Source organism: Carcharhinus amblyrhynchos, chromosome 13, assembly GCF_965287045.1.
Source record: "Carcharhinus amblyrhynchos chromosome 13, sCarAmb.v2.hapA, whole genome shotgun sequence".
In the NCBI taxonomy this organism is placed as follows: domain Eukaryota; kingdom Metazoa; phylum Chordata; class Chondrichthyes; order Carcharhiniformes; family Carcharhinidae; genus Carcharhinus; species Carcharhinus amblyrhynchos.
In genome coordinates, this window is record NC_137336.1 from 27,652,677 (window position 1) to 27,703,792 (window position 51,116).

A 51,116-nucleotide genomic window follows, 5' to 3' on the forward strand; every position below is an offset into this window, starting at 1 on the left:
CCGACTTGAGTTAGAACATAGAACATAGAACACTACAGCACAAACAGGCCCTTCGGCCCACGAGTTGCGCCGATCACATCAACACCTATCTATAACCCCCAATCCCATAAAACCCCATATACTCATCCAGAAGTCTTTTGAAAGACCCCAGCGAGTTCGCCTCCACCACCATTGACGGCAGCCGATTCCACTCACTCACCACCCTCTGAGTGAAAAACTTACCCCTAACATCACTTCTGTACTTTCCTCCTCGCACCTTAAATCTGTGTCCTCTCGTAGCGACCATTTCAACCCGGGGAAATAGCCTCTGAGAATCCACCCTATCCATTCCTCTCAACATTTTATAAACCTCTATCAGGTCGCCTCTCAACCTTCGTCTCTCCAGGGAAAAGAGACCCAGCTCCCTCAACCTAACTTCATAAGGCATGCCTCCCAGTCCAGGCAACATCCTTGTAAATCTCCTCTGTACCCTTTCAATAGTTTCTACGTCTTTCCTATTGTGAGGCGACCAGAACTGCGCACAGTACTCCACATGAGGCCTGACAAGGGTCTTATAAAGTTGCAGCATTACCTCCCGACTCCTAAACTCAATCCCTCGATTAATGAAGGCCAGTACACCATACGCCTTCTTGACCACCTCTTCCACCTGCGAGGCCGATTTAAGAGTCCTGTGGACCCGGACCCCAAGATCCTTCTGCTCTTCAACACTACTAAGAATCCTGCCCTTGATAGTGTACTCGTTCATCCCGTTGGTTCTGCCAAAATGGACGACTACGCATTTATCCGCGTTGAAGTCCATCTGCCACTTCTCCGCCCAGTCCTGCATCCTATTTATGTCCTGCTGCAACTTTTGACATCCTTCTAGACCATCCACAACACCACCGACCTTCGTGTCATCAGTGAACTTACTTACCCATCCCTCCACTTCCTCATCCAGGTCATTTATGAAAATGACAAACAGCAAGGGTCCCAGAACAGATCCCTGGGGCACTCCACTGGTGACTGACCTCCATTCAGAAAAAGACCCATCCACAACCACTCTCTGCCTTCTGCAGGCAAGCCAGTTCTGGATCCACAAGGCCAAAGGCCCTTGGATCCCATGCCCTCTCACCTTCTCAAGAAGAGTTGCACATATTCGCTGTATTTTCACTGCCCCTTAGTTTCAGGGTAAATATGAGGGGTTGCGTGCCCAGGTGTGATTGTTGTCGGTGCAGGCTCGATGGGCCGAATGGCCTCTTTCTGCACCTTAGGGATTCTATGATGATTTATTTAAAAAAAGTATTTACCTAATTGTGGAGCTGGGATGTCCTGGAGTGATCCCCTCTCTACTTTCATACCATTAACTCAAGCTGAATTTAAACCCAGATCCCAGGATAGCTTCACTGAGGCAAAGTTAAGTGAGTAGGACAATTTATTCTGTGGCACTGAACTTTTGGAAGTGTTTGATGCTGCCTTCACTTATATTCTCCGCCCTTTGCCCATGGTTAACTCTGGAAGCATCCACATGCACTGAAGAAAATGAATCGAGTAATAAATGATTCCCAGCTCACACATAAGATTTAAGATACTTTCTTCAAATCAAATCAAACACACACCCACCCAGTATGAATAACTCCACACCTACTTCATGTAGACTTTTAGGAATTGCCCTCAAGTTGCAGGTTATCAATTTACAATGTCAAATCTCATTTTCTTTTATTTGACAGATGTGTCCAAAACCAGAGGATAGGCTTTGATTTATTGTGAAGTAAATTATAGTGTGCGTTTAGGCCTGTCTGTGATGTGCAGATTTTAAATTCTTTCTTTTGAGAAATGGCATGGTGTAACAAACCTGTTATTATTCAATCTCAAAGAAACTGCATGTGGATGAAGTGTGGGCTGTGTAATTATTTCAGATGGGGAGAATCTCATTCATTAACAGATTTACCCAGATGAATTCCTTTGCTGGCTGAGATGTATTATGCTAAACAACTCACAGAGCTGTGAAAGAGCCAGTGTCATACATAAATCTGTTTGAATCTGGGGCTGACCCTGCATGAGATTTTTCCATTCTTAACTCTTTCAGTGTTCAGCTTGGGCTCTTTGAAGACTACAAGTAACATTTTTTACTTGTCCCTGAAGCCATCTCGGCCTTTTGGTTAAGATGAAGCTTCAGTTCGAGCGCGGGAGGGGGTGCGATGCCTCATCCTGTCACCTTGGATCTTGTCTGATCAATCCCAGGATGGGATGCAATGTGTCAGCTTGGATCTGGTTTGCCCCTCATGTGGGGATCATGATTGGACTTATGTTGAATTGTTTTTTTTGATTAGAAATGAGGCAATGAATGGTACCTAAAGTCACCTGACCAAGTTAGATCTCACTTCTCCCACTCACGTCTCTGATTTGGACCAAAGCCTTCACTGTTTCCCTGCCTTTCTATCCTCCCCCAGCACCCCAAGCTTGCCTACCACCCCCAAAGCCAGTATTCTCATAGAATCCCTACAGTGCAGAAAGGAGGCCATTGGGTCCATCGAGTCTGCACCAACAACAATCCCACCCAGGCCCTATTCCCGTGACCCCACATATTTCCCTGCTAATTCCCCTGACATCCCACTAACATTAAGGGACAATTTAGCCTGGCCAATCAATCTAACTCGCACATTTTTGGAACGCGGAAGGAAACAGAAGCACCCAGTGGAAATCCACACAGATATGGGGAGGGAGGATGCACACACTCCACACAGACAGTGACCCCAGTCAGGAGTCAAACCCGGGTCCCTGGTGCTGTCAGGCAGCAGTGCTAACCACTGTGCCACCGTGCCGCCCCTAATTCCCCTTGAATTGCAGCTACTCTCTCAGCGTTTCCTGAAGGGCACATTGAGGCTCTTGTCTGTCTTTAAACAGGTTTCTCTGTCCTCCCGTAACCCTAAACGGAATCATGAGCAACATTCCCTATGTCCGACCATTGTGCGGAATCACCATCCTTGTTCTCACTTCCCCTTTGATCTGGGGAAGAGACCAAGACAAGGGTGCCCTAATTTTGTCTTCTACACTCCCGTTCCTTCATGTCCCACAGGAACAGTCAAAAAAAAGCTATCTTTCGTTACTCCTTCCGGCACTGACTCCTCTCTCAGTTAGGTGGAACCGGTGGGAAAGTCACAATTGCTTCAGCGCTCTGTCTTGCAAGTAAAACATCAGTTTTGGACCCAGATGAACTGGACCCAATTATCTTCTGGTGGGTGTTCCTTTCACCTTGAAGTTAAAATCATAGCCTACACTACAGGTCAGGAAATCCAATGAGTGAGTCCCATAAGTTTAACTAGCAGCCTACCTGTGTGATTTTTTTAGTAAGAAGTCTCACAACACCAGGTTAAAGTCCAACAGGTTTATTTGGTAGCACGAGCCACAAGCTTTCAGAGCACTGCTCCTTCATCAGGTGGGTGGATCAATCAACATCACCGCAGTGGTGGCACAGTGGTTAGCACTGCTGCCTCACAGTGCCAGGTACCTGGGTTCGATTCCTGGCTCGAGTCACTGTCTGTGTGGAGACTGCACATTCTCCGCGTGTCTGCATGGGTCTCCTCCGGGCGCTCCGGTTTCCTCCCACAGTCCGAAAGGTTAGGTGCATTGGCCCTGCTACATTCTCCCTCAGAGTACCCGCAGTGTAGCAAGTAGGGGATTGTCACAGCAACTTCATTGCAGTGTTAATGTAAATTTGAACATAAGATTAAGAGGGTGCTTCTCCATTTGCTGTCTGCAGAAACCTGTGCACGAGTCAACTGCTGGTTGTTGCTTTCATAATAACTGCTTTTCAAAATGGATTAATTGGTTGTGAAGCACTTTCGGGCAACCCAACAGGCAAATCCTAAATGCAAGAGTTTTCTCTCTTTCAATTAGTGTCACAATTAAACCTCCTGTCAAAATCAGAAGCGGAGCCTTTGTCAATGTGCAATGTCACTCAAAAATTACAGAATTATGTAACATTCTCATTCTGTGCTTCTGCAAGAACCATGCCGTGACTTGAGAAAGCTTGCAAGCTCTTTAGTCTGTAATTTATTCGACAAAAGAGAACGCTTACTTATTCAAATTGATTAAGTTACAATAAGAAAAGTAAATTCATGATTGAAGATAGCTTTGATTGCTGTTGTCAGGCTGCCATCTGGTGGACGATTGCAGAATTGCTAAGCTTACATATTTTTCATTTTGTTTTTAAGAGTATTATTTTTAAGCCCCCTTTCATCTTCCTGAGCTGCAAATCTCCCAAGGCAACTATTTTCCAGACCTCCTCTTATCCCGGGGAACTTGAAAACACATAAGATCAGCTTAAGTAAAGGAGTTCCTTGGGATTATTTTCTGGCCTTACTTGGAATGTGCGAGACCTCTCTGCAGAGACTACAAGTGAAACAAGGGAATAAGCAGAGTAGAGGATCAAATATGCATCCCCCTAATCTGTGCAGCGACACAATGATGTTTCTACACCGTTGCCCTCCACTGCTCAACTTTAATAACACTCGCTGTGATACATTTCTAGTAATCTCCGTAACTTGCCCGCGCCACCATTTATCATACAAAAAAACCCTAGACAATCCGCAATTAACCTAAATACTTACAGCACAAATGTTGATTGGTAGCAGCCTTGGATTGGAGGTGATTACAGTGGGACTACTTAGAGTTGAGCCAGACAGAACCATGAATTAGCTTCTAAACAAATGGCGCCAAGTGGGAAGGATCCCAGCTTCCCATAGCATGCCCTTTTTTGCCATGTTTTGTGGTTCTTGATCGTTCATTTCCTTCCAAGTGAAGATTTAGAATTATATTTTGGGGCAGATCAGTGATACAGTGGTTAGCGCTACTGCTTCACAGCTCCAGAGACTTGGGTTCAATTCCCGTCTGTGTGGAGTTTGTATGTTCTCCCCATGTCTGTGTGGGTTTCCTCCGGGTGTTCCGGTTTCCTCCCACAGTCCAAAGACGTGTGGGTTAGGTTGATTGGCCATGCTAAATTGCCCCTTGGTGTCCCGGGATGGGTAGGTTAGAGGGATTAGCAGGGTAACTGTGTGGGCTAATGGGGGTAGGGTCTGGGTGGGATTGTTGTCAGGGCAAACTTGAGGAGCCAAATGGCCTCCTTCTGCATTGTAGGATTTCTATGATTTTACTAAATGCTGTGGTTTCAAAGAAAGGAAGTTTACAAAGCCACACATTGCAGTTACTGAGACGAAGAGAATTTAATGTTGTGGTAAAGTAGCTAACCTCCCTGTTACTCTGTTAATGTGCAACCTGTAAAACAAAGCAACTGAACAATTCTCATTAACAGAGCTACGTGATCTCACAACTGAAAGGTCAGGTGTGGAATTCTTCCAAAAAAATTCTAAGTGTTGAGTTCGCATAAAAACTGGAGTAAATCCCACTGCTTTTTTCAGCAGGACTTTCCAAATGAATCTCTGTTGCATTGGCTATTGTAATAGACTTGTACTAACAATTACCCATATTATAGCAAAAACTACAAAAGGAGGAATCTTGTTAGTAATTTCCTCATGGGGGGAATCATTCAGTAAACAAAGTTTCTGATTCCCACATGAAGACTGTAACACAATAAATGTTGGCCTTGTCTACAATCCACATGTCCCAGAAATTAATTTTTTCTTAAATTCATATTGGCCACAATTCTGAAAGTGAGTCACCTGGATTACTTCAAAGAATGATCAGCATTTTTGGGCTTAAGCAAATATCAAATAAATTTTTAAATCTGTATTAGCCGACTAGCTCTTGCTAGCGTAAAGGAAGTGTTAGAGAGAAAGTGGCACGGTGGCAAGGGGCTAGCACTGTTGCCTCACAGTGCCAAGGACCTGGGTTCAATTCCCAGCCTTGGGTCACTGTCTGTGTGGAGTTTGTGCAGTAAGTAGTCTCACAACACCAGGTTAAAGTCCAACAGGTTTACTTTTGGTAGCACGAGCTTTTGGAGCACTGCTCCTTCATCAGGTAAGTGGTGTTGTGAGACTACTTACTGCGCCTAACCCAGTCCAATGCCGGCAACTCCACATCATGTGTGGAGTTTGCACATTCTCCCCGTCTCTGCATGGGTTTCCTCTGGGTGCTCCGGTTTCCTCCCACATTCCAAAGATGTGCGGGTTAGGTTGATTAGACATGCTAAATTGACCTTAGTGTCAGTGGATTAGTAGGGTAAATATGTGGGGTTGTGGAAATAGGGCCTGCGTGGGATTCTGGTCGGTGCAGACTCGATGGGCCAAATGGCCTCCTTCTGCACTATAGGGATTCTATGAAAAGATAACTTTAAGACAAAATGGGTAGATACAAGTCACTAATTTTCAGCCAGTTGTCCAAAGAGTAATGCTTGCTCCAAGAAAATGTTGGAGCCTGCAGGAGAGGGTCACCTTGACCCATAAGTTGTGAGAAATATGGAAAGTCATTGGGTGGTGAAGAAAGCGTATGGTATGTTAGCCTTTATAGGAAGGGGTATAGAATATAAGAGCCAGAGTCTAATGTTGCAGTTGTACAGAATGTTGGTTAGGCCGCATTTGGAGTACTGCGTACAGTTCTGGGCGCCTTACTACCAGAAGGACGTGGATACTCTGGAGATAGTGCAGAGGAGGTTTACCAGGATGTTGCCTGGTATGGAAGGACTGGGGTATGAGGAAAGATTGAAGAAATTGGGGCTCTTTTCCCTTGAAAGACGCCGACTGAGGGGGGATCTAATAGAGGTATATAAGATTATGAAGGGTATAGATAGAGTAAACAGAGGTAAGCTATTTCCTATAATAGAGTCACGTAGGACAAGGGGCCATGGATTTAAGGTGAGGGGGGAGCGGTACAACACAGATATTAGAGGGAGGTTTTTCACACAGAGGGTAGTGGGGGTATGGAATGCTCTGCCAAGTAAGGTGCTGGAGGCAAGCACGCTAGAGTCCTTAAAGAGTAACTTAGACAGGCACATGAGTGGGTTGGAGATGGGTGGATATAGGAGATTGTTTTAAATAAGGGTCATTAGCATTGGGGCGTCCCTGGTAATGTAAATGGATATGGTATGATAATAATGTTTTTCTCTTTTCATTCACAGGTTTTAAGTCAGTCCACCTCGTGTCCAACGAGGGGCATACACGCGATGGGTCGTACTGGGGCTGCTCTTGGTTGTTCGAGATTGGCCTAGTGCTTCATCTCGTTAGTGTGTGCTTAAACTGGACCAGATGCTGGGCAAGATGACAGCTCAGTGACTATCACTGATTGCTGTGCAGACACATGGATTTGGGCCGGTGTCTGTGGGAGTTTGCGCATTCTCCCCGTGCTTGCGTGGATTTTCTCCGGGTGCTCCGGTTTCCTCCCACACCCCAAAGATGTGCTGTTAGGCTGATTGGCAGGAATAAATTATCCCTAAATCAGTTTTCCCTCAATCTGGATGGCCATAAAACATTAGATAGGGGTCATGGGTAGAGAGGTGGTGTTGAGATGGCAGCGTGGGCTCATTGGGCCGAAGGGCCTGTTTCCCAGGCTGATTTTGTTCTTTGTTCTTCGATTGCCCTGTAATTATTGAAATCTGATACAAAATCTTTGATAAATAAAAGGGGTGTCGTTAGTTGGCTAATCGATTATATTGTTAAACATTCACGTTTGATGGGCAATGTTTGATTAAGGACTGAGAACACTATAAAGAGAGACAGCCTTCCGCAACAGGCGGGTGCCTGTGTGGCTGGGGTGCATCAGCAGTGCTGGAGGTAACGTTTTGTTTTCAGTTAGTTAGGTTTCCTTTGACCTTTTGCTTTAGTTACAGTGGTCCATCAGGGGCTGTTACCGCATCTCGGGGGTGGGATTCTCCCAAAATAATTCTAAGTGCTGAATTCGCGTAAAAACTGGAGTAAAGCCCATTGGTTTTTTTCTCAGCGGGATTTTCAAAATGAATCTCCCGTACTCCCAGAGTGCCCTAGCATGAACCGCGCTGAAAATCAGTGAGCGGGGCCTATTCCCGCTGGAGGGGCCAGCAGCATAGTGCTGGGCGGGTCACTGTGCATATACTGATCTGTCAGCGCTGAAATCGGCGAGCGCGCAGTGGCCCCTCGTTGCCAGTCTCCCGATAACAGGGCAGCCCCACGAACCCTGCAACGCTGGCTCAAAGGCCCCCAGCGTCCACCCCCCCCCAACCGCCACAATCGCTAGCCTCCCGAACGTGTCCGAGCCATCACGACACCCACCCACCCCGGCCCACCTCAATCTCCTCCCACACCCAACACCCCCCCCCCCACCTCCTCAGCAGGCCTGACCTCCCCCCACCCAGAGCAATGATTTCCCCCCCCTCCCCGCAGTCCCACCACCCCCCCCCCCCCAATCTTCCCATCCCCGGCAGGCTGGTCCCGTTTCCCCCCCTCCACGCCGATGGCCAGCCCCAATCGCTGGCCTCCCTCCCTCCCTCTGTCATTGATCTCAGAGGGGCAGTGGAACCCTCCCATTCCTACTGATCTCACTCCCCCAGGTGTCCCACCCCCTGCGAGCAATGCCCTCCTCTGGCCCCGCCCCCCATTGGCACTGCCCACTGGGGCAATGTCCCCTGGGCGCCGGGTCAGGTCGGCGTTGCCCAGGAGGCACCTCCCGTATCCCCCCAACCCTCTGGGGGGCCTCCATGCCCACCCCTTCACTCCTGCGGGATGGGGAGCAGTTGTAAACCCCACTGGAGCGAACCACTCCTGCCCGGGCTGGGGAGGCAGGGGGATACTAATGGGCCTGGATACTTTAGTCATATGTAAAAGATCATCTACTTAATTTATTCAGCTCCACACCATTTTCTGGCACAGAGCTGACGACTGTGGAACTCCAGCCTCTGGAGAAGCACAGAGGCTATTACGCCCATCAGAAAGCCCACAACACGGCCTCCGCTGATGTCTCCCGGCCAGCTCTGCTGCTCGAGCAGCGCAGCGAGCTGGGAGAATCACACCCTCATTTTTGTTTACTCGCTGATTTATGTCTTACTAAAAGTATAGAGTCAAACTTCCGCAATTAGTGGGAGCCACAGCTAGCGTGTGCCCCCAGAAATGACACCTTAATTTGAGTTTGTAAGTTTCCCTTGAAGCTATGTTTCTTTTGCCATAGTTCCCCACCAGGGCATGTCGCTTCCTGTACCAGTCCCCCCACTTCCCCTACACACCTCCCGCACCCCCCCCCCAACCCAGCACCCCCCCCCCCCACCCCCACCCCAACCCCCCACAGCAGATTCCTCCCCCCCCACTCCCCACCTCTCCAAACAACTCCCCACCACTCCCACACAACACCACACCCCACCCATACAATTCTGCACCCGTCCTCAACACCCCCCCCGCCCTGCCACCCCCCCCACAACTGCTCCCCGCACTGCCCAGCCCCTGCCCCCAATGCACACACTTGTTTTTGATCTTTCGTTTAATTTATTGAATTTTCTTTCAACAAAAGAGCTTCTAAAGAGAGCAAGCTTAGAACCTCGGACACCAGGAAGCGGAGATCTGTAATGCAGCCAGCTGTGAATAAACCTGCAAACAAGGGAAAAGGTCTGTGTCTTGTTTTGTACTTTACCATTTGGCTTGAATCCAATTAAGACAGAGCAAGCTCAAGGGACCAAACAGTCTTCTCCTGCTCCTGTTTTGTGTGTCCCTTCAGAAGAAAGCCAGCCTTAAACTTGAGTGGCAGTTCAGGATTCAGTGGCAGAACACTGTCTGAGAGTATCAAATGATATTTAGCATGCTGAAGGGGTCAATGCGGTGTGACTGAAGATGAAATGAGTGCAATTTGCAATAACTTTTACTCTATTTGTTCACTTACTGACTATAAAATAAAATATCTTAATGTGTTGTATCTGGCATCACCTCACTAAAGTGTTGACCAATCTGCCATTCAGGAGAATGAAGTGGTGCATTGATCATGATACACAGTTCCAATAATAAGTAGGTCTCATTGTACACACTCAGATTATGCTCGCAAGCATCCAGATGTTGGGTAACAAAAGTAAATTTGCAGATGGCATAGTTCAATTGACAAAAGAGATTAGTCATCTGAGAGAACAGGAGCAAATCTAAAATACATCACAAAGGGCAATAATACATGCTGTGCATAATATTCATTAGTGAAGTTATAGGCACCAGAAAGAGCTTATAGCATCAACACCACTATTAACCTGGTCATCATAGGGATATCCAAAGATCAATGCAACTCCGCTTGTGGCCTTAGATGCTGTGGGTGCTCTTCCATAGCTTGATTTAGCCATGATTCAGATATTCTGCTACAAATGCATTTAATTCCAAAATCATGATGACTACAAGTGACCTGCTTTTTAAAAGTTCTTCAGTTATCTAAAATTGCTATTGTAACAATTATTGAAAAATAGGCTACATATATTAATATGCAGAGTCCTGTTCTTTGCAGACAGAAATTGGAGACGGCTGGGAATGGCGACACAATGAAATAGTGCAAAGCAGACTATTGACAAAGGGCTGCACATGAGGGAACAGCAAAAAGAGAAGCACAATTGTTACAAAAAATTCCATAGTTAACGAAAAGACAGGCTTTTTGCATCACCACAAGTTCTCCATGGCATGTTGCCTTCCTGGTGCAAGGGCATCACAGAGATGGTGCAGAATATTCCACAGGAGACATGAGCCAGATGAGTGGTGCATATTGGTACCAACAACAGAGAAGGCTGATACTGATATTCCATAGTCAGATTTTCAGGCACAAGGGAGGACAGCAACTATGGACATGACTTGGATATCCTAGAGACTTGATGGGCCAAACAGCCTCTTTGTGAGCCATAATAATGACTTTATGGTTCCATCCAACAAAGAAAGTATCTGATGGCAGTGTCTGGGTTTCCATTGCAGCTCAAGGAGAAGTCATCCAATATGAGCGCTGCGGCAAATAGTGTGTGGGCCTTAAAACAGGCTCCATGTCCAGCCCCACATGGTTTGTGATCGTCCCAGTCCCTTTCTACTGACTCAGACCAGATATTTAAGTCATTTAAATATGCTCAGCGGTTCAATGCTGGATTCTCTCAGCTCCCGGGATCTTCCCACCCTCAGGCGTGGAGTGAGCCCAGGGAGATTCATTACTAGCAGTTCCCTGGTGGTTGGGGATGTGCCTGGGCAGTGCTCACCTGACACCAGATAGCCCCAGATGGGCACTGACAGTGTGCTAGTGCAGTACCGGGGTGGGGGGGGGGGGTGGCCTGAGCAAGGGCTATCACAGAGGGGGGGAGAGTGCAAGGGGAGGACCCCAATACCCCGGTGCCGGTGATCTGTGTCAGGAATAGGGTGAGGAAACATGCAGCTAATGAAGGAGGTGTCTCAATGTCCATGGGGCGAGAGATAGAGTCTCCCAGCGCACTGAGATCAGGAGGTCCTTGCAGCCAGGCTCACCACCATGTTTAGCCTTCACCCCCTCAGAACCAGTGCACAACTTGTCACTCTCCCAAAAATTATTAAATGTTTTACTTGGGTCATTTTATGGGAAAATCATGGCCTATATATTTTGTAAACATTTAGATTTTGTACCCAAAAATCTCAATGAACCACCTCCGGTTCTAGTTTTACTTTCACTCAAGAGTTCCCAATATATTACAGGAATTTGATCATTCCTGCACTTCTCCTGAGACCAAATCAGTGTGTGCCACAGCTATCAGAAATTCACTTTTATTCTTCTCAGTGTTCCTTCTATTCTGAGACTTCAGATTTATTGGGATCCCTCTACTCACATCCAGATAGATGACTGTCCAACTATCTTTAAGCAACTGACAACAGCTCAAGCATGGATCTCACTATACACTTGTTCAGTGACTCCAGAATCAGAAAACACATGGCTCTGAGAAGGTTTCACTTCAGTGTACAGCTTCTGGTATATTTTCTCTTTGCTTCTCAAAGCTGCTCCCTGGATGTAAATACTACTGCAGGCAGCTCTCACTCAGTCTCCCTCGCTCTCTCCCTCACTTGCTCTCTCTCTCACACTCTGTCTCTCTCCAAGCTGCTCCAACTTAGTCAGACAAACTCAGTTTGCTGCCATGTAGACATAATTAGTTGCCATCATGGCTGCATATACCACAACTCTAATGGTTTTACAGGTTCTCAACAGTCCAGCAATCCAGCCTCCTTAGAATTGTTGGGGCATCGCCTCAGGAAGTGACAGTTGCAGTTGCTTGATGGGGCATGTGGTACTTGTCCTCTCACACTGCCACATCATTTGTTGTAACCTGTTAGCCAGCCAGCCTAGACTTCTGACTCTCATGTTGAGGTGGTGCGGTGCAAAGCCAAGCCTTCCAGAGCCAAAGCTGCTTGAGGGCATCCCGGAAGGCCATCTATCAAATCCCAAATATTAGACAAGTAAAACTTCAGCAATTCTATTTGTTCATATCCATAATTTAAAACACGTATTTATTTTTATGTTTTGTGCCACAGTCAGTTGGACCTACCAGAGCATCTGTAAAGAACAAGATTACTGTGGATGAAGAAAGGCATACATGTACGATCATAAGTCTCCATCGAGAAATATCCTTTCATTGATTCACAATTCATTCTTCCATTGTCTCAGGATTTTGCTTTACTGTTCAATTCAGAAGCCCATCCTAAGCATTACATAGAAAGATAGAAGATAGGAGCATTTGGTCCTTTGAGCCTGCCCTGCCATTCATCACAATCATGGCTGATTCTCCAACTCAACAACCTAATCCCAATTTCTCCCCATAACCTTTGATCCCATTCATCCCAAGTGCTATACCTAGCCAAATCGATCAATCTGACCTCCGGGAGTAGTCACTCTGTTTTTAATTTATTTTAAAGCAATTTTCCAAGTTGATCTTGCCCATACCATATACAATGTTGAGCTTTTTCAAAGTGGGGGCCACAACCTGCAGGTGGGCCATGGGACGTTATGAATGGGTCCACGGGTAAATTCTCGCTGTCCTGTAAACTGATCCTGTTCAAAAAACAGTGTTCTGTGATCCTGTTTAAAAGAAATCACAGGATTTCTTTGATCTTGTTAAAAAAAAGTGATTTTAAAATAGAATCCCTACAGCGTAGGAGACCATTTAGCCCATCAAGTCTGCACCAACGTCAATCCCACCCAGGCCCTATTCCTGTAACCTCACATATTTACCCTGCTAATCCCCCTGACACTAGGATCAATTTAGCATGGTGAATCAATCTAACCTGCACATCTTTGGACTGTGGGAAAAAACTGGAGCACCCGGAGGAAACTCTCAGAGACACAGGAAGAATATGCAAACTCCACACATTGACCCAAAGCAGGAATTGAACCTGGGTCCCCGGCGCTGTGAGGCAGCAGTGCTAACCACTGTGCCGCCATTCATTGTGCATATTTCATAGAAGGTGGTCTGACAATGAGGATCTCTCAAATAATGACACTGCTAGCATGAGGACTTTTCACGTGGAGGAAAAGCTTAGCATTGCCTGATAAAGTCAATGTAACTTGAATTGTATGAAAAGAGAAAGTAATATTTAGGAGAGAAGTGTCCTTCCTTGATTTACCATTTGAATTGCAACCGTGGCAGCAGTATTGCAGCTTGCCTTTCAGTGGACTCTGAGTCTCAAATTTCCTGCCACGAAGGCAGGCTGTAACTTGACAAGAGTTTGATAAAGTGTTATTATCTCACAATCCAAATCATTATTTTTCCCAGGTGCATAAAAATATTTTGCAGTTGAATTTCAAAATAAGACGGCACACAGAAAACCACTGAAATCTGTTTTTTTTTAAATTACAACCGTATTTGAGAAAGAATAATCGACACATTAAACACTGACTTCAATGGATGCAGCAAAATGTAGTTATTTGTGAGACTAAATAAATCTCACTTAGATTTATTTAGTCTCATAAATAGAGACTAATATTTATTCTCATTAAATAATTAGAACAAATTCTCATTATTTATTCTCATGAATGAGAATTCATTCATTCTCACCGACCAGGGAAGTTTAATTGCTGGGATGGTAACAGAATGAGATGATCAGCGATTGCCTTATTCAGTTTCCACTGAAAAATAGTACTTTGATCAGGTGAGCTTTGCATTCTAAAGGTGAATCTTAAATGAGAAATCTGTCACAAATAAATGGTAGTCAATTATCTGTGGTCAGTTGATGTACAGTAAATAAGGGTTGTCTGATTTTGGATCTTTAGTTTGAATGTATACGTTGGACGAGGGGAGTTTGCAAAATACTGACACCAATTTCTTTGTGCTGGAATATGACTCCAATAAATTGGAAATTGGATCTGAAACTGACTCCCCCCCAGATGTTTAATATGTTATTTAATGATAGTACTAAGTGAAAAGATTGTATTTCATTACATATCCCATGTGACATGGGTCTCCAGATACAGCCATTTGGTAAAAGTGTGCCATCAGAAAAAGGTTCGAAAAGCATTGTACTGTCATGTATGCCAAAAAGATCACTCATAACCTTCCCACCTAGGCTGAAGATCCAAGTTGTTTGTTTCCTCAAAAATGTGGGAGAGAGAGGGGCCAGAAGAGAATGAATCCAAACCGCTAGCTTATAGAACGTCTACATCAACTGTTTTATAGCGTATGAAGGGAAGTGTGAAAGTCAAACGGCACACCATAGAGTAACCCAAAACCTTCAACACCAGCAGTACAGGGAGTACCATTTGGTCAAATGTGGCTGTGCTGGATGTTTGGTAGTGCAATCCAAAACCATTGATGTGTCCAATAAATGGCTACTGAGCAGTGTTATACATCCCGATCCAAAATCCTTGGCCCTGTCCCCAGATCTACGACCTAATTTTTTGATGGGAGGCTGAATTACTTCTTAAATGATTAAGTATTAAAGTACCAAAAGTCACAGCATTTCTTCAGAAACTTTATTAAACCATACAGAAGTTAGGTACAAAAACACCACCATATTTCAACAATTTGTGATTCACTGTGCTTCTTGTCGCAATGCTTCTCACAAACGCCAAAGACCAAATGTGCATGTAAACATTGATCAAAGCAGACTAATCACTTCAGCAACCTTCATCTCCCATTCACCCACTGAAATCACGTTAAAAAAAAAACAAATTTGACTGCTTTGATGATTTTACATTAAGAATTTGACAATTTCTTGAACACACATTTAGTTAACTGAATGTTTTTTTCCAAAATGAAAACCTGCAGGTAACTCAGGTAACAGTAGCCTATTCCAAAAACCATTTTCAGTCAAAAGATTTTCTGAACCAAATAGATAATGTACTGACAGTTAACTGTTTCATACTTCTTGCATTGAAACACGTATCTACACAAGAAAAAAATCTTTGTAACCTAAAACAAAAGGACACAATTTAAGAGAACGCACTGAATATTGCAAAATAAAGTACCATGCTGCTAATAATATACTCTAAAAAGCTAATAAAATGTTTTTCACATTTCTGTAGATAGGTACTTCGGAATGAAGGGGAAGGGCATTAATTTTTAAATTGAAGCATTTTGCTAAGGCTACAGGTATATATATATTACCCTGGTTTTGGCTGGTGTACCATTTAACACTACAGGTAATATTTTAATAGCAAAGGGTATTAAGACAAATAGTGATATGATACCCAAAGAATTCTTCATTTTTGTCCTCGCTTTTCATAACTACGGACCAACTTTAGTTAGAACCCTTTAAATTTACTAAACAATCAAGAGCCCATTACTATATGTACGTAACTTTTGTCCAATGAACCATTTTTTGAGGAAACTGAATTAGATGTGAATATCAATCACGTGTAAAAACTCTATTAAGCTAGCTGGTGACAGTCAGCTGTCCAGTTTTCAGACACTAGAATTTACAAAATGTTAAGTCTTAAAAGGCAAAAAAAAAACACAGCATTTGATTTAAAATATTGTTCAGATATGATTCATTTGTCAGCAATCTAAGGTAGATTGTTTTTCCTGACCATTCTGATTTCAGCAGCCAGCATCCAAAGCAATTTTTGATGCAATGAAAATAGGGACAATAGTTCTGAGAACCATTTCAGAAACTATTCTCTCAGAAGATGCCTTTCCAAAGATTAGCAATGCAGTTATTTTCAGATTTGACTCCTTTTTGAAGGTGTGAACATCTTTTAATGCTAAACAGAGGGGAGCAGACACAATCTACATTTTAGTTTACATATGCATCGTTTCCATCAGCAAAATTATTTTTTTAAAATTGAAACAAATGCAACTGCATTGATATTTTTATATAAAATTGGAACTAATGCATTCAGAAAATGTAGTCCTTTGTGATCTTAAGTGATGGCATAGCATCATGTATGTTTTGGTCCAATCGCTGGTATTCAATTGTCCTTGAGCACAGACTATCCTTCCATCGCCTGCTTTGAACTAAGAGAATGTAAATCTAAAAGGGAAAAAAGTGTTCAATTATCAAAAGGTTTTCAAACAAGTCCTCATTTTCATTACAGTAAGACAGCAAGTTATAGGGGATCTATAAAAACTGATTCACAGTACCCCTTTCACTAGTGGGTTAAAGGATTGGTAAAAATAGTTATAAACATAGAAACTCTTAAATACATATTTTCTGCATACCAGCAATAACAGAAAAAAGGCAGCTATAGCCTAAGCTATTACACACCAAAGAAAAGCTCTTCACCGGGCTTCAGAAATCTCACAGAGAAGTTTGGATTCAAGTCAGTATGCAATTGAGGGCAAGATTGAGTTCAGCTATAATATTCTCACAGTGGAATAGCCATCTTGCAGTCACTGAACTCAGGTCAATAATATTTAGATAGAGACAGGTTAAACTAATCCATATGTAAGGTACTTCACTCAAGGATAAGTCACCTTGCAGAAGAAGGGAGAAAACTTGGGGACGTGAGGCAAAAGGAAATTTGTAGGAATCAATACTCACAAATTTTCAGGACAAAGTAATTTACTCCTAAAGATTCTATTTTTCCGTACAGAATATTCGCTAACAGTGCTCCAAGTTAAGAGGCCATGGGACAAGAGTTTTAAAATGGGATTAGGCTGAATAAGTATTTTTCGGCCAGGATAAGCACAATGGGCTGAAAGGCTTCCTCACGTGCTCTAAATTTCTGAGATAAGTCAAGCTGAAGTTTAACCATAAACAACAAGCCTCCCCCAAAAACTTACCTATGTCACAAACTCCATTTTTTACTTTACTTTCAGCAATTTGTTAGTGAGTATTCCATTTAATGATGTTAAAATATCTTGTTAACTGAATTCAAATTCAATTATGAATATTGTAAACTGAAGTTTTAATATCCAAAAGTATACAATATTACCATGTTACCATCAACTGCAGCTCTTGCATAAGGGGCATGCCATAAAGGAAATTACCGTCTGGAAGCAGTCAGGTCCTCAAAGGCATTCACTATTCCAAAGCAGCTTACCAAAGGCACTCATTATTTAACCTACCAGTGGGATGAGTGAATGACCCACTTCATGACTACGCAATACAGACCAGCAATTGGTTTTGGAACTCATGTCTGCCAAGAAGGTCACATCCTGTGACTGCATAATTATCGCCCATGTACTTTCTTTTAAATAGATCAGTCCGTCACAGATATTCCACAGCAGAAAAATGTTTTGGAACAGTAATAGGATTTGCCCTTCCAGTAACATGCACAACAACATGTTTAATGTCTCTGCGTTAAGTCTTTTCACCTCTCAGAAAAAACTAATCAGTTCTGGTTAAATTATTGCAGTAAAAACTCTCACAACACCTCGTTAAAGTCCAACCAGTTTATTTGATAGTAAACCCACAAGCTTTTGGAAACACTGTTCCTTCATCAGGCATCCACACACCTGACGAAGGAACAGTGTTCCAGAAAGCTTGTGGGTTTACTATCAAATAAACTGGTTGGACTTTTAACCTGGTGTTGTGACAGTTTTTACTGAGTTTACCCCAGTCCAACACCGGCATCTCCACATCATAAATTATTGCAGTCAGAGACCCCCATTAGAAATCAGCCTCAAATATATAATTTAGCAAGCAAAAGAGAAAATGCTGGAAAATCCTCAGCTGGTCTGGCAGCATCTGTAAGGAGAAAAAAAGAGCTGGCATTTCGTGTCCAGATGATCCTTTGTCAAAGCTTTGACAAAGGGTCGTCTGGACTCTTCTCTCCTTACAGATGTCGCTAGACCTGCTGAGATTTTCCAGCATTTTCTCTTTCGGTTTCAGATTCTAGCATCTGCAGTAATTTGCTTTTATTTATATCATTTAGCAGTTTGCACTGTGTTGTGTTAAATTTCTGGATTATTCTCATTTTGGAAATGTAGGTAATACAGATCTGAAAATAATACAAATATTTTCAAGTTTATGGTGACTTTAGTCACCATAGTCCCAGATGACCATACGCTGCTCTCCCCCTTTACCAGTTGATGGTAACTTAACTTGAGAATCACAGTGCCTCAGGCAGAGACAAGGCTGAGAAGGCGGGACCCTCATGAATAACCTCAGCCTGTACAAGAACTGAACCCCTGCTGTTGCACTGTTCAAACCAAGGGTTAAAAGGAGCTTTATTTTATATCAAACAATGTTTTAACTGTAACAAAAAATACAAGAAACGCCCAGAAGATAAAACAGCCTCTGTGGAAAGAACAGAAGAGTCTTCTAAATTAAAGCAATTCACAAACAGCAATTGGCCAACTGAGCCAACTCCCCAGGTGTCAGCATAGGTTGCAGTCAAAAGGAGAGACAACTAGGTAAAGCAGTGGGTTAGACACTAGCTGTTTAATCTGATGCCTAGATTGAAATCTAATTCAAAACAACAAATGAAATTTTTGCATGCGCCAGGCCACAAGTATTAAGTTCACAGAAAAGTCTGGCTATGCAGCATTAAACTAACCCTAATTCAGCACTAATTCCCAAACAGAAAGCCAGGGGATGGCTGGTATGGGAACGTGAGTGTTTTTGTGATGTTGGAACGGAAATACAATGGCGATGTAGTGTAAAGGGAGCTTTATTTTACAACAAACTATGTTAGAACTGTAACAAAAAGATACAAAAAACACCCAGAAGATAAAACAGCCTTGGTAGAAACAACAGAAAAATCTTCTGAATTGAAGCTGATAATTTTACCCTGTATAGTTTGAGCATTCACTCACCTTTCTTTTGTTGTGATATGTAATGTAAACAATGGCAATCAGAAAAGCAGCAGCAACCAGATAGAAAAAGAAGTGACTATCTTCTTCTTCAGGTACGGAGAAGTATAAAGGTTGATCAGGGAGTTCAGGAGGTTCATCCAGGTCATCACTTTCCAGATCATTCTCATCCGCTTGGTTCATATCAAAATACTCTTGAGCTCCTTTTTCTTCATCTGGTTCATAGTAGGATGGAGAATTACTGTGTTCAACAGGCAGCAGCTGGTTATCTGTTATTTCATCCATCTTTCCTGCATCTGTATTAGACGTTATGACTTCACTTTCTTCAATATCTGTGTCAATTACCATCACATCCGTATCTTGTCCATCTTCAATGATGTCATCTTTCATCATAGATGCGTCTTTTAAAGAGGGTGTCACTTGGTCAGGACTTTGGTCAGCAGTGCCAGGAAAAAGTGTCGTATTCTTGACTTGAATTCCCACTGCTTTTGTTGGAGCTGATTTTGAAATGATTGTAGATGTAGTAGTGGTGCGAGTCGTAGCCGTCAGGTTTGAATTTGGCTCTTTATGTTCTTTATTTTCAGATCTGTCTGTATCACCTGCCTGAGTTTCCTGTGATGTCTCGACACTGAGAATATTGACTGTTTGCCGATTTGCAGTGGTTTCTGTTAAATTTTCTACAGTTACGTTACCATTGGTCACTGGAAAAAAAAAATCACAAAATGCATCATAAGTAAATTAGATGGATCTCCACAGTAGTAATAACAAAGCAGTTCCGCATTACTTTAATGATACATATTATCTAGCCGAACCAATACGACGAGAGAAATGGGAGAGCACATTTAGCAGCTACGATATATAATAGGCATGCTAAATGTTTTTAGCAAATTGTTCAAATTACGGTATCATTTTCCAAACTTGCGATGCATCACTATCCATTTTAAAACTCACTATCCATTTTAAAACTCAGGCTGCAAAAGGAGGTTCAGAGAGCACACCTTTTCCCAAAGATTCATTTATGCATATTTAGCTGGAATATATAAATAACACAACTTGGGGTAAAGGTGGCTAGTAAACTACTTGAATTTGCATTTCAGGATGTTGCTGCAACCTCTTGCAAATCATTCTACTTTACAACTTTTAACACACAGAAATCAATTTCATCATCAAACTGAGTCGCACAGAAACATCTTGAAAGAGTACAATGTTAACACAGTGCTAAAGCTGGGAATTTGGTGCAAGTGGAAATGTTTTAATAAAAATATGCAACCTGCAAAGGTAAGGATAAAGTCTGTCAGAAGGGCAGTCAGAATGCACATCCACAGTGCTTTGGTGCAAGAGGAGGAGAAACCCAAGGTGGTAAAAGGGATTCAATAATCAGGGTGACAGCATCCTTTGTAAACAGGATCTGACATCTCACATGGTTGTGCCCTACCTGACACTGGGGAAGGGACATTTTGAACAGAATAAAAAAGAAAATTGGACAGGGAGGGACAGGATCCAGTTGTTGCAGCTCAAAAATGTAGGCTACTATCTGATGGTATTAAAACGTGAAATTCAATAAAAAGACAGGAGCTTGAGGATTATAATCTCTGTACTATTACACAAGCCAGATGCAAACTGGAACAGGAGTATGCAATAAACAAAGTGCCTGAAGGACTGGTGTAAAGTTTATTTATTAGTCACAACTAAGGCTTACATTATCACTGCAATGAAGTTACTCTGAAATTACCCAAGTCACCACGCTCCAGCGCCTATTCAGGTCAATCCACCTAACCAGCACGTCTTTCAGAACATGGGAGGAAACACATGCAGACACAGGGAGAACATGCAAACTCCACAGAGACAGTGACCCAAGCCAGGAATCAAACCCAGGGCCCTGGCGCTGTGAAGCAGCAGTGCTAACGTCCCGCCCTGGTGTGTTAAAAGGGAGATTCCACTTCATGGCATACTGACACACTACTGGATCAAAAATGAACTGCACTGTTATAGCAAGCTCTACCTGAACTAGGCTGGGGCCAAATCCTATTGAAAATGATAAATAGGACTGTCATGTGGACTTTGAACTAATAACTGGCAGGGAGAATTCAAATGGAAAAGTTAGCATAAATAATTGCTCCAAACCAAAGGAAACTAGCACAACAGTCAGGTTATCAGAAAATGAAAAGATGCAAGGTATTTAAACCCAGAAAGAAAAAGAAGAAGTGTGTGAATAGAACAGCAGAGTAGGAGAAAAGGTTACGCATGTGACCCAAATCAGCATTGTTGCATTTTCAGCTTTTACACGTGTGACAAACTCTTCTTTTTCCCTGTCCCAAGGGATCAGAGCTGGAAGGAAGGAAACCCTTTCAATTAAACAACAACCAAACGGGAGGGTGCTGAACTGGGGGAAGGCGCGCTACAGCCGGATTAGGAGGGAGCTGAAGGACACTGATTGGGAGGGACTGTTAGCTGGCAAGTCCACGGTTGGCAAGTGGGAGGCTTTTAAGGGCAAACTGAAAATGTTGCAGGGAAGGCGTGTTCCGGTTAAGCGTAAGGATGGGAAAGGTAGGATTAGAGAGCCGTGGATTACAGGGGGTATCGAAGACTTGGTAAGGAAGAAGAGGGAGGTGTATGTTAGGTCGAAACAATTGGGTACGGAGAGTGCGCTGGAGGAATATAGAGAGAGTAGGAGGGAGCTAAAAAGGGGAGTTAGAAGGGCGAAGAGAGGGCATGAAATGGCTTTGGCTGATAGGATTAAGGAAAATCCAAAGGCATTTTATTCCTATATTAGGAGCAAGAGAGTAGTTAGAGGGAAAATTGGTCCTCTTAGGGACAAAGGTGGGGAGTTATGTATTGAGTCGGAGGGAATGGGGGAGATCCTGAATGAATACTTTGCGTCAGTATTCACGAAGGAGAGGGGTTCAGTGCCGTGCAGCTGTGGATCAGTGGCAGGAAATATCTATTACGAGGGAGGAAGTGCTAGGGCTTTTAGGCAGCGTAAGGACGGATAAAGCTCCGGGGCCTGATGGTATTTATCCCAGGCTGCTTAGGGAGGTGAAAGATGAAATTGCTGGGCCTCTGGCGCAAATCTTTGTCTCTTCTTTGGACACAGGTGAGGTCCCAGAAGACTGGAGGGTAGCTAATGTGGTACCGCTGTTTAAAAAAGGTAGTAGGGATATCCCTGGAAATTATAGACCGGTGAGTTTGACATCGGTGGTAGGGAAATTAATGGAAAAAATACTTAGGGGTAGGATGTATGAGCATTTGAAACGTTGCGATCTGATTAGGGATACGCAACATGGCTTTATTAGAGGGAAGTCTTGCCTTACGAATCTGGTAGAATTCTCTGAGGAGGTGACAAAAACGGTTGACGATGGGAGAGCCGTTAATGTCATCAACGTGGATTTCAGTAAGGCGTTTGACAAAGTCCCTCATGGTAGGCTGGTAGAAAAGGTTAAGGCGCATGGGATACAAGGACAGGTAGCTAGGTGGATTGAGAACTGGCTGGGCAATAGGAGACAGAGGGTAGTTGTTGAGGGGACCTTTTCAGGCTGGAGGCCAGTGACCAGTGGTGTGCCGCAGGGCTCAGTACTGGGACCTCTCCTCTTTGTAGTATACATAAACGACTTGGAAGAGAGCGTACACGGTGTGATCAGCAAGTTTGCGGATGACACCAAGATGGCAGGAGTGGCGGATACTGAGGTGGAATGTCAGGTGATACAGCAGGATATAGATAGGTTGGTACATTGGGCAGATAGGTGGCAGATGGAATTTAATCCTGACAAATGTGAGGTGATGCATTTTGGAAGGAATAATGCAGAGAGGAGCTACGTGATAAAAGGTAGACCGATTAGGAGTATAGAAATAGAGGGACCTGGGAGTGCAGGTTCACAAGTCTATGAAGGTTGCGACATAAGTGGAGAAGGTTGTGAGGAAAGCTTATGGAATGCTAGCCTTTATAGGAAGGGGTATAGAGTACAGGAGCTGCCGTCTAATGCTTCAGTTGTACAGAATGTTGGTTACACTGCATTTGGAGTACTGCGTCCAGTTCTGGTCACCTTACTACTGGAAGGATGTGGAGACTCTGGAGAGGGTGCAGAGGAGGTTTACCAGGATGTTGCCTGGCATGCTGGAGTACTGTGTGCAGTTTTGGGCGCCGCACCTGCGCAAGGATATTTTGGCCCTGGAGGGAGTGCAGAGGAGGTTTACTAGGCTGATACCGGAGTTGAGGGGATTGAGCTATGAGGAGAGGCTGAATAAACTAGGCTTGTACTCGTTAGAGTTTAGAAGAATGAGGGGAGATCTCATTGAGACGTATAAGATGATGAATGGGATGGATAGGATAGAGGTGGAGAGACTCTTCCCGCTCAAAAAAGACAGTAGGATTAGGGGGCACAGCCTCAAGATAAAGGGGAGGCGGTTTAGAACGGAGTTGAGAAGGAACTTCTTCACTCAAAGGGTGGTGAATCTCTGGAATTCTCTGCCCGTTGAAGTCGTGGAGGCTGCCTCGCTAAATATTTTTAAGAAGCGGGTTGATGGGTTCTTGATAAGAGAGGGGATTAAGGGTTATGGGGAGAGGGCGGGAAAGTGGAACTGAGCCACGACAGATCAGCCATGATCTTATTGAATGGCGGGGCAGGCTCGAAGGGCTAGATGGCCTACTCCTGCTCCTATTTCTTATGGAAGGACTGAGTTACGAGGAAAGGTTGGAGAAACTGGGACTTTTCTCCTTGGAAAGACGGAGATTGAGGGGAGACATGATAGAGGTATATAAGATACTGAAGGGAATAGATAGAGTCAATAGTGATAGGCTGCTCCCTAGATTGGGGACAATTACGAGAGGTCATGATCTAAGGGTGAAGGGGGAGAAGTATAATTTGGATGTGAGAGGAAGGTTCTTCACGCAGAGGGTCATGGGGATATGGAACGCGCTACCGAGTAGGGTGGTGGAGGCAGGCATGTTGGACTTGTTTAAGGTTTACTTAGATAGACACATGAGCAAAACAAGGATGGAGGGTTATAGTAGGGGGTATTAAATAGGGTCAGAGCCTCGGGAGACACCGGAAATGCAGACTTATATGTTAACGTTTTTGTCTTTTTATTCCGCAGGTGGAGGTCCACCTTGTTGTCAAACAAGGGGCATGCACACGGTGGGTCGTGCGTGGGCTACTCTTGGACGTTCCGGGAGTGGCCTAGTACTTCGTGTCGTTGTGTGTGCTTGATCCTGGACCGGTAGACGGGCGCCGCAACAGCTCAGTGACTAGCACTGCTAGCTGTGCAGATACATGGATTTGGGCCTGTGTCTGTGGGAGTTTGCGCATTCTCCCTGTGGTTGCGTGGGTTTCCTCCGGGCGCTCCGGTTTCCTCCCACACCCCAAAGATGTGCTCTTAGGCTGATTGGTATACCAAATTGACATTATTCTCCCCTGAATCTGGCTAAGTTAGGGGTTCCACTTGCATACACGCAGGGCAGGGTAGGTGTAGGAGGATGCGGCGGCGCGGGCTCGTTGGGCCGAAGGGCCTGTTTCCTGTGCTGGGTTGTTCTTTGTTCTAACCACTTTCTTACAGCAACTTTTACTTAGCATCCTTTACAGGTCTTACCTTTGCAGGTTGCATATTCAGAAATGACAAACGCAAGGAGTCACAAGTTCAAGGTAAGGGGAGCAAGGTTCAATATAGGTATGCAAGGGATGTATTTTATACAAAGGGTGGTGGGGGCCTGGAATGCACTACCAAGCAAGGTGGTTGAGGCAGACACGCTAGGATCATTTAAGACTTATTTAGATAGCCACATGAACAGACTGGTAATAGAGGGATACAGACAGATGTCTAGTTAGGAACACATGATCGGCTTGGAGGGCCAAAGGGCCTGTTCCTGTGCTGTATTGTTCTTTGGGTGTTAACAAACAAACAAAATCTGACACAGAGTCACATGAGGTCTTAGTCAGGACATCGAACACAGGAGTTGGGACGTTACGTTGAAGTTGTACAAGACATTGGTACGGCCACACTTGGAATACTGTTCAGGTCACCCTATAATAGAAAGGATATTATTAAACTAGAAAGAGTGCAGAAAAGATTCACTAGGATGCTACTGGAATTTGATGGTTTGAGTTATAAGGAGAGGTTGGATAGACTGGGACTTTTATTCTCTGGAGTGTAGAAGGCTGAGGGGTGATCTCATAAAGATCTATAAAATAATGAAGTGCATAGATCAGCTAGATAGTCAATATCTTTTCCCAAAGGTAGGGGAGTCTAAAATTAGAGGGCACAGGTTTAAGGTGAGAAGGGAGAGATACAAAAGTGTCCAGAGGGGCAATGTCTTCACACAGAGGATGGTGAGTGTCTGGAACAAGCTGCCAGAGGTAGTAGTAGAGGCAAGTACAATTTTGTCTTTTAAAAAACATTTGGATAGTTACATGGCTAAGATGAGTATAGAGAGATATGGGCCAAATATGGGCAACTGGGATTAAGTTTAGGGATTTTAAACAAAAGGCTGCATAGACAAGTTGGGCTGAAGGGCCTGTTTCCATGCTGTAAATCAAAATGACTCTGTATTAGTACACAGTGAAAAGTATTGTTTCTTGCAAGCAATACTGACAAAGCATACCATTCATAGAGAAGGAAACAGTGCAGAATATAGTGTTGCAGTCATAGTAGGGGTGTAGAGAAAGAACAACTTAATGCAAGGTAGGTCCATTCAAAAGTCTGATGGCCACAGGGAAGAAGCTGTTCGAGTCGGTTGGTACGTGACCTCAGACTTCTGCATCTTTTTCCCAATGGAAGGTGGGAGAGAGTATGTCTGGGGTGTATTTAATTATGCTGGCTGCTTTACTATGGCAGCAGGAAATATAGACACAGTCAATGGATGGAGGCTGGTTTGCGTGATGGATTGGGCTATATTTATGACTTTTTGTAGTTCCTTGCAATCTTGGGCAGAGCAGGAGCCATACCAAGCTATGATACAATCAGAAAGAATGCTTTCTATGGTGCATCTGTAAAAGTTGATGAAAATTGTTGGTGACACGCCAAATTTCCTTAGTCTTCTGAGAAAGTAGAAGCATTGGTGGGCTTTCTTAACTATAGTGTCGGCATGGGAGGGACCAGGACAGGTTAGAGAGATTATTATTATTATTGGTTGTTGGTGATCTGGACACTGAGAAACTTGAAGCTTTCAACCATATCCATTTCATCCCTACTGATGTAGACAGGGCCATTTCCTCCACTACTCTTCCTGAAGTTGATGACACTCCCCTTCACTTTGCTGACATTGAAGGAGAGATTATTATTACTGCACCGGTTCACCAGACTCCATGGGGGCAATTTTTTTTTTCTTAAGTGCTGGACGGACTTGAAACTAGGAGTTTTAGAACCATCTTTTGTGCGTGTTTTCAGCCCCCCCCCCCCATTACGCATTCTGGCTGCAAAGTTCTGAGCGAGCTTGTTGCTCGGTGCAGAAGCCTGTGGGTGGATCTTAATGTGCCCAAAACCCTGCAGAGGGAGGTAGTGCGCATATGCAGGCCTCTGATACCACACATAGCAGTAACAGGAATCTGACAGAAAAGAGGGGTCAAGGACACTGCTGGTGCTGGCTGCCAGATGGGAATAGAGGATGGGAATAGAGGGATATGGTCCCCGGAAGGACAAGGGGTTTTAGTTAAGTTGAGCAATCTGGTTGGTGCAGGCTTGGAGGGCCGAAAGGCCTGTTCCAGTACCGCGTTTTTCTTTGTTCTTTGAGGTGATATTAGGACAGAGGACCAAAAGCCTTGTCAGATGATTCTTGGCACCTTTTATTACTGTATCAATGCCTGCTTGTTAAATAACCTTCTCAGCTTACAAAAATAGATTAACAAGGCATTACCTGAGACATTTCTGTTGCAAAGCATTCCTTTTTGTCGAGGTAGTCAGCAAATGAAAGAAATGACTGACTTGTAATGGAATCAGTCTAATCCATTGTGCAAGTTCAGCACACTCGGTTTTCTTTAAAATTGTTGTAAATTGAGGAGTTTGAGATCAATAAGCATACACTACTTGCGCAATTCATTTCCATAATGCTTGATTCAGGACTCTGCTTGTCAGGGTCAAGGTTTTTTCCTTGCATTACCTCAGCTTTTACAGTAGACCAAATGTTCAGACACTGACAAGTAAGGTTTGCTGGCGCCTTTTAGCACTACACAGAATTATTCCCCAGTGCAGTAGAAAATTGGCATTACACAGCTATTCACACATGGCACAGTATATTACTGCTGGAGCTGAATAAACTCATTCATGCATTGCCAATAGGTTTTAGACCGCCGTATAGACCACAACTATTTACCTCATGCCTTTTATGAAAACATCCCTATTTATGTAACAGCATGGTCTGAGGCACACTACAAGATATTCAAACCTATTTCAACACCACTAATAGGTGAACTTATTGGATGACAGACGACCACTTCAATACAGAAAGTAGTGTCAAGGCTACCGAAATCTACTGTCCTAACCTTTCATAAGAACATAAGAAATAGGAGCAGGAGTAGGCCATCTAGCCCTTCGAGTCTGCCCCGCCATTCAATAAGATCATAGCTGATCTGAAGTGGCTCAGTTCCACTTTCCCGCTTTCTCCCCATAACCCTTAATTCCCTTGCCTACCAAAAACCTATCTACCCGTGACTTAAATATATTTAGCAAGGTAGCCTCCACCACTTCAACAGGCAGAGAATTCCAGAGATTCGCCACCCTTTGAGTGAAGAAGTTCCTCCTCAACTCCATTCTAAACTGCACCCCCCCGCCCCCAATCTTGAGGCTGAGCCCTCTAGTCCTGACAAAATTAGCAAAGATGTGCTTGTTAAAAAACAAACATACAGATTAGCAAGAGTACACCATTCAACCCCTGGAGCCTGCTCTGATGTTCAGTAAGATCATGGCTAATCTGATTGTGGCCCCCAACCCGTACCCACCACTACCCCGTCACCTCCTTGCCAACTCTCCAATAACCTTTGACTCCATGGTTAGTCAAGAATTTATCTACCACTGCCTTAAAAACATTCAATGACCCTGCCTCCACCATTCTCCAGAGATTGAGTTCCAAAGATTCACAGCCCTTGGAGAAATAATTTAATTTCATCTCCATCTTAAATGTCAGACCCATTATTTTTAAAGCTTTGTCACCCACAAGGGGAAACATCATTTCGGCTCCCTGTCAAGTGCTCTCAGGAGTTGTTTCCACAAGATCACTCTCAATCTTCTAAATTTTAATGGATATTGGCCTAGCCTGTCATAAGATAACCTCCCCCCAACAAAACCCCAGATATCCAATAATGAACCTTCTCTGAAAAGCTCTGAACACATTTTTATTCTTTCTTAAATAAGGAAACCGAACCTGTACACAGTCCAACATTGTTTTATTCCAGCATTTATAAAATCATCACAATCCACACAGCTGTATTACACACTTTCAAACTGTCATGTACATAAGACATACAGATTATCAACTGTATAAATCAAACTTTACTTTCTGCTCATTTCAAAATAAGACTTTTCTAGACCTAAAACATGCTGCTACAGGTCACATGATTGGCTACAGTTCTGGAAAGTTCCAATATTAATGACAGGACAAAGTTCAACCCTTATGGAATTGCACACCTATCATTACGTGACCCATTATAATCAGCAAAACAAGGGAACAGCAGTCTATCTCCCCTACCTAGACATATAACAAGGAGACAGCCATTGAAACTCGTTATGCCTGCAGAGGTATTAATAGCCACCATATATCTCCAATGGCGAACACTGAATTTTGACCAGAGACATAGAAACTGATTGTTCACCTGAAATTAACTCATCAGTGAGCAACACCACATGATCCAAGCTTCTCTGGCCTTTGGAAATTTTCACGTTACACTGCTGGACTCTGAGCAGTAAACTGTTAACTACCAGCCTACCAGCTCCAAAGCAGAACACCAGACTGACAACAAAGCCTGCCTCAAGTCTATACCTCCCCAAAGTTTAGTCCTCTGGAAGGTTCCTGACATCGCCAGTAGCATTGACCAAGTCTCAAAATACCAACCCCATTTTGCTGTATCATCACTAACTTTAAAGGGAGTTGGCAACTCCAGCTTTCAGCTGCCTAAACCCATTTGAACCTTAACTCTTATGTGAAGAACCCTCACTTGGCTCTGATATTCTGGACTCCTTGACATTACATGAATGAATATGCAAATTGTTATTCCTAGTTGTAAAACTCATTTTTTTCCTATTTCCTTCTCATGTGTATATATGTAGCTACGAAGGTCATCTTCCAGGTTTGAATGTAGGAATAGCCAATACCTCAGATTTAACCCAAACAGAATTTCTTGTGAATCACTTTAAAATTAACTTCACCAAGGGTTTGGGGAAACATGATGGTCTGTTTCAAAAGTTAAAATACCTCTGCTTACGGATAGCCAGCAAGAAAAATAAAGGAATTCATTTTGTCTCTCTCCCTCTTGTCCATAACAAAACAAACACCTTCAAAATTAGCAGGAAATATGCAATTCTATATTTTCACTCTGCATCACTGGTGCTTGGGTTAGCTTAATCATCAGGTTTCTACCTTCTACAATAGTGGCCTTGTATTCCACAGTAAGAAGTCTTACAACATCTGGTTAAAGTCCAACAGATTTATTTGGAATCACAAGCTTTCAGAGCCCTGCTCCTTCATCAGGTGAAGGAGCAGTGCTCCAAAAGCTCGTGATTCCAAGTAAATCTGTTGGACTCTAACCTGGTGTTGAGACATTTCATACTTGCCCACTGCAGTCCAATGCCAGCATCTCTACATCTTGTATTCCAGAAGCATGCAGAGTGGCCCACAATCACACTAAACAACTCACTTCAAGGAAAGAAACACCCTTGTGAAATGACTGATTGTAAGAAGATGGATTACAAAACAACTGGTCTACATTTTAATTAAGGTGTAAACAAGGTTAAAAAAGCATTTCAGCTTACTTCATAGACCTAGTGTTACTATGGAGTTACTTATTGTGAAATCTTGCCAACAGCCAATTGATCACAAGAATATACAAGATAGCAATATCTGATATGGATAGTTGACCTCAGAGCTGATAAAATATGAATAACTTCAACAACTACTCAGCCCCTCCTACTTTGTGTGTTAGTCAAGATGTTTGTGCCTGTATTTTGTTCTAGCTTTTTGTGTGAATGCAGCTCAACTGTGCAAGTGCTAATGAGCTCTACACTGCACAGAAGAAAAATTCTTTGGATTCTTCATAATTCAAAACACAAATGGCTAGAAATGCTGGCAGGTCAATCAGTAACTGAACAACGCTACAGAAATAAAAAAAATGGTGGGTTGAGGCAGACTGACACTTCAGAAACAAGAACAACTTGTACTTCTATAGTGCTTTTAACATAATAAAATGTCCCAACACATTTCACAGGAGTCTTATAAAGCAAAATTTGACAATGGTCCACATCAAGGGATATTACAGAAGGGGGCCAAAAGCTTAGTCACAGAGCTAGATTTTAAGAAGCATCTTAAAGAGATGTAGACTGGCCCAGAGGTTTAGGGACCAAATTTCAGACTTAGCCCATGACAAAGATTGGGCATGCTGAAGAGGGCAAAATTAGGAGCACAGTATCCCTGAGGGTTGTACAATGGAGGAAATTACAAAGGTGAGCAAAGACAAGGTTGAAATGGGATTTGAAAACAAAGATGAGAATTTTAAAATTGAGGTGTTGCAGAGGGTGGCTCATGAGAGACTGGCCAGGAATGTATTGGAACAGTCCAATCAAGGAAGCAACAAATACAAAAACTTCAGCAAATAAGTTGAGGCTTTGAATGTACTGGAGAAAGGTGGTCTGCGTGATAATATAAGCATATGGTTGGTAGCTCAAGTTTGGGGCAGCCACAGACATTTGCCAGGGAGAGAGATGGAGTTGGTGGCTTGAAGGTGGACTTTACAGGAGGGACTGATGACAATGTATTCACACTTTCCAACATTTAATTGGAAGTAATTTATGAACATCCAGTACTGGATGTTGGACAAGCAGTCTGATAGCGTGTGGAAGAGCCAAGGAAGGTGGTGCCAAGGTAGAGTTGGCAGTCATCAGCATCATGTAAAAAATGCTGTGTTTTCAGATAATATCAAGCTTATCAATTTGAAAAAAAAATTTCATGGGATGTGTCTCGCTGGCTCGGTCTGCATTTATTACCCACCCCTAATTGCTCTTCAACTGAGTGGCTTGTTAGCCCATTTCAGGGGCAGTTAAGAGTCATTGCTGTGGGTCTGGAGTCACATGTAGACCAGATAAGGACAATAAATGTGCTTCCCGAAAGGACATCAGTGAATCAGATGGATTTTTTATAACAATTGACCATGGTTTCACGGTCATCATTAGACTTTATTTCCAGATTTTTACTGAATTCAAATTTCACCACCTGTCATGATGGGATTTGAACCGACGTCCCCAGAGCATTACCCTGGATCTCGGGATTACTAGTCCAGCAACCAGGCCACAATGCCACCGAGAAACAGAAGGGGGTTAAGGACAGATTCCTTTGTCAGCGCACAATGCTAGAACAGGATGTCTAATATTCCATGAATCACAAGCCCAGATAAAAACGTATAGGAATTAAAATATTTTACAATGTTCACTGCGCTTTGACAACCGCAGTGAAAAAAAATCAACGTCTAATGAAGCTTTAAAGCCTTCACTCTGATAAAAGTTGTTTCTGCGTCTAATTTTGTAATATTGCAAGACTAGCCCAAGGATTGTCTTGAATTTTAAACAACTTTATTTAAAAAGACTGTATAGAATATCTTTATCAAATCATGCACCACAATAGGGACCTAACAGCCTCAGCCAACTCTTTGAAAGCATTACATCCACATGCTTCCCTCATAGCCTGTGAAAGTTTCCTTTCCAAATATATTAACAAAGTAGTCATACTTAACTCACTCCAGATCTCTGTTTGCTGATATTCACTGACTCCCATCAATTTTAAAATTGATCCTTGTTTTTAAGTCCCTAATAACCTTGCCTCTCCATGTGTAGCCTTCTCGAACACTACAAGCCTTCACAAGCACTATGCTCCTCCAATTCTGATATTTTGTGGATCTATGATTTTAATCACTCCACCATCATAACTTACTGAGTAAAGCAATTCTCATTAGCCCTCACCCCTCTGGTTCTTTTGCCAAGTCTCTTAAGTCTGTGCCCTCTGGTTACTAACTTAACCATTAGTGCAGTTCATCCTTATTTACTCTCATCAAAACCTTGGAATTTTGAACACCTTGATTAGATTTCACCTTCTTTGGGCTGCTAGAGTTCACACAGCCCACTGTGCCTTCAACTCGAGACAAAATAATGTACAATATCAAGTCATGGTTTCGATCAATGTTTCCTAAAGTACAACAGTGATTGCACAACAGAAGTACATCAATGGTTATAAAGCACCATGGGATGCTCTGAGACCATGAAAGGCACTATATAAATAAAAGTCTTTTTTTTCTCTAACTTTAACAGCACACAAAATATTTGTGTTACAAGACTTTTAAGTATGGGAATAACTAACTCCAATGATTTCTAAAGGGACAGGTTGGATAATCACTGGAAAAGTGTCTGCATTCAGAGAAGCTGACCACTTTGGGGGATTGTTGTTAACAGCATATTTGAGCTAAATGTTGACCTGCTACAAATACAGTAACATTTGAACTTTCTATTGATGGATATCAGAATGCTCCAAGTAACAAAGCAGTTGCTGTGTTTGTTTTTATTTTTTCTCAAACTGTTAAACGTTCACCTATTTTTTATAAGCATTTTAACTTTGTCATCATTTGAAATCTGTGCCCATTTAAAATCAGTAATTGAGGGTACAAATAAACTAACCTCATTGCCATGATGTAAACCTCTATGACTCTACAGACAGTTACAATGGGTAAGACGGGTATAGAGGGACATGGGCCAAATCCAGGCAATTGGGACTAGCTTTGAGGTTTAAAAAAAGGGCGGCATGGACAAGTTGAACCGAAGGGCCTGCTTCCATGCTGTAAATCTCTAAGACTCTAAGCATAACAACCTTTTGACTGAGTCATCAATCCTGTAAATTTATATGTCAAAAGAACTATAGGTAGGGTGCTTCAGGAAAGATTAGAACTCCTACAACCTCATCCCCAATATGTACATTCTGTCATTCGGTATTTTCAAAACATCACAACGGTCTAGATTATACTGGAGTGTAGCGTCTTGCACTACTTTTTGTACTACTTTTTTCCCCTTTGTACAGCTTGAAAACCATTCAAGTGACTGGAAATGAAAGCTGAGAATCCTGCTGGGACCATGGCGAATCATGGGATCAACAGTCTACTTCATTAATAACTAGATTTAAGGATAGAGAAAGAAACAGAGAAGGAAATGGAGTGAATGAATCAAATTAGATGAAGAAACCAAACTCCTGTCTGATCTCATGGATAGATGTAAAAAGTTCCACGGCACCATTTCAAAGTACAGGAGTTCTCTTCTGTGCATTAGCAAATATTTATCCTTAAAAGTATCATTTTAAAAAATTGCTCATTTTCACATTGCTGTTTACAGGATCTTGTTGCCCATAAATTGGCTGCCACATTTCTAACACTGGAACAATCATCCTCACACTGGTGCCCCACAAGGCTGTATCCATAGCCCCTTACTATATTCCTTATACACCTGTGACTGTGTAGCCAAATTCCCTTCCAATTCAATTTTCAAGTTTGTTGATGACACCACCGTAGTGGGTCAGATCTCAAACAATGACAAGACAAGAGTACAGGAAAGAGATCAGGAATCTGGTGAACTGGTGCGATGACAATAATCTCTCCCTTCATGTCAACAAAACGAAGAAGATAATCATCGACTTCAGGAAGTGCAGTGGAGGTAGAAATAGTTGAGAGCTTCAAGGTTTTAGAAGTCTCGATCACCAACAATCTGTCCTGGTCCCCCCCCACCCCCCCCGGTGACACTATAGTTAAGTAAGTCCACTAACAACTCTACCTCAGAAGACTAAGGAAATTTGATACGTCTGCTACAACTCTCATCAACTTTTACAGATGCACCATTGAAAGCTTACTTTCTGATTGTATCACAGCTTGGTATGGCTCCTGCTCTGTCCATCCGCAAGAAACTAAATAGGGTGGTGAACGAAGCTCAATCCATCAGTCAAACAAGCCTCCCACTCACTGACTCTGTCTACATTTCCCACTGCCTCGGAAAAGCAGCCAGCATAATTAAGGACCCCATGCACCCAGGACATACTCTCTTCCACCTTCTTCCATCAGGAAAGAGATACAAAAGTCTGAGGACATGCACCAACCGACTCAAGAACAGCTTCTTCCCTGCTGCCAGGCTTTTGAATGGACTTACTTCACATTAAGTTGATCTTTCTTGACACCCAGCTATGACTGTAACACTACATTCTGCACTCCTTTCCTGTTCTATGTATGGTATGCTTTGTCTGTATAGCGTGCAAGGGAAAATGCTTTTCACTCTATACTAATAGATGTGACAATAATAGATCAAATCAACTACCTCATTGGTTGTAAAGCACTTTGGAATGACATGAAAGGTGCTTCAGAAATGAAAGTCTTTATTTTTTTTTCTCTCCCTTACCATAAATTGCTGAACAATTTGCACATTACACTTCTGAGAAAGTAGAGGCGTTGGGGGGTTTTCTTAACTATAGTGACAGCATTAAAGGACCAAGACAAGTTGTTGGTGATCAGGACACCTAAAAACTTGAAACTCTCAGCTATTTCTGCTTCATCTCCATTGATGTAGACAGGAGCACGTCCTCCACTACGCTTCCTGAAGTCGATGACCATCTCCTTTATTTTGACATTGAGGGAGAGACTATTGTCGTGAATAACAGTTTGGGCTTTAAACCATCTGGTCCACACCATTAAGAAGGGAAGGGTTATTTCATGAATCACATTAGAGTCTTTTTTTTGTTTACTGAGTATCCTTTATCTGTTTGATTTAACAAGAACACAGTGTAATAGGGGAGAGAGAGAGAGAGAGAGAGAGAGAGACACAATCACTCATTAAACCATCAATAAAAATCAGTATCGGTGCTGCTCTGCACAAAAATCCTCTGCTGCATGTCCCTTTAAGGAAATCTAGATTTGAAAGTAGGTGTGGTGGAGGGGGATACTTTTATTCTGGCTTTTGTTAGTGAAATGATGTTTTTAGTCTTTCTGCTCTGAAGACAATAATCTCCCAGTAGTTAAAATGATACAATGTTATTACTGGATCAACATTGGAGCAGACATTTGTTATTGTTGTGGCACTCCCACTACACCATGTACTTGTTAAATCAAACAAATACAGGATACTCAGGAAACAAAAAAAATGCTAAGATGGTTTAAACAACCCTTCCCTTCTCAATGCTGTGGACCAGATACACTATTCTAATGGCTGTCCACCTAACTTTCCCTCTGGTCCCTGTAATGTTTGATGTTGGAAATGACTCCCTCACCTCAGGTACCAAATTTCCTCCCCTAAAAATAACGACCATCTTGGCTCTGCAAACACTCCATTTCCAAGTTCCATTTCCACAAAGTTCTTGAACATGCTGTCCTCTTGCAACACACGCCCACCTTTCCATGTTTGAATATTTCCAATTATTTCAGCAAGAAACTACAAAACGTCGAGAATGTAACCCAATCCATCATGCAAACCAGTCTCCCATCCACTGATTCTGTCTACACTTCCCACTGCCTCAGCAAAGCTCTATGAATGGTTTATTCATAGCTGAATGCAATGTTGTATGCAGTGAATAACTTTTCACTGCATACTAACACGTGACAATAATAAACCAAATCAATTAGGTTTCGGCCCTCTAACACCAAACGATTGTCAACTTGTACATGTGCTAAAGTGCCTAAGTCTCAATGTGTAGACTTTGAGCCATTTATCCCATCATTGTGGAGGTGATAACAGTTTTCACCCTATTGTTTTTGTTTTTAGTCTCATTTCTTTATCTAGTCAGTGAGTATGATCCACTTTGACAAGATTGATTGTGACACCACCACAGTAGAGGTGCCCATAAACAACAACAAGCTGTCAACTATTGCCAAAACAAACTGATTTTTCACCCTGTAATAAAAAAAGACAGAACATACTCAGCAGAGCAAAGCTAATGTTCTAGCTCGATGATCTTTTCATTAGAACGTGCCCAGGAAGATAAAACTCTTGTTTCTCTCTCCCCCTCAGATGCTGAGCGACCGACTAAATATTTCCAGCGTTTGTTTCAGATTTCCAACACTTTGCAAGATCTGGCTCTCACCCTTCATTTCACCCGGAGAAGAGTGCCACAAAACCGAATGGATGCATCAAAAGCACTCTGAATACCAGACTTAAGAGTGTGGACAACCACCCCCTCCTCCCAGGCGCAATAAAGGGAGAAAAGACACAGCAGATTCAGCAGCATTGGGGAGGGGAGCAGGGTTGGAGCCTGTGTAACTCCTCTCCAGCACCCGCAGTTTGTTTCCACCCCCATGCCCACAGTAATCCGCTTCGGAAAAAAAAAGTTTAGAACAAAAATCTTCCTTTGAAGCTTCGACATCGGGGATTTCAGGCTGTGAAACTGAGCGCTCCCACTTTCCCCATCAACTCAAGCCCTCAAAATCAATCGGGACCGACCCTCACTCCCCTTATGCCATCTCCTCCCCGGGGGTGAAGCTGGCAGCGCCGCCGCCTCCCCTCCCCTCCCCCACTCTGACCGTTGTCACGCTCACCGTTCATGGGCACAACAGCAACCTCGGTGGTGACGATGAAGAGCAGCGCGAGGGCACGCGCCGTCGCCCCGAACCCAAAGCCACATCGCGCCTCCATCTTCCACAATGCGTGTAGTCAGTTCCCTTACGTCACCGGCCAACCCACTCTCGCTGCTGGCCGCGCCCACTTGCAATCCTACCGTACCCTTCTCCCCGCCACGACTCCTCTCCTTCTGGCCCGCCCACTCGCTGCTCTACCCCTCCCCCCCCTACATTTCCTCTGCTCCACCCAGTCGCCGCCTTGCTCCGCCCATTCCCCAACGCAATCCCTAACTAGCACCGCCCACTCGCTGCCCTTCCACTGTATGCCCCGCCTCTTCCACTCTCTGCCCCGCCGACTAGCCACCAGGCCCCGCCCACTTTATCTCCGCCCCTCTCTCCCCCTCCGCTTGGCCCCAACCTCTTTCTCTCTCCGCCCCGCCCACTCTCCACGTTTCCCCGCCCTCTCCACCTTGCTCCGCCCATTCTACCGTCTCCGTCCCGCCCCTTCGCTCAGCACACTCCAATCTTGTCCCGCCCTCCGCCCTTTTACTCGCTGTTTTGCCCCTCGCGCTCCCTACCTTGTCCCGCCCCTCCCACTCCGCCCGCCACTTGGCCCTTCCCCTGTCTCTCCGCCCCATCGCTACACCGCTTCGCCCCGCCCATTCCTCCATCTCCGCCCCGCCCAAACCCTACCTTTCCCCTCTCTCCCTCCGCCCCGCCCCCTCGCTGCGTCGCCCCGCCCATTCCGCCATCTCCGCCCCGCCCACCCCTGCCTTTCCCCTCCCACAGCCCCCTCGCTGCCTCGCTCCGCCCCCTCTGTGTCATGTCGGGTGAATCTGTACGGGGATCCGGGAGTTCCAGCTCTGTTCCCCCGGCTGCTTCTCTTTCTTTAAGACAGTGGGTCCGATTGAAGGCTGTTTACTGTTTAAATATTTGAGCAATAAACTGCCCTGTGTCAGTATTTACAAATCATTCTGCACTCAGCTTACATTCCCACCAGCTTTGTGTCTGAAAGCTGAGAAACATCACTACGAATCACCTCACCCAAGTCATTAATGCAAATTGTAAATAGCTAACATCCTAGCACCAATCCTTGTTGCACACCAGCAGTCACAGCCTGACAACTTAAAGATGCCCCATTTACCCAGAGTCTTTGGAGGGGAGGTTAGCAATAGGCCTGTGGACTACTGGTGGTCATGTACCACCAGGGCAATGCAGTGGGCACAGTAGTCTGCCTCACATTGCCAGGGACCTGCGTTCAATTCCCGGCTTGGGTCACTGGAGTCTGCACGTTCTCTCCATGTCGGTGTGGGTTTCCTCCGGGTGCTCCAGTTACCTCCCACAGTCTGAAAGACGTGCTGATTAGGCGAATTGGCCGTTCTAAATTCTCCCTCAGTGTACTTGAACAGGCGACGGAATGTGGCAATTCGGAGATTTTCACAGTAACTTCATTGCAGTGTTAATGTAAGCCTACTTGTGACATTAATAAATATAAATAAACTTAAATAAATGAAACCTCCAGTGTTGCTTTCAAGGAGAAATTGAATTTACAACTAAAGATAAATTGTGCTAAATCTGAAAAGCAGTCAGTTCAACATGGTAATGAGAATTTACAGACATTCTAGCAAATTCTGTCAAAGAATAACAAAAGCAATAGGAAAAACAATGGCTTGTAATTGCTAAGATATGCTAGAGAGCCATCTAGTGTTCAGTAAACAATATGTAAGTGTCAAACCAAATTGTTGAAACAGAGTATTTAGCAAGTAGATTCCTTTTGTTATAATTTATAATGAAAAATAAATAAATAGCTGATATAGAAACATAGAAACTAGAAGCAGGAGTAGGCCATTCGGCCCTTCAATATCCAATGTCAGTATTCACTCAACATTGACAAATGAACATTCGAACAGAGTAGTGATATATAAATGGCCTAATCTCACACTGAAATTTTGCATTGCAAGTAAGCAATGAAAAGGATTCACATTTTGCTAAAACTAAATTAGGTCAATTAATCTTTTAAATTGTAAAAATTCTATATTTTGTAAAATTAGTTTTATTTAATTTATTATTGTCCTATGTATTAGTATACAGTGAAAAGTATTGTTTCTTGCATGCTATACAGACAAACACACATAGGGAAGGAATGGAGAAATTTCAAAATGTAGTGTTACAACCATTGTTAGGGTGTAGAGAAAGACTAACTTACTACAAGGTAGATAGATCCATTCCAAAGTCTGATGGCACCAGGGAAGAAGCTGTTCTTGAGTTGGTTGGTACGTATCCTCAGACTTTTGTATCTTTTTGGCCTCTTGGCTAAGATCAAGTGTAGTATCGACATGCTGCACTTGGTTGAAGTCATTAGGTTACATTTCAGCTTCATTTGAAGCAATTTTTTAAAGCAGCATCTGGGCCTTTTGGCTAAGATGCAAATTAGATCAAGCTTTGGAGGAGGAGCTACACCTACTCCAATCAGCTTAGATCATGTAGATCAAGCCCAAGACAGGAGGTGAGAGCCTTGTCTTGTCAGCTTGGATCAGGGATGTCCCAACTTGTTGGGACTCTGAATTGGCTTTAATTTGACTTGATTGGATTGGAATAAAGTTAAAAAAAAATCTTTTTTCTGATGGAAGAAGACGAAAGAGAGAATGTCTGGGGTCTGTGGAGTCCTTGTTTATGCTGGCTGATTTTCCGAGACAGCAGAAAGTGTGGACAGTGTCAATGGATGGGCAGCTGGTTCGTGTGATGGACTGGGCTTCATTCACAATCAGTTGTAATTTTTTGCAGTCTTGGTTATAGCAGGAGCCATACCAAGCTGTGATACAACCAGAAATAATGCTTTCTATGGTGCATCATAAAATTTAGTGAGAGTCGTAGTGGACATGCCAAATTTCCTTAGCCTTATGAGAAAGTAGAGGCATTGGCAGGCTTTTTTAGCTATAGTGTTAGCATGGAGGGACCAGGATAGGTTGTGGGTGGTCTGGACATCTAGTAACCTGAAGCTCTCCATCATTTCCACTTTATCCCCAATGATTTAGATAGGGGTATGTCCTCCATTATGCTTCCTGAAGTTGATGACTATCTCCTTCACTTTGTTGACATTGAGGGAAAGATTATTGTCATCACAGTTCACCATATTTTCAATCTCTTTCCTGTACTCTGTTTTGTCATTGTTTGAGATCCAATCCACTATGGTGGTGTCATCAGCAAACTTGAAAATCGAGTTGGAGGGGAATTTGATCACACAGTCATAAGGTGTATAAGGAATATAGTAAGGGGCTGAAGACACAGCCTTGTGGGACACCAATGTTGAGGATGATCATGGAGGAGGTGTTGTTACCTATCTTTACTGATTGCAGTCTGTGGGTTAGGAACTCTAGGATCCAGTGGCAGAGGGAGGAGCCAAGGCCCAGGCCGCTGCGATTGGAGATGAGTTTTGTAGGAATAATAGTGTTGAAGGCTGAGTTGTAATCGATAAATAGAAGTCTGACATAGATTTCCTTGTTATCCCGGTGTTGCAGGGTTGAGTGTAGGGCCAGGGAGATGGCATCTGCTGTGGACCTGTTGCAGTGATAGATGAACTGTAGTGGATCCAAGCAATCTGAAAGGCTGGAATTGATGTGTGCCATGACTAACCTTTCAAAGCACTTCATGACGATGGATGTCAAAGCCACTGAACGATAGTCATTAAGGCACACTGTCTAGCTTTTCTTTGGTACCATCATGATGGTCGTCCTCTTGAAGCAAATAGGGACCTCAGATTATTGTAAAGAGAGGTTAAAGATGTCAGCGAATACCCCTGCCAGCTGGTCCAGGTAGGATCTGAGTGCTTGTCCAGGTACTTCCTGTGAGTTTAATTTCAAGAGGGCTGCTCTGACGTTGGTGATAATGATCACAGACATAGGTTCAGCCAAGGCTTCTTGGGTGGAGGGCATGCTCTTGTTGACCTCTTGATCAAAACAGGCAAAGAATGCATTGAGCTCACTGGGGAGGGGTGCAGTGGTGCCGACTGTTTTACATGCCTTCATCTTCTAGCCTGTTATATCTTGCAGACATTGCCATAGTCAGGAGGGGTCCATGTCATAGAGTCATAGATGTTTACAGCATAGAAATAGGCCCTTTGGCCCAACTTGTCCACGCCGTTCTTTTTTTTTAAACCCCGAAGCTAGTCCCAATTGGTCCAAATCTCTCTAAACTTTCTTACCCATGTAACTGTCCGAATGCTCTTTAAAAGACAAAATTGTACCCGCCTCTACTACTACCTCTGGCAGCTTGTTCCAGACACTTACCGCCTTTTATGTGAAAAAATTGCCCCTCTGGACAATACTTGTGGCTAATCTGGGACTCTAGCTTGGTCCAGTACTGTCTTTTGGCATCTTTGATTGATGTCCGTAAAACATAGCTGGCGATTTTGTATAGGTCAGTGTCACCTGATTTGAACGCCTCAGACCTGTGCTTCAGTGAGCAGTGGATATCACTGTTCATCCATGTTTGTGGTTGGAAAGCTCACAGATTTGCTTCTTTGGAACACAGTCTTCTACACATTTACTAATGAAGTCAGTTACTGTAGTGGCATACTCATTCATGTTGGTCACTGAGTTTTTAAATATGGACCAGTCCACTGACTCCAAGCAGTTCCGTAAGAAATCATCTGATTCCTCACACCAACGTTGCATGACTTTCTTTGATGGATTCTCCCATTTTAGTTTGTGCTTGTAAACTGGGAGCAGGAGCACAGCCTTGTGGTCCAAAGTCTGGGCAGGCGATGGAGCAGTAGGCATGTTTGATATTTGTGTAGCAGAGGTCTAGAATGTTTGGGCCTCTGATGGAACAGGAGACATTGAGGGTATCTTGGTAGGACACTCTTGAGTATGGCATGATTGAAGTCCCCAGCCACAATGAACAAGGTCTCGGGACGTTTTGTCTCAAGGCTATTTGTGGTGGTGTATATTTCTTCCAGCATGGTCTTCACGGCCACAAGGGATATAAACTGCTATCAGGATAACAGAGCTGAACTCCCCCAGAAGATAGTAGGGGCAGCATTTTAGTGCCAGGTATTCTAGATTCAGGGAGCAAAAACACACCAGTGTTGCTACATCTAGGCACCAAGAGGTGTTGATTAGAAGGCAGACCCCACCTCACCTAGCCTTGCCTGAGGCTGCTGTATGGTCCATTCGGTAGTTTAAGATGCCCTCTGGTTGTAGGGCACAGCCCGATGAAGCAGAAGTGAACCGCGTCTCTGTGAAACAGAGTACACAGCAGTCCCTCAGCTCTCTTTGAAAAGTGGCTTTAAGTTCATCCAGCTTGTTTTCCAGAGCTTAGACATTTGCTAGGAGTAAACAGGGGAGGGGGAGGCCTGTAGCCTGCATGTTTTCCACACATCCTGGAGTGACTCCTTTTTGTGCCTGGCAGACGGTGAAAGCAGTATGCGGTATTAATGGTATAGGTGTGTCCAGTAAGGTTCTTCGCTATGGTTGGTATGTGTATCAGGGATTTATTGCCTTGTTTGCAGTAGCTGCGTCAGTACTTAGATCTGTGCAGTTGGGCATCGCAGCTTGTTTTGATGCAACAGACAGGTGTGATCCTTACTGGCAGCTAATGATAACCAGTCCTACCTCATCACCACCTCCAAACTTCTCCACTGTCTCTAAATTATCAGACTGCTTCTCTGACATCTATTATTGGATAAACAGTAATTTTGTCCAATTAAATATTGGGAACACCAAAGCTATTGGCCAGGATTTTCCAACCCAGCCATAGCGAGCACATCACGGCAGATTTGTTGATCCATTGAAATCTCTGCTGATTTTGATTTGATTTAACTTATTATTGGGATGCAGTGAAAATAATTGTTTCTTGCGCGCTATGCAGACAAAACATACCATTCAGAGAATACATAGAGGAGAAGAAAAGGAGAGGGTGCAGGACATAATATTACAGTAACAGTAGGCTATGGAGAAAGATCAACGTAATATATAATATTTTGGTGGAACTGAAGATTGCAGCAGCAGAAGGAGCCAGAAAATCCTGCCAATTACCCTCAATCCCCTTGTTAATCTCTGTTCTCTAATCACTGACTTCATCTCGATCCCTCGACTGTCTGGAGTTGAACTGTTCTGTTTGCAACCCTGATATCACTGAACCCAAGCTGAGCTTCGGCTCCCATTTCCAGATCATCCCTAAATCTGCCCATCTCCATCTCAATAACAGCAGCTAATTCCACCCCAGCCCCTGCTCCTGTGCTGCTGAAACCCTCATCCATGCATTGTTTACATCAAAACATGAAAGCTCTTCAAGCTGATCTCCCACATTCTACTTGTTGACTTTTGACCATCCAAAACTCTATTGCCTGTGCCGTTATGTTCAACAAGCCCCATCCCACCATCATTCCTATACTTTTTGACCTATACTGACTCCCAGGTAAGAAATGCCATGATTTTAGTATCTATAGCCTTTTTATATGGCTCCATGAACTTGCCCATCCCTTTCGCTAATCTCCTCCAGCCCAACAACCCTCTGAGAGATCTGTGCTTCTTCAATTCTGACCTATTAAGCATCCTCAATTTTAATCACTGCAACCACTGTTGGTGATTCCATCAGCTGCCAAGGAGCTGTAGAATTCTCTCCCTAAACTTTTCTGCTTTCTTCCCTTCTTTCCTCCTTTAAGATACTCTTTAAAACCTACCTGTCCCATCTGCCTTGTTATCTCCTTTTGTAACATTATGTTGCATAATGTCAGATTTTTACCTATGAAATGCCTTGTGACATTTTATTATGTTAACACCACTACATATAATCTTTGTTGTTCAAGTTCCTCTTCAAACTCTTAGCATATAATCTAATATTTCAATACAGTATTGAGGGAGTGCTAAATTATCACAGATGCTATCTTTCCAATTCCCTGTCAATCTTTTCGACTGGACCAACAAGTTGACCTGACATTATTTGAGGAAGCATTCTCTTGGATGCCCTGGTGAATATCCATCCCTCAAAATCACTTAAACAGTGTTTTCAATCATTATCTCAATGCAGTCTTTCCGTAAACACTTTTCGGCTGCTGTGTTTTCTACATTCCAAAGTGCTTACATTTCAAAGGTTCTTTATTGGCTGTGATACACTGATTATTCTGAGATTGTGAAAAGCACAATATAAATTCAAGTTAATTCTAGAATATTATGTAACGATCAGAAGGGAACCACAATTGATTTGATTTGACTTATTATCACATGCATCAAGTACAGAAAAAAGTATTGTTTCTTGCATGTTGTACAGACAAAAGATTCCTTCTCTGTGTACACAATGAAAGGTAACTGTTGCAGTTACAGATAGGTTGAAGAGAAAGATCAACCAAATATATGATAGAACCATTCAAAGTCAGATGGCAGCAGGGAAAAAGCTGTTCTTGAGTTGGTTGTACATGTTTTCAGACTTTTGCGTATTTTTCCCGATGGAAGAAGGTGGAAAAAGAGAACGTCAGGGGTGCACAAGGTCCTTGATTATGCTGGCTGCTTTTCCAAGGCAGTGGAAAGTGTACACAGAATCTTTGGATGGGAGGCTGGTTTGCATGTTGGATTGGGCTACGCTCACAACCCTTTGTTGTTTGTTGAAGTCTTGGGCAGAGCACGAGCCATACCAAGCTGTGATACATCCAGAAAGGATGCTTTCTATGGTGTATCTGTAAAAAATTGGCGAGAGTCGTACTGCACATGCTGAATTTCCTTGGTGTTCTAAGAAAGTAAAGTCATTGGTGGGCTTTCATGGTTGCTCCATGAACTACATGAGCAAATGTAACGTGCCACATTTTCAGTTCATTTGAAATACTTTTTAAGACCTGCTTATTGTCGATCGAACCAGGGCAGGACTTATTCAGTTAACGTAGGACATTGGGGAGAGTTACAGAATAAAGAGATCTGGGGGTACGTGTTCATAGCTCCTTGAAAGTGGGGTCATAGGTGGACAGAGTGGTGAAGAAGGCATTCGGCATGCTTGGTTTCATCAGTCAGAATAGAGGAGTTGGGACGTCTTATTGAAGTTATACAAGGCATTAGTAAGGGTATACTGTGTACAGTTCTGGTCACCCTACTTTAGAAAGGATATTATTAAACTAGAAAAGAGTGCTGAAGAGATTTACTAGGATGCTGCGGTACTTGATGGTTTGAGCTATAAGGAGAGGCTGGATAGACTAGGACTTTTTTCCCTGGAGCGTAGGAGGCTGAGGGATGATCTTATAGAGGTCTATAAAATAATGAGAGGCTCAGGTCAGCTAGATAGTCAATATCTTTTCCCAAAGGGAGGGGAGTCTAAAATTAGAGGGCACAAGTTTAAGGTGAGAGGGGAGAGATAGAAATGTGTCCAGAGGGGCAATTTTTTTCACACAGAGGGTGGTGAATGTTTGGAACAAACTACCAGAGGTAGTAGTAGAAGTGGGCACAATTTTGTCTAATAAAAAAACGTTTAGACAGTTACGTGGGTAAAATGGGTATGGAGGGATATGGGCCAAATGCAGGCAATTGGGATTAGGTTAGGGGTTTAAAAAAAAGGGCAGCATGGATAAGTTGGGCCAAAGGGTCTGTTTGCATGCTGCAAACCTCTATGGCTCTATGATTCTCTATTGTTTAGAGATCAGTTTTTGTATTCAGAAAAAAAAAATCAGAATCTTTTCCGTTTTCCACACACAGTGGCAGCACTGAGCACTCCCAAGTCATCCACGTATAGTGGACCAAACAAAATTTAGCATTTGACTTGCAGTCATTCTTTGTTTACTTTGCAATATATTCTAACTAAACAGGGTGGCCGTGTTTTACGCATTTGTAACTATGGTTGCTAAAATAAACACAATATCAGACAAATAAGTTGTTTTCTATGAGAAAAATCCTGGGAGAACTCATTATTTCAACCTGGGGGAGGAAGTTCTGAATAAAAGTCCTGCGTTTAAACACGAGTTTGCAGCTGACAGTGTTAAGAAGCACAATACATTATGGAAATGGGAGTAGCAAATTACCAAGCCACATTGTGACTGGGCAAAAGTCTGTAAAAAATGTATATGATGAGATAATGTTGACAATATTAAGAATCATTTCCCACTTGAGGATAACAGAACATGGTTATCAGGCAAAAAAATTCTCTTAACTGAATTAAGAACAGATATAAATAGAATACTTCTTATAGTCACAACACTACTATAAAATCCAGCAAAATTCCCATGTGTTGAAGAGTCATGGCATCAATCTGTGTATCACGTTCATGCTCTACCTCATACTCCAATTCCTTTCTAAGCTATGTATATTTAAGGATTTGCAACGATTTATAAAATATTTACAAGATACATATGCAAATATCCAAAATAGAAGCAGAAGTAGGCCATTTAGCCCCTCGAGCCTGCTCTGTCATTCAATGGCTGATCTGTTTGTGTTTTGAATTCTGCATTCCTGTTTATCCCTGATAAGCTATGATTCCTAAGCCTAACAATAATCTATCTACTTGCACCTTTAAAATGTCCAAAGACCCTGCCTCCACCACCTTCTGAGGCAGGGAGTTCCAAAGTCACACAACACTCAAGAGAAAAAAATTCTCTTCATCTCTGTCCTGAAAGGGCAACCCCTAATTTTAAAACTGTACCTCCTCTTGTGAGTGAGGCCAGAATTAGGGAACATGTTTTCCAGGGTGGCACAGCTGCCTCACAGTGGCTGGGACTCGGATTCGATTCCCAGTCACTATGTGTGGAGTTTGCATGTTCTCCCTGTGTCTGCATCGGTTTCCTCCAGGTGTTCCAGTTTCCGTCCACAGTCTGAAAGATGTGCTGGTTAGGTGCATTGACCTGAACAGGTGCCGTAGTGTGGCGACTCGGGGAATTTCACAGTAACTTCATTGCAGTGTTAATGTAAGCCTTACTTGTGACTAATAAATAAACTTTAACATCCACCTTGTCAAAATCAATCTTATTAAACAATATACAATTTTTAAAAATTTACATTACACTAGTGAGAAAATAAAACTACAATCAAGTCTTTCTTAGAAAGACAATCCAGCAAACAAATTTAAAATGTCTGGTATTGTACAGGGAATAAACATTTGGGAGGAAATTTCAAACTGCTAAATTTCAATTTCAGCATTTGAAGCATACCAAGATAAAATGTGCAGTAATTTATTTTTATTAAATGTTCTTTATAAAGAAATGTATTGCATTTAACTGATAAAACGGCCACACACACTTCAACGAGAAAATATTTTTAAACAAAGAGTTTGGAAACGTGCAAAATGATGGCATAAACTGCATTGTCATATCACTAGAGTGTGATTAATCTGATGGACAGTGTTCACTGACCCCTTCAAGGGAGATTTGCCAAATATTCTGAAAACTCCCAGTATTTTTCTTTCAAGAGAATGCTGTCAAGCACATCCAAAATAATAATTAGACAGCCTGTTTTTAAGTGGGAGATTGGCAACAATGCCAAATTGCGGTCATTTTGTGTTGCATATGGAACGTCTAATAGAATCGGCTAGCACAAATACAAAAGCAAAATATTGCAGCCGCTGCTAAACCGAAGTGAAGCAGATGCTGGAAATACTCAGGATGCCTGGGAGCACCTGAAGAAAGAATGGTAGAGGTGGGAACCCTTGCAGCATTTCAGAAATATTTAGAAATGTTGTAGTGTACAAGACTATGGACCAAATGCTGGAAAATGGGATTAGAATAGATAGGTGCTTGATGGTCAGTGCGGACACATTGGACCAAAGGTCGTCTTTCCATGTTGTAAAACTCAATGGCACTATTAGCACTGCTTGTTTTACCAAAACATTACCACCACCATCTCACTTATCATGCTGTACACATTCTATCCTCAACCCTTTCTGGGGACAGTTCACCATACATGGGGCATGCAGGTTTCCCAACCTTGTTCCATCCCTTCTCATCACTTCTCTTTCTTTTGTCTTCAAGCAATTAAGGTTGGCCCACAGCAGGAGGAAAATATCCCAGATTGGAAGAGGGACAATCAACAATGTACCGCTCATCAAGTTTGAGGAGCTGCTGAAATGTCTGGGGAGGATGAAGTTCACTCCTGTGGTGAAGAGGAGATTGGCTCGTCCCAGCAAGCTAGCATGAATGACACCTCCACAATTTACTACATCCTAACATTCACAGCGTGTGACATGTAATCCAGTGTAATGCCTGTTTATGAACAAAAACTATTTTCTCTCTTTTATAGGCACCAGCAGATTAGGCACAGGAAAAAGGCCAATGTAAGTCCCAGCCCCAGACCACCTCAAAGGAGGAACCTGTAGCCTGATGTGTATTCATAAATGCACCAACAAAGTGAAGGCATCAGCAAAGACTGATGGTTAAAAGGGCTAACTCTGTATCAGGCGAAGGACTATGGGATCAGCAAACAGCAGCATGGTGGCATATTGGTTAGCACTACTGCCTCACACTGCCAGGGATCCAGGTTCAATTCTGTCCTTGATCACTGTCTATGGAATTTGCATGCTCTCCCCATGTCTGCATGGATTTCCTCCCACAGTCCAAAGATATGCAGGTTAGGTGGATTGGCATGCTATATTATCCCTAGTGTCAAGAGTAGCAGGGTGAACGTGTAGGTTATGGCAGTAGGCCTTGTGTGGGACTGTGGAAGGTACAGATTCGATAGGCTGAATGGCCTCCTTCTGCATTGTAGGAGTTTTATGATTGAAAAAAAACAATATGTGCAGCTATGGAATAAGCATGGGAATTGATTGGACAGTGACTTGCTATGCCTCGAACAGACAGTGATTGAACACTGGCTAGGATTTTACTGGCTGACCCCACCCATGGATAGGCAGAATGAACTGGTAAAATCACATGAGAGCTGAGAAATCAGGATCACAACTGATTGTGATGTTACCAGAATCGGATTTCTGGTGAGGTCCACCTCTTGCCAGAAATGGGTGAGAGGCTGAATATATTATTTAAATTTATAATGTTGATTTATATAACATTTGTGAGCCCAGCACTCAATCATCCGGTCTTTTGTGTTTATGGCAAATAAACATTTGCTCCCATCAACAGGGAACAGTTGTGTTGGCCTCCCCAGTAGAACCAAAGACTGTTGAGGCCCCCTCCCCAGGGAGACCGAGGGAAAGGGGGTGTGCCCCTTGGGCAGTGCTAGCCTGGCACATCAGTAATGCCCACTAGGCAGTGCCAGGGGCAAGCCTACAGGAATGGAGTTTATGGGGGCAGAGCCTGAAGGGGCAGCCTGATCGAGAAGGGAGGGGCTGTCTCCTGCCACTCTGCAGCCAATCGGACCAGAGTGGAAAGGAAAGGGGCTGCTGCGCGCTTTGCCTGCGATTGGATCAGGAGGGGGAGATGCTTTGTATCACAATTATGGAGTTGGGGGAGGGGGGGAAGGAGGTGAGCATAATCAGTGTGACGGTGGTTGCATTTCAGGCTAAAAAGATTCATATGTACGTAAATCACACCTTCCATTGACCAAACCAATCATGTAGATATCAAATGTATAACAAAAGTGCAATATTTATCCTGTGTTGTACACACGTGACCCAAAAGTGATTGATATTTCTTAATTTTCTTAACCGTATCAAATGGGTTTATATAACAATTGACAATTGTTTCATGGGCATCACTAAGCTTTTTAATTCCAGATTTTTATGGAATTCAAATGTCACCATCTGCCATGGTGGGATTCAAACACAGATCTCCAAGGCTCTTGCTCCTTTGATTGCAAGTGAACCCTCTTCAGACTCTTGGCCTTCCTGCATCTCATCCTCCACCACTTTTTCATCTGGTAAGTGATCTCCCCTTTGCAATGCCACATTGTGAAGTATGTAACAAAGATGCGGGAGATCCTATGCGGAGTTTACTGTAGTGCCCCAGAGCAATCCAAGTATCTGAAACGGATCTTCAGAATGCCAATGGTCTGCTTGTTTAAGCATTTAAAGGCTGATTCAAAGGTGCCATTTCAGTGGGTTCCGTTATCCACAAGCAGCCACTCCAATTGATGCGCAGGCCCTTCAAATATCCAAGACACCTGGGAGGGACACCAGGATGTATGAGTATTGGGAATTCCCAAGGTATATGCCACAAATATGCATTATGTCTTTCCAACGACAGCACACCAGTTGATGGAATGAAACCTGTTACAGTTGATAAACATTAGGGACTACTGCCATGTAGGCTGCAAAGTCACAAGATGCAAAAGATTGCACCCTGCACTTTTGCAAAGTCTGAGGACATAGAATCAAGTTGAAGTGCAAAGGATTAGGGATAGTGCCTTAAGATGGACAAAAGCTGGTTAGCAGACAGGAAGCAAGGACTAGGTACAGGTAGGCAGTGACTAGTGGGGACTGCAAGGATTTGTGCTACTACCCCAACTGTTTACATTTATATAAATGATTTGGATGAGAGAACTAAAAGTATTATCTCCAAATTTATAGATGATAAAGTTGGATGGGTAAGCTGTGAGGAGGCTGCAGAGAAGCTTGTGTGATTTAGACAGACCGAGTGAGTGAAAATGTGTGGCGAATGCAATATAATGTGGACAAATGTGAGATTATCCACTTCAGAGTCAAAAATATAAGGCAGATTATTGTTTAAGAACATAAGACGAGGAGAAGTAAGCCATCTGGCCCCTCAAGCCTGCTCTGCTATTCAATAAGATCATGGCTGATGTTTTCATGGACTTAGCTCTATTTACTTACCTGCTCACCATAACCCTTAATTCCTTTACTGTTCAAAAATTTATCTATCCTTGCCTTAAAAACATTCAATGACGTAGCCTCAACTGCTTCATTGGGCAGGGAATTCCGCAGATTCACAACTTTTTGTGTGAAGTAGTTCCTCCTCAACCCAGCCTCAAAATAAGGGGAAGCAGATTTAAGACTATGCCCCCCCCAGTGAAAACAACTTCCCTGCTTCTATCTTATCTATTCCCTTCGTAATCTTATATGTTTCTCTAAAATCTTCCCTCATTCTTCTGAATTCCAATGAGTTTAACATACTTGAATGGGTTTAAATGGAGAGAGGTGGTTACTCAGCAAGATCTTGGTATCCTTGTTACTTACTTATTTCAGCAAATAACAAGGATACCAAGGATTAGACAGGGTAGATTCAGAAAGAATGTTCCCAATGGTGGGGAGAATCCAGAACCAGGGGTCATAGTTTGAGGGTAAGGGATAAACCTTTTAGGACCGAGGTGAGGAGAAATTTCTTCACCCAGAGACTGGTGAATGTGTGGAATTCACTACCACAGAGAGTAGTTGAGGGCAAAACATTGAGATTTCAAGAATTAATCAGATATAGCTCTTGGGCTAAAGGGATC

The 51,116-nt window shown here is 43.1% G+C and overlaps 1 protein-coding gene across 1 annotated transcript; it reads right to left on the bottom strand.

Annotated features, from left to right (window-relative positions):
- Positions 1-14,812: 14,812 nt before the first annotated feature.
- On the bottom strand, positions 14,813-36,974 carry LOC145351790 (uncharacterized). The gene is made up of 3 exons (XM_080201427.1): positions 36,787-36,974; positions 19,055-19,752; positions 14,813-16,325 (listed from the first exon to the last, which is right to left on the bottom strand). Exons 1-3 carry the CDS (start codon positions 36,881-36,883, stop codon positions 16,191-16,193), a joined length of 930 nt encoding a protein of 309 aa, XP_080057553.1. The 5' UTR covers positions 36,884-36,974; the 3' UTR covers positions 14,813-16,190.
- Between the last annotated feature and the right edge of the window lie 14,142 nt (positions 36,975-51,116).

What these genes read in the sequence shown, in the direction of transcription:
- LOC145351790 (XM_080201427.1), bottom strand. Translation starts at nt 36,883, where the DNA reads ATGGAGGCGCGATGTGGCTTTGGGTTCGGGGCGACGGCGCGTGCCCTC. An exon ending in TGCTGTTGTGCCCATGAACG is followed by an intron (nt 19,753 to 36,786) that starts GTGAGCGTGACA and finishes TTTTTTTTCCAG; the next exon opens with TGACCAATGGTAACGTAACT. An exon ending in CATATCACAACAAAAGAAAG is followed by an intron (nt 16,326 to 19,054) that starts GTGAGTGAATGC and finishes TTTCCCTTTTAG; the next exon opens with ATTTACATTCTCTTAGTTCA.